This window comes from Ptychodera flava, chromosome 8 (genome assembly GCF_041260155.1).
Source record: "Ptychodera flava strain L36383 chromosome 8, AS_Pfla_20210202, whole genome shotgun sequence".
NCBI classification, from domain to species: Eukaryota; Metazoa; Hemichordata; class Enteropneusta; family Ptychoderidae; genus Ptychodera; species Ptychodera flava.
Window position 1 is genome coordinate 20,314,672 of NC_091935.1, and position 71,500 is coordinate 20,386,171.

General features: G+C 37.9%; 7 protein-coding genes across 7 annotated transcripts in view; 5 read left to right on the plus strand and 2 right to left on the minus strand.

The window, feature by feature from the left end:
• LOC139138752 (elongation factor Ts, mitochondrial-like) overlaps window positions 1–1,138 on the plus strand; it is a 12,403-nt gene extending 11,265 nt beyond the window's left edge. Inside the window, exon 7 of the mRNA XM_070707263.1 lies at window positions 260–1,138. Coding sequence (XP_070563364.1) covers window positions 260–447 — 188 coding nt within the window. The 3' untranslated portion in view covers window positions 448–1,138. The remainder of the gene's footprint in view (window positions 1–259) is intronic.
• A 3,478-nt stretch (window positions 1,139–4,616) lies between these two features.
• Window positions 4,617–14,233, plus strand: LOC139138753 (tartrate-resistant acid phosphatase type 5-like). Its single transcript, XM_070707264.1, has 6 exons — window positions 4,617–4,924; window positions 7,545–7,753; window positions 8,656–8,780; window positions 10,660–10,863; window positions 13,234–13,378; window positions 13,763–14,233. Exons 1-6 carry the CDS (start codon window positions 4,828–4,830, stop codon window positions 14,012–14,014), a joined length of 1,032 nt encoding a protein of 343 aa, XP_070563365.1. The 5' UTR covers window positions 4,617–4,827; the 3' UTR covers window positions 14,015–14,233.
• Window positions 14,234–16,891: 2,658 nt separating this feature from the next.
• Window positions 16,892–25,362, plus strand: LOC139138754 (tartrate-resistant acid phosphatase type 5-like). The gene is made up of 6 exons (XM_070707266.1): window positions 16,892–17,047; window positions 20,961–21,163; window positions 21,468–21,592; window positions 22,415–22,615; window positions 23,059–23,203; window positions 24,695–25,362. The coding sequence occupies exons 1-6, from the start codon at window positions 17,002–17,004 to the stop codon at window positions 24,947–24,949; spliced, it is 975 nt and encodes a 324-aa protein (XP_070563367.1). The 5' UTR covers window positions 16,892–17,001; the 3' UTR covers window positions 24,950–25,362.
• Window positions 25,363–28,875: 3,513 nt separating this feature from the next.
• On the minus strand, window positions 28,876–40,931 carry LOC139138755 (NAD kinase 2, mitochondrial-like). The gene is made up of 7 exons (XM_070707267.1): window positions 40,461–40,931; window positions 39,494–39,582; window positions 38,266–38,517; window positions 36,689–36,907; window positions 36,160–36,255; window positions 35,255–35,488; window positions 28,876–34,425 (listed from the first exon to the last, which is right to left on the minus strand). The coding sequence occupies exons 1-7, from the start codon at window positions 40,683–40,685 to the stop codon at window positions 34,281–34,283; spliced, it is 1,260 nt and encodes a 419-aa protein (XP_070563368.1). The 5' UTR covers window positions 40,686–40,931; the 3' UTR covers window positions 28,876–34,280.
• Window positions 40,932–41,093: 162 nt separating this feature from the next.
• LOC139138756 (zinc transporter 7-like) lies at window positions 41,094–56,542 on the plus strand. The gene is made up of 11 exons (XM_070707268.1): window positions 41,094–41,278; window positions 41,405–41,506; window positions 45,780–45,893; window positions 46,690–46,777; window positions 47,187–47,304; window positions 47,970–48,140; window positions 48,938–48,982; window positions 50,044–50,179; window positions 50,598–50,688; window positions 51,567–51,716; window positions 52,855–56,542. Exons 1-11 carry the CDS (start codon window positions 41,202–41,204, stop codon window positions 52,900–52,902), a joined length of 1,140 nt encoding a protein of 379 aa, XP_070563369.1. The 5' UTR covers window positions 41,094–41,201; the 3' UTR covers window positions 52,903–56,542.
• A 1,947-nt stretch (window positions 56,543–58,489) lies between these two features.
• LOC139138757 (diphthine methyl ester synthase-like) lies at window positions 58,490–62,069 on the minus strand. Its single transcript, XM_070707269.1, has 6 exons — window positions 61,852–62,069; window positions 61,301–61,425; window positions 60,943–61,051; window positions 60,057–60,217; window positions 59,764–59,870; window positions 58,490–58,761 (listed from the first exon to the last, which is right to left on the minus strand). The coding sequence occupies exons 1-6, from the start codon at window positions 61,984–61,986 to the stop codon at window positions 58,538–58,540; spliced, it is 861 nt and encodes a 286-aa protein (XP_070563370.1). The 5' UTR covers window positions 61,987–62,069; the 3' UTR covers window positions 58,490–58,537.
• A 118-nt stretch (window positions 62,070–62,187) lies between these two features.
• Window positions 62,188–71,500, plus strand: part of LOC139138758 (9,11-endoperoxide prostaglandin H2 reductase-like) — a 10,718-nt gene continuing 1,405 nt past the window's right edge. Inside the window, exons 1-8 of the mRNA XM_070707270.1 lie at window positions 62,188–62,337; window positions 64,887–65,135; window positions 65,625–65,726; window positions 66,811–66,902; window positions 67,339–67,410; window positions 68,572–68,682; window positions 69,702–69,761; window positions 70,171–71,500. The exon at window positions 70,171–71,500 is cut by the window's right edge and continues 731 nt beyond it. Coding sequence (XP_070563371.1) covers window positions 62,271–62,337; window positions 64,887–65,135; window positions 65,625–65,726; window positions 66,811–66,902; window positions 67,339–67,410; window positions 68,572–68,682; window positions 69,702–69,761; window positions 70,171–70,305 — 888 coding nt within the window. The 5' untranslated portion in view covers window positions 62,188–62,270 and the 3' untranslated portion in view covers window positions 70,306–71,500. The remainder of the gene's footprint in view (window positions 62,338–64,886; window positions 65,136–65,624; window positions 65,727–66,810; window positions 66,903–67,338; window positions 67,411–68,571; window positions 68,683–69,701; window positions 69,762–70,170) is intronic.

Below are 71,500 nucleotides of genomic sequence, written 5' to 3' on the forward strand. Positions count from 1 at the left end.
GTCTTTCACTTTCTAGGCACGAACTACACCTTGTGCCATGTATGACATATATACCTGTCTGTTCCAGAACTAGCATCTTAGTCATCTCAGTGATATTTCTATAATTTTCACATGACTGTAACATGAAATATGAATGACCCGGTATATATGCTGCCTCCATAAACTGGCCTACAGAGTAGAGTGTTGGAGTACAAATGAAAAAAAAAACATCACTTACTAAAAATAGCCTCGATCAACATTGTCTTTTTCTTTCCTTTAGGTGAAGACCAGACAGACGGTGACACGGAAGAAGCCAGACCAACGGAAAGTTGGACGATTGATGAGACGGAGATGGTGAAACAGGAATTTCTACTGGACCCATCGGTGAAAGTGGGTGAACTTTTAAAAGAGGAGGGTGTTGAAATTGTCGACTTTGTTCGATATCAATGTGGTGAAGAACTTGAATAGTGTTTTATTCTTTGATTTAATTTAATATATAACTGTGGAGTCAAACTTGTAATGTTACAAAACTTTGCTTAGCAAAAGTAGTTTTCAAAAAAAATGGCTAACATTATGGACCACTTCACAGACACAAACAAGCTAAAGGAGCTAGGGCATTATATTATGGCCAAAATGTACATAAGTACTTGGATATCTGCCAATAAAATCTAATGCATACTTCCTCATTTCGTTTTGGTGTGTTTGCTGGTGATTGTAGGTAGAGTCAGTGTAGCACAGGGTTTACATGTATGGTGTACATGAATTTTGTCATTCTGAGAGACTGCCCTTGTCTGAAATTGATTTGCTATGTACATAAAAGATATGTTTTGTGTGAATTAAAGTGCCTGTGTGGTCTGAACTGGCACTCATATTGATGATCAGTAGAGAAATACATTTCAAGGATACTATGAATGCAGCCAAACTGGTCCTAATATTTCCCTGAGAACAGCAGTTTTCCTCAGCTGTGTCTACAATATGAATGTACATCTGCCAAAACATTTGTGTAAAAAAATATACCGGTAGTTCTATAGTCCTTCAGGACACACCCATGTCATACAAGTTGATTCATTCTTCTCTGCAGTTTGTAATTACAAATTTTATCATGTAAATGACAGAAAAGAGTCAATGTTACAATAAATGGAGAATGCCGTTTATTACATTTACTGAGAATTGTGATCTATGAAGAAATGGAAGGATGTGTTGGGAGATATCTCTATCAGATGAATGACTCTGTTCTGTTGAATGTGTCAACAGTCACCTGGTTGGCTTCTTTTCTTGGACTCGGTGCATGAACAACAGCAGGAATCCTTTCCATGAGTTTGTTTCAGGACAGCCATTCCAGTTTCTCAATTTATGGTAGATGCAAATTCCATTTCAGCATACGCTTTATCTACATGATAAACTGCAATTCTTAATATTTACATACCTATAAGATTTTCCCAATCTGAATCTGCTGTCGAAAGGATAGCTGTGATTGATGAAATTTATGATTGAAGATTATGGATATTTTCCATAGGATTTGTACTTGGCACAATATGATTGAATAAAATATTGGGGGTACCTGTATTTTGATGTTTTGCACAAGAATTTCCATCAACAATGATACACAACTGTGCGTCATGTGGTGATTGCAATTAAAAAAAGATGAAACTACTTTATTCACCACACTGCATAATGGTGGTATCTGATATCAAATGCCTATGGGTCAATAGAAAGAAAGATTTTTGCAATAATTCTTAGGAAGGGCAACTTGTAGAGTCTCTGCATTGTATTTCTCTCCATGATTTTGTCGATTAGCATTGGACCCGCCTGGCGGCCATTTTGCTTTCTTTGTTTCCTGACTGGAGTCATTACTCGGGCATACCATGACAGCTTCATTTAAATTAGGAACGAAGGCAGGGCGCTATGATGTATAGCTATGACATACTTACCTGTCACTCATTCTAATTTGTGTATTATTTGGACTTCAATTCAGTTACGTCTATGGAAGTCAAATCATGCAAATTACAGGTGGGGACTGTCATTTACCGTGTCATTTACAATAGAACCGCAACCTGGCCTATGAATCGTATGACATTCATAATGTTCTTCCATATGGACTCACACCTCTTTGCCAGAGAATGGAATTAATTTTGAAAATTGACCACAATGAAGGAAAACGCCACTGCATACACCAATACCATAGTATAATTCTCCTTACAAATAAAAGATATATTTTCCATGTTCAATGTGCAAGATTATAAACTTGACGGTTTACAAATGTTGTGAAAAGGGAGTATTGTCATCCCTCTGTGCTCTCTTCTGTGTCACAAGTACTACATTTCGTAGATTTAATATAGTTTGTATAAAAGTGATCATTACCTTCAGATCCAAGACATACTATAATGAAGAAGTATTCATTCATTATCTGCCATTTTTGTCAAATATGTTTTAAGGTCATTTAAAAACTTAATGTACAGTGCCCTAATTTTATCCTGGGGTCCTACTCTACAACAAGGCATGTATTTGGGAAACCTTTAATCAAATTTACAATTCAAAGGAACAGGTGCAGCCAAGTGATAAATTCAGTCAATTTTAAAAAATCATCCTGGCAAAACATGTTTCAAAGGCTGATGTACTGATTTTATATATTTTGACCTTGACTTTAAAATTGTGGGGACATAGTGGAGCTGGCCCTCCTACTGGCATATGCAGACACTATGCCCTCCCTCTGAATGAAGATGCCTGTTGCCCTCAAGTATCTATGGTCTGCCCATTCCCACAACAGTTCAAGGTGCCCACTGCCTTTTCCTCATCACTGAAAGTTCCCTAGACTTGGTTCAAGTCGGTGAATTTTAAAAAAATAAAATCATTTATAATAGTTTCTCTTGTGTCTCTCCTATTTCGTACAAACCTATCCGGAATTTGGCAGCTCACGCCAGGTTTTCCCAGCGATTGAATGCGTCACGTTTGAGTCTGCGCAGTAGTGAGTTAGTTTCTGCCGGATTCACCGACTTGGACTTCTTGCAAAGTACAGCGGTGAGACGGACTGTGTACACAGTGACGTAGAGCAAATACAAAATGATTGACAGCCCCCGCCGTTATTCTGGCCAATAAGAAGAACGCTTGCTAATAAACCTCTGCATGCATTAAAAAGTTTGTTGTCATCTCCGTGCAAAGCCAGACATCGAGTACGTTTTATATCTGGGCGAATAATGGCATCAAGTTCGTACATCAACCGCGTTTTACAACTGATCGGTCGACCACCGCTAATCATGCGAGATTACCAAAGAAAGCTTGTTGAGAGTTACATTGAAGGAAAAGATGTGTTCGTCTGCGCACCAACCGGCAGCGGAAAATCACTGACATACGAAGTCGCTCCACATTGTTTTGATTTCCATCGCTTTGGGCACGTAAGAGAACAGGCTACAACTGTAAGGACGGTGTCTTTTTCCATCCTTGAATAACCGGCCACGATTTTCGCATTTTGTAACATGGGCCCAACAAACAACACAGATATTTTCACGCGTTTTCGGTGATAGAACAGAGGTCGTACCCGCACTCGACATTTTGTCAACAACGCCGTGTGAGTTTTATGCACGTCTCGTTTGGATCAATTGGTAACTCCTCCCAATGTGTAAAATTTAGTGATGTCATCTTATGAATAAAATATGAGTAAAGAAAACGTCATCTCATGAATAATTTATAGCAACGCAAACCCTGCAAGAAAGCCAAGTCTGTGATTCCGGGTGAAACTCCGCTGTATAGCGTTCACTCCACTCATCGCCTTCGCCCTACTCATCGCGTCCACTCACGCGCGCGTTTCACATGAGAGCAAAATACAAATCATTGCGTTCACTCCACTCAAACATTCACAAATCACAGACTTGAACCAAGTCTAAAAGTTCCCCATTACCCACTAGATGTAAGCTTACTATGCAAACAAAATACTTACCATTTCAACCTTTGGACACCCCCCCCCCCTCTATTAGGGGCTTAATCTCCTCTGAAGTTCTACCAAGTACCGCATTCCCCTCCCACTTCTTATTTTCCGGTCACCACTGCTAGAAATTCTCACCCTGCTCACCGTCAAAACTGAAATTTCTTCCTCGCCCACTGTAAAACTGACTTTTCTCCCCGCCCGCTGATTAGTTTTAACCCTTGCACTCCCAGTTCCCTGTGTACAGGTCCAACTTTACCATAGAAAACAATGGATTTGGGACAAACCATAGTGGTGAAAGGATTAAAGTTGCCAGCCTACAAAAACTGTGCACAAACACCTTTTTGAAGTATCCAAAGTATACAATGGAGCATCCAAAAAGACAATGATTTCATAACTAACAAATCTCATACCGTTGGTTCTTTGGTCAACTTGACTGGTATGGCTATGTTTCTCGACTATGCGAAGCTAAAAATGAAAATTTATCCTCCATGGTGATTTGACGATGCCCAATTACAAGCACACACGCACTGCAAGACAATCGATATTAACATTTGAAAGGGTTGGCTACTTTAAGTCTTCATGTAAACGGGGATCAACAGTCTCAACAGGCATTTGATTGTTGACATAGTTACTTTAATATACTAATAACATGTGACAATGGGCGTGAAGCCATGCGACCAGCATGTGATAGCGGGGATATGTTATGTATGGCATTATGGTATTGTTTGTGAACTCGTCAAAGTACCGGTCAGCGGGCAGCTATGTTCCTTCTTTTATAACAGATTACAGCGAACGAGGTTGCAAAAACCACGGCGTGCTGTCAATATTGCGAAAGGAACCTCATTCTGCAATGTACGGACTCTGTATGTGAGCACTGGTACACGTCAGAGGTGCAGTCTAAAGAACCTACTTCTTTCAAGTTATTTATGACCGTTTCTTTCAGTAACTATATACGTAAAGTGGACATGGTGTGTGAGACCCTTTTCCTTGCGGCAGTAGTCGCGTCACTGGGGATCACGGAAGGTGAGTGCTCATCGCTGTAGTAGAGTCGACAGTCGTTTGCGCAAGTCTAGTCACTTCAGTAACACGGCACACTTGAGTCAAGGGCTGATATGTCTGCTGCCCTGTTTAATACTGTTCCTCATTTTGCTCATTGCTTGGTCGACCAAGCTATCTATCTATCTATCTATCTATCTAACCAAGCTATCCATCTATCTCTCTCTCTCTCTCTCTCTCTCTCTCTCTCTCTCTATATATATATATCAATGTTCCACTCTGAGCTTGTAAATCCCGATATTTCGAAGGGACTAAGCCCTTCTTCTTCATTGGGTCCACTACAGTCACTAATCTAGAACTGCCACTGTCAAGTTCAAAACTCCTTGCATGACAAAAGAAGAAATATGTAACAATTATGTAACAGACTGAACTTAATAAGGAACTTACATAATTGTTACATATTTCTTCTTTTGTCATGCAAGGAGTTTTGAACTTGACAGTGGCAGTTCTAGATTAGTGACTGTAGTGGACCCAATGAAGAAGAAGGGCTTAGTCCCTTCGAAATATCGGGATTTACAAGCTCAGAGTGGAACATTGATACACTCTAATACATTATTAACGATTGAGACTATATATATATATATATATATATATATATATATATATATATATATATATATATATATATATATATATATATATATATGGATGGTGTTAAAATTTCATAAATAATATTTGTTTTGGTGGCGACATTCTGAAACATACTCAGAGCATTTACAAATAGAATGGTGCGTCCCAAACGTATGTATAGCTAAGAATCTTTTCACTTCTGTCTGAAGATTGCAGGATGCAATATATATAGTCACAAACACATACATACATACATTACATACATGTTTATTGTGTATATCAAAAAAAACAAAACAATATCTCGTGTTATACAGACACCCACATTGGCATTTCCGTGTCATTTGTGTTGTTGATTTAATCGAAGTCCTGCCCGAACCTAAGTTCCTTATTAAGTTCAGTCTGACATCAGAAGATTTAATGGATTGTAATATCGGGCAGATCGATGTCGAAATTTACTCGATTAAAACCTTCCAAACCGAATGTAAACGAACAAGTTGACGGGACATATTCTCATTTATTTAGCAATCACCCGTAACGTGGTCGACTCATCGCTTTGTAGCTACGTGCATTGCTGCGAGCTTATAGGTTTTAACCTTTGATCAATGATCAGCATGTGACCTGGTTAGGACAAAGGCTAATAGACTTGCATGTAACGACTCTCTACTCAAAGTTATGCACTAAGTCTGGCCACAGTCCCTCCCTATGCTCTGGCTTATCGCTATAATGCCAGGTCTTTGGACTTTGAAAGCAAATAACCCACAAACCGTCAACACGTTGACGGGACATATTCTAATGTAGCAACCACCCGTATCCAGGTCGCCTCATTGCTATGTAATACACACTCTGTTGCGAGATTTTCTGGCCTACGTGACATAATTTAACCAAGTTTTAATCTTTGATCAGCATGTGACCTGGTGAGGACAAAGGCTAATACATGTAAGGTATGGGGTGAGATCATGCTGTGCCAAAACACTTGTGTCAACATTATTTCTTTATGTTTACATTATTTCGTTTTCTCATCTTTTTTGCATTTTTATTATATTATGTTTACATTTTTATTTCGTCCTTCCATTTTTTTTATTGTTATTACATTTTTAGTTTATTTCATTTTGTTTGCATTTTGTATCATCATGTTTATGTTAACATAATAAATAAAAATGCAAACATAATGAGAAAACGAAATAAAAATGTAAACATAATGAAATAAAAAAATGCTAACAAAATGAAAGAATGAAATAAAAATGTGAACATAATGAAAAAAACTGCAAACAAGATGGAAGGATGAAATAAAAATGTAAACAAACTTGAATAAAAATGCAAACAAAATACATTTGATTAAAAATGTAAACACAACGAAAAGATTACATTAAAATGAAATAATGTTAACACGGGTGTTTCGGCCCTGATCTCACCCCATAACGATTATCTGGTAAACGTTTTGCACTAACTCTGGCCTATGCCAGATTTTTTGACTTTGAAAACAATAACCAACAAAACAGAGTGACACATCGGTATGTCGACGAAGTGGCTGAGAAATATAGGGTATGTTTGATTAAAGTGACCAAGAGAGATGTTGTTTATAGCTACGTCACCTATAGATTTACCTTGTTAGATGCGATCACCAGACTGTTATGGTCACCAGAGTAAAGAAAAAGTGAAGTAAATAAAGTTAAATATTGTATAACAGAAATCGGACGCTAGTGCAGGACGCAAGCCGCGAGATTTCAAACAGATGATTATTCGCTGGTAATTATCACCGTTTTGATTTCGTTTATCGTTTTCTATTAATATTTTATTGCAGTCAAAACAAAGTTTACAAAACTAATAAAAGCTAGCACAATGCAGGAAATTGCTATGACACATCAAAGTTTAAATGTCTCCTGTATAAACCTTTGGTGACAATGTGAACTCCCACTTTATGTTTACATGTGGGTTTGTTTTTATGGATGGCAATAAAATGTTCCTCATTCTCTCTAGATCTTCTACAAATAAATTTTATTTATCTTTGTAACCGTAGGATTTATTCCTAACCAGGGTGCATTGCGTTTTACGGCACTTGGCGACTGGGGTGGTCAGGGCGAATCGCCATTCACAACTCCTGTCGAAGTTGCTGTTGCCAAGGCGATGGGTGACGTAGCGGACATGTATCAATCCCAGTTCACATTGGCTCTTGGGGATAACTTCTATACTGAAGGCGTTAAAAGTGTAGACGATCCAAGATTTAATGTAAGTGTAAATATCCAACGTTTGTCTGCCCAATATATAAGGGACAAATATAGAATGGTTGATATTGTATGCTTCTGCAGACCGAGCATGTGCACGGGACGATATGACTTTAGAAGGACCGGTAAACATGACATTTCACTTGATATCGTTGTATGTTGAATTTTAGGTGTCACTTAACAACAAAATCACTCAGGCAAGTCAGTCAAGTAAAAATATGTACAATGTCTAAAACCTATAGCTACCCTCCTGACGGAAAGACAAAACATGACAACGGTGTAATATTACAAGGTATTATAAGGTATATATTTCCACCGAAAAATTGTGGCGATTGTCAGTTATAGCTTAGATAAGCGTCTAACAGGTAAATTTCCATGGAGAAAAATGTGTTAGAAAGCTGTAACTGTGATTAAAGTAAACTACGGACTTTTAGAATTTTACGATTTTTTTTGGATCTAATACCGCTTGTGTGGATTCACCGTGTCTTTTTTTGTTAAAAGTCACAAATGTAATTTTTCCTCATGAAGTCAGCGTCTCACAGTAAGGACAGCTATTTTGAATGTCAATTATCAGTAAATTTCAAGTAGGTTGTTTCCAAAGTACCAAAATTTGCACGTTTACCCCCCCCCCCCCCCCCGCTCTTTATTCTTGATTTTTGGGATCGAGTAGTTGAAAGTTTCCTGAAGGAAAGTTTAGGCAAAAGTTCGGATCTACGAAATCGCTCTGTTTTGACCTTTTTGTGATATCACGAAAACATGGAATACTTGCATCAAAAACTGAATTTTATCTTAATCACAGAATCTCAAACGCCGAAGAGATTCTGAACGAAAGATTTATATGTCAATAAAACTCTTCCATGACCTGCAAATGAACTCTTTCATGACCTGAGATACATAATTTTACAGGAAACGTTCGAGAACGTGTTCACAGCCAAAGCGCTTTATAATCCATGGTATGTTATTGCTGGTAACCATGACTACTATGGTAATCCACACGCCGAAGTGGAATACACAAATAGATCTGCAAGATGGTGAGTATTTCTGTTAAATATTCGCAAATTTAAAAAAGTCGTTTCTCTAATTTTATTACCGAATTTTACACGACAGCCATATCCTCCAAGTTTGCCTTCCCACAGGTCGTGTATCACAGCGAATCTACCACTCTGTTTATCCGAGCTTGTTGCTCCCTAGGCCCTCAGCTTGGTGTTACATAATTTTTGATTTGTGTACACTTTCAACTCTTTTTCTATTAAATTGTGAATTTTCACAAAGATTTCTTGGAGGCGAAAATATCAGAATATATATCGTTGGTCAAGCAGATACCACGTAGGTGCTTTTAATGTCATGGATTGAATAGTTGGGAAGAAATCCTTTCGTTAAGTCGTCATTTGTAAGTGAAGAAAGAGACGGATCAGAAGGGTTGATCGTCTGTTCGTGATTTTATTATCCAATTGGCAAAACATGATATTTACAATTAAACTTTAGCACCTGTTTTGCGATGCAATTCACTATAGGAACATATTGCGTTGCCATTGAAAGCACTACATCATGCGAAGCAATTCTGCGAGTTGGTGTTCCACAGGGTTCTGTATTAGGACCAATACTATTTACATTACATACAGCACCGCTCGACGATATCATTTCATCCCATGATTTAGATTACACCTTGTATGCAGATGATTCCTGAATATACGCAGTCTGTAACACGCCTGATGATGCTATAGTAGATATAGAACAATGTGTTGAGGATTTACGTGGATGGATGAAATCAAATACGCTGGTATTGAATGATGATAAAACAGAGGTAATTCATTTTTCATCACGTTTCAAGAAAGATACAGATTGTCTAGATGGCTTCAAAATTGGAGAGTGAGAAATACTTCCTGTCGCGTTTGATTCTGACGGTTTTATGACGAGTCAAATAAACAACATAGAACACCTGTCTTATATAAACTCCATTGGCTACCAATAGAGAAAAGAATTAAAGTTAAGCTCATTCATATGACATTCAAAATTATCTCCGGAAAATGCCCAGACTATCTCCGTCCACTGATAGACGCCCGTGTCTCCAATCGTACCCTTCGTTCATCGGACAAAGTCGTTTTACTGAGGCGCGACACAAACAAGACAGCTAAAAACTACGGCTACCGTGCCTTTTCAGTCGCAGCACCTATTTTATGGATTGGTCTCCCTTTTAATGCTGACATGACTGTACTATTGATTCTTTTAGTGTTAAGACATATCTTTTTAAGGAGTATTAAAAAGTGTAACTTTGTTTTTATTTACCAGACAGACATGTTATTTTTTATGTTTATCTTTTCAGAAATACATTTTAGTCTTGTAAAGAGCCCTGAGACGCAGTGTAGTGCGCTTTTAAGAAATAAAATAATAATAATAATAATATTGCAAGAATTTTGGGAGAAATAAACACTTTCGCGCCATGTGCGAGAATTGTGCAAGAATTAATGATGTCATCAATCTGCGAGAATTGTAATTTCTCGTCACGAACCTAGTCGCGAGAACCCCTTCCCGCAGATTCATTACGAAGAATTAAGACTTTTCGCAGAATTGATTGAGAGAAATTACAACTTTCGCTGAAAAGACTAATTCTCGTAGGATTCTCGCACATACAGAGAATTCTAGAAAGAGTTCATTTCTATAGCTAAATCCTCGCAACATCTTCCAATACTGATATATCGAACCAGGCAACGACCACGACTTTCGTGAGGTTTGTCTTGTACCTGAACAAGGGCAACATCCGACACAGTCCATTCACGTCCATTCGAAACATAATGTTATTAGATTGGATGCAATCCAAGTTATTGTTTTTTGTCAAAACCTAACGGTGAAACGGATAATTACAACACATTGAAGGTTACTGATGTCAGCACCGCCATTTCCTTTCTATAGGCACTTTCCTTCGTTCTACTACAGTATGAGGTATAATATCCCAGCATCCAACGCCACTATCCTCTTCGTGATGATCGATACCGTGATGCTTTGCGGCAACACACTGGATGAAACCCCTGGATCCGACCTCGGAGGTCCAGAAGATGTTACCGGAGCTCTTAAACAGTGGCGCTGGATTGAGGAAACGTTGAAAAACTCAAAAGAGTGAGTTACAAAATGCACAGTGTGTGTGAAATATCATTAGCCATGTGCTTTAGAACGTCATGAAAAAAGTACTTTTTAAAAGAATATGCCTATTAACCATTAATAACCATAATATTGTGACAATGTTCTATATCGTCATGAATTACATTCATCTTTGGTTGATTCTTGTCAAAATTTTAAAGCACACCCGGAATGCTAGAGTATCTTGCCTTGGTCTTGTTTGCTAAAATATTGAGAAAGGCAGCATCATAGCACAGGTGATATACATGCTATCATTCTGCGCGATCCCCATATATGGAAGTACTCATGAATATTTGATGAGGACAGCGTATATGTCTTGATAACCTATTTTGCCAATAACCGATTAAAACATTACCATAATTATATATTCATTTAATATAAAACACCTATAGGGCCGTTCACAGTTTACGTCACTGTTCTCTCATTAATATGCAAAAATAAATATTTGTCCGCATTTTTAGATTACGCTTTTGAAAATTACGCATGCAAGAACGACGAAATACATCTCAGTGGGCGACTGCTAGTGTAACAGTGAATACTAAAAAACATATTCACGACTCAGAGTACAAGCTGCAAAAACAGCCACGCATGCAACATTTATAAAATTTGTCCGCATTTCAAGCTGCGTGTCCGATGTCGCGCGCGTACAGCTATATTTAGTAACAAACCTGTAACCGTGAACAAGGCTATTGCCTGGTCATGAGGGCTATAGCGCCCGTCTATTACCCAGAGGGGCCGTGTGTTACCAGAAACATATCGCTATTCCCCGAGGCCGTAGGCCGAGGGTATAGCGATGTGTTTCTGGTAACACACGCCACGAGGGGTAATAGACGAGCGCTATAGCCCGAATAAAGACCAGGCTATAGGTGTTTTATAACACACCACATGCTCATGTGTAAACAGTGGCGCTGGATTGAGGAAACGTTGAAAAACTCAAAAGAGTGAGTTACAAAATGCACAGTGTGTGTGAAATATCATTAGCCATGTGCTTTAGAACGTCATGAAAAAAGTACTTTTTAAAAGAATATGCCTATTAACCATTAATAACCATAATATTGTGACAATGTTCTATATCGTCATGAATTACATTCATCTTTGGTTGATTCTTGTCAAAATTTTAAAGCACACCCGGAATGCTAGAGTATCTTGCCTTGGTCTTGTTTGCTAAAATATTGAGAAAGGCAGCATCATAGCACAGGTGATATACATGCTATCATTCTGCGCGATCCCCATATATGGAAGTACTCATGAATATTTGATGAGGACAGCGTATATGTCTTGATAACCTATTTTGCCAATAACCGATTAAAACATTACCATAATTATATATTCATTTAATATAAAACACCTATAGGGCCGTTCACAGTTTACGTCACTGTTCTCTCATTAATATGCAAAAATAAATATTTGTCCGCATTTTTAGATTACGCTTTTGAAAATTACGCATGCAAGAACGACGAAAATACATCTCAGTGGGCGACTGCTAGTGTAACAGTGAATACTAAAAAACATATTCACGACTCAGAGTACAAGCTGCAAAAACAGCCACGCATGCAACATTTATAAAATTTGTCCGCATTTCAAGCTGCGTGTCCGATGTCGCGCGCGTACAGCTATATTTAGTAACAAACCTGTAACCGTGAACAAGGCTATTGCCTGGTCATGAGGGCTATAGCGCCCGTCTATTACCCAGAGGGGCCGTGTGTTACCAGAAACATATCGCTATTCCCCGAGGCCGTAGGCCGAGGGGTATAGCGATGTGTTTCTGGTAACACACGGCCACGAGGGGTAATAGACGAGCGCTATAGCCCGAATAAAGACCAGGCTATAGGTGTTTTATAACACACCACATGCTCATGTTGTATTGTTATATAGTGTTTTGATATTTTGCACCGCAACAATCCATTGTGACAAGTTAACTGAGCGATGTACAGCGGTTTAGCATACCTAGCGACATCCTTCGTTGCACTTCAATCTTTTCCGTCGATGAGCTGTTCAAGTTCCTACGCTGTTGGAATGTTGGAAAATGTTAAAAAATCTGTTTTAGAGAATGTGTCGTCACCTATCCCGGACGCACATCACGTTCCAGTCACCCGCCATTGTTGCAAAGCTGCAGACGACACTCCACCCGTGACGGTCACGTGACCGGACACTTTTCCAAATTTGGTCAGAACTATTTCCCTAGGGAAATAGCTTTTCAAAAAAATACCCTTTGACGTCACTTTTTTCGATCCGGTGGGGACTAGACGTATCTATTTTCTCGTCACGTGACGTATTCTGGCGAATCGCGACACGGAATGAGCATGTGGCGTGTTATAAATTAAGTACGATGGTCTATCTCTCACACAGTAATTACGTCATCGTGGCCGGTCACTACCCAGTGTGGTCAATAGCCGAGCATGGACCCACAGAGCTACTCGTCGCCATGTTGAAACCGAAGTTGGAGAAATATGGAGCGACGGCGTACTTCTGTGGCCACGACCATAATCTACAGGTAGAGTAGAATCCAATAGTAATGAAAGTATCAAGCTTCTGACTGTGACAAAGCGAAAGAAAGTTGCAATTGTTAAGGTAGAGGAACTTTGATATACGTGTACAGAAGAAGTAGGAATATGTGATTCAATTACTGTAACAATTACAATAACAATAGTGCATGGTTGTGATGGATATAGATAGAGGGGAAAAGAGTCACAGGGGCTGTCCGACGTATACCTAATCACAAGCGACTGTGGACATAGACAGCTCGTTGCATGCCGTATACCTAGTTACATTTTGAATGTGTATTCCACGGCTGAATCAAATGGCCCTTACGAATGGCGAAAATAAGTGTTTTCTACGACTAAAATAAAAATGAAACGCCGTTCTTGTCTCTTTTCAGCATTTGAAAGAAGACAAATCAGATGTCGAATATTTTGTCATCGGCTCGGCTCACGTGGTGGACCCGTCTACGGCCCACAGTGACAATGTCCCCGAAGGATCGCTGAAATTTCACGACGGAGACACATCCAGTCTCGGTGGTTTCGCGTATGTGGAAGTCACCGCTAGCAATGCTACATTTACATTTGTTGACGCCCTCTCGAGGAAGGACCTCTATCAGAGGACACTCTATCCGCGAAAAGTCAGCGACTAAGTTTTTGCTGTTTCTTCACGTCCTGAAAACTTCTGTAAAGTTCTACATTTATAAATCTTTGAACTGCTCGGTTAAATATTTTGCATACCTGAAGTGTTTTATAATGAAATTCACACCGTTCATGAAATACGAACATTTTGTAATTGTGAACACACTCCGAATATGCAGTATGTGGACGTGTGATCCACCTTCAACTCATTAAACGCATGCTTCTTAATGAAAAACCAAAAGTGTACCGATTTTAAAATACTTATAGGGAAGTTCAGGGGTAAAAACCGTTACTCCGCCAATGATGAGTGCTTTTAAGGCACGTCAAGAGTAGAAGATGATCCCTGGCAGATTTAGTGGTGTTCATTGACAATGTACACGCCTACATTTCTTTCAATTTGGCACATTCTCCAAATCCACCCCAACCCCCCCCCCCCCCCTCTCTCTCTCTCTCTCTCTCTCTCTCTCTCTCTCTCTCTCTCTCTCTCTCTCTCTCTCTCTCTCTCTCTCTCTCTCTCTCTCAGATTTCGTGAGACACAGTTTTCGAGACGAAGCACATCGAATTTCAAATTTTGAAACTCAAAGTGACAGGCACATGTCACGGTCAATCAATTTCGATATGGTATCGATGCGAGTTTCAATAAAATATTTAAGCGAAATGCGATGCTGAACGGCATTTCTTTAGCCGGTCAGTCAGTGCAAGGGGTGATGCGAATTTGTCAAAATAGCCAAGACTAGCGAGTTGATAAAAAGTTATTTTGACACAATAAAATCTTGTCGTAAAATCGTTTTGAAATATATTCAGGATCAATAACTGTTCCAGCATAGACTCAACAAAATTTGTAAGGCATTATTGATTACCACATTTTGCAGTCAGATAATCTCTGACTCGCAACCAGTTTCAAAAACTGATTTCATCGTCCTTTGCGAGCTTGCGGAAGTAACATCAGGTGCTGAGATTAACACCTTTTTAATAAAACCCCTTTGGCGGACCATACAAAAAAAAAGGAGGCATCCATTTATTTAGTTCCTCTGAATTTATCTACAATGAAGGATAACCCATTTACAGTCACAAAACAAGTTTATAACTACCAGTGACGCTGTAATCATTCGTATGGAATCCTATGAAATGAAGAAATCCAACACAAAGGATGAGAAGGAGATCGTAAAATTTTAAAACTGAATAGTAAGTATCAAATAGAGAAGCGCTAAATTAAATATGAGATCCTCCAGGAAACAAAAAGTACACCAGCAAATATTGAAACAGCCTGTCGATGTTATCTTGATAAAATGATTTAGCCGTCGAATTGAATTGGTCTACTTCTAAAGTGTCACGTAAATAAGTGCATTGCACTTCCTTGGAGCTCGCACATCAAATGCTGTCTGATGTGACTCAGTGCGGTTTTACGGAAGTCACAGGAAGCAAACTTGTCTAGAAATGATGAAAGTGTTGAAATGACGTAGGAAAAGTAAATCTTTGAACAGAATTCTTGAATGTTTTGCAGGGCAAAAATACAACAGATTAAAGTAATGTGGTATCCAATGGTTGAAACATAGGTTATTTTAAAAGGTGTGACACCGGACTGTTCCATATCAATATTGCAGCTTGAGAAATCCGAGTATTCTCTTCCTCATTTTGCATGATTCACTGATATTTCATTTTTTCAGAGACTAGCAACATATATATTTGCGGCAGACTAAGATAATCTGCTATTTAATACGAACTCCCCGGAACACAGATACACGTACACAACTTGTCCATGAAAATGTGCTCCCCCAAAGATGGTGTTTACAGTTTCACAACTTAAATAAAACATTAGTGTCATCATTAATTACAATAACAGAGCTTTTCACCGAGGATATCAGCAGGTTTCCAACGTCTGTGTTAAACATTTTTTTTCATCAATAACCACGCCATTACTTTTACCAAAGCTCTGAATGACCGCATGATATCAGTGATTAACGTCAGAAACCGAAATTCTCGACGCCCGGTCATGTGCATACATGTTTTGTTCAGAGTTTAAGGGATGTGGAATTTCAATAGTGAGCGTGGAAAAGTGCAAAGGATTGAGCATTTGTACTAGACGTACACCAAGTATTACTTTTTAATATTTGAGGTAGTATAGTTGAAGTAGTAGATGATCTTTGAACCATGAAATTATATTTAACTGGCGATGTTGACGAGAATAAAAAAAATAGAAAGTAATGGTTCAATCTTTTCCTCTGAAGTCCATCTTTTCACCGTGACTGCTCTCCGTCGATGTTTTCCAACTTGTGCAACACGCAAGATGACACTCATAGTCTTTGTTCTTTGTTTTGATATCCTTGGCTCACCTACAAACCTGAAAATGTGGGCTCTATTTGTATCAACCAACATTTTAAGATCGCGGACCTCTAACACAGTAATACCACTAAGTATATTCGGGTAAATTTTGGGGGTTTTTGTCAAGACCACCTATTCTATGCTTAACATTCAATTTTGCCAGGCAGTTGTCTGAGTTGTGTAAGTATGACCTTCGAGACATTTTTGTTCTTTGTTGGCGGAAGTTTCAGTTGCTTTGGTTCGGTGGCTGTGACTCAGTTTACGACGAACTGTGAATAAGCGAGGCAGCAGGGAAACCCCCGTTTGGATGACGCTTCCATACTGAACCACGGCTACAGTCACAAAGCAGAGCTGAGCACCGGTGATCATACTCCACTGACCAGACCGAAGTTGATAAATAATAGAAATGATAACACAAATCATGTTGTAACAAACGAAATATCGATTTGTTTATCAGAAAAAAGTTCGAGCTAAAGTCGGATTATAATGGTTATAGTTATAGAGGGCGTGTTCATAGAATGCTTACAGTTTGGTTTCCGCTGAGTGGTCGCATCACGTGAGTGTCAGAGGCCCCATTTGAACATTAGATAACAAAACTCGGGACATTGACGGTCTACACCAGTTTGACATCCATACCCAACCCGACAACAACTACATTGAGGTCGACCGGTACACCATGTTGCAATACACACTTCTTTCATTCCTTATCGGCATTTCGGCAGGTGAGTGTTCTTGGTGTCAGTCTTTATTTTCGGCCCCAAGGAAGTTCCCGGTGTTATATCGTCTGCTGTTGAAGTTAACACTAGTTTCGAGACCATACTTGATCTGTATTCCCCGCTCTTTGGTTTGATGATGACTTTAGGGATTAGACTGTGATAATTTATTTGTATTTTATCGAAGACAATCCGCATTATGGCTCGACTCTTTGCTCCTGTACTGTGAAATTCTAATATAATCTTTTGCTTTTACTATTCTGGCCATCATTATTTTGATGCTGGTGACGATGAACGTATCTTATTAATTTAGTAGCAGTCGGCGACGATAACGCCCCGCTGTACTTTGCTCACTTTGTTACGAATCAGCGAGTGCACTGAACCACTGCGTGCTGACAAGGTATCAAAGTTTGGACTCCTGTTTAAACAACACAAGCACACTGTTGGAAAATTTGCTATAATTAAATTGGTCTATGCTGGTAAACTTTGAACTGGTCTTTGTGTCTATAGCTGTAACGTCCTGTCAGGACTCTGAAGTTAAATATCGTCGTGGAAACTAACATACTTAGAGGGTCGTTGAAGAGGAATTGTGTGTCAAAAAGTTAATTCCAGAGCATCGAGTGTTTGGTATGCTATATGATATTATAACGTTTCCTGTTATACTATGTAGCATTGTAGGACTGTACAAATAGAGCAAGCAACATTTCACGCGCGTGCATGGAGAGAGAGAGAGAGAGAGAGAGAGAGAGAGAGAGAGAGAGAGAGAGAGAGAGAGAGAGAGAGAGAGAGAGAGAGAGAGAGAGAGAGAGAGAGAGAGAGAGAGACAGACAGACAGACAGACAGACAGACAGACAGACAGACAGACAGAACACAATTGGAACTAATTTTGGGTAATTGGATTTTCATATTTTTTAAATTTCTCAAAAGTGTTAGGTGCCATATAGTTGAATGTTGTAATAATACAAATTACTCATACAAACAAGTGTGTAATGTAAAAAGAAAAGCAGATAAGATTACATTTGTAGATTAAATCGGTATTCACCATCCAATTATCCCAAATTAGTTCCAATCGTGCTACAGACAGACAGACAGACAGACAGACAGACAGACAGACAGACAGAGTGTGTGTATATGTGCGCAAGGACATGGAAAACTGCACAGGCTCCAAGAGTATTGGCCCTACTAACAGCAATAGCCTCAACAAATCAGTGTCATAATATACACAACAAATGACATGACGATTGTCATAAAAGTTACAAAAATTGAACCATGTGTAAGTTTTACCCACCAAATTTGTGATATCTTCGGGGTTTTTTTTGTATCCAGCCCCTCTGCTGATACGTTCCGTATTCAGACAACTTTATTTACAAATCATTCCTCACAGACGATTCCATGTCCTGAATAATGGTTTAGTTTGGCGACGTTTTATCCCAATTTTACATTCAGAAAACAGAGAAATTTTAAAAGGAACTTCAGTGATTGTACAAAGATCAGTGATCTGTTAAGCTAATGTACGTACGTACGTACCTACGTACGTACGTATGTACGTATGTATGTATGTATGTATGTATGTATGTATGTATGTATGTATGTATGTATGTATGTATGTTACAAATTACTCGTAAAAACAAGTATTTAACTTAAAAAGAAATTTAAAGCAGATAAGCTTACATTTGTAGATTAAACTGACATTACTTCACCATCCAATTATCCAAAATTGGTTCTAATCGTGTTGTATGTGTGTGTGTTACAGAATAAATAACATGCAGTTGCCTGTACGCATGTGTGTTTTTACTCTTCCATATTTTTAAAACTGCCACTTCACAACATCGTATGGTATTTTCCACCGCATTTTGCTCCATACAGTTGCTTGATGAGGAAGTGTCCTAAGATTGTTTGTTCGATCAGAAATTTGATAAAAATGTTTGAAAGGATTTTCCGTCAGTCTCAGAATAAAAATAACCTGTCGGAATAAAGGAGAAGTCTCTGATAATATAACTGTCCGAGGGGCCACGAGTACAAGAAAACGAGTTACATAACTAGTATTTCTTGAATTTGTCATTTCCATCACAGCTTTATTTTGAACCATATTGTGGACACATGAAAAGCGCTAACGATGATAAATCTGCCTTTTACGGCAAGTTTCCCTGCGGCAAAGTTCAGGAGTTCTGAAGCTTGTCGAAGGAACTGTATTTTATCTAGCCATTGAAATGGAACGAAAATAATGCCGCTGAATCTTTTAGAGTGTTACCTAAGCTCAATTCAAATATTTATCTTTTACTTTGAGGGGGATATAAAAAACCCTGTTTAACAACTTCCGTGTTTTACATGTGTATTTTGATGCGTTAATATTATCATCTGAACATCCCTGGCATGAGGAAGCCTGACACTCATGAACGGGTAGCGCTAGTAGAAAACTCGTAATCCCTGCGACAAAGAAAACCCTCGAATTACTTCCCTGGTAGACTTGGTTCAAGTCGGTGAATTTTTTTAAAAATAAAGTCATTTTTAATAGTTTCTCTTGTGTCTCTCCTATTTCATACAAACCTATTTGGACTTTGGCAGCCCAGGCAAGGTTTTCCTTGCGATTAATTGAACGCGTTGCCCTTGAGTCTGCGCAGTAGTGAGTTTCTGCCGGATTCACGGCATTCCGGGAGAAACTACCCAGTATCGCGTTCACCCCACTCACAAATCACAGACTTGCCCCGAGTCTACTTCCCATGTTGATTAAGGGCGTAACAGTTTTGAAAGGACGATATCGCATATGTATATTTGTGTGGGATGCGTCAATTGTTATGCTTTCCTTGACTTGTACGTGTTTCTTTATGATCAGTATAAACTTGAACAGTATACGTGTACGAGAACTCAACATGTTTTTTTACTGAAATCTGTTGAGTTCTCGTACAAGTATACTGTTTAAGTTTATGTTGAGAATGTATAAAGAAACGAGTACAAGTCAAAGAAAGCATGACAACTATACAGAGAAAAGTTAAAGTGTTTCGGCGCAGGCCTATTGGATTTATGCAAATGAGAATATGTCTACGACGACAATGGATTTTCATTGACATTGCCTAGACCAAATAGGGCAAATAAGCACAAAACCGGACTGCATTAAATATCTTCTTGTTTAGCCAAATGTATCAACTAGAAATCTCCTATCAGCGATAACTTTGTACCCACAAACCCCATTTTACATTTTTGCAAATTAGACACTGTTGCGAAAATAAGATTTTATTAGATTTTTAGCATGTTATTTCCAGGACCTACCAAAATTCATGGTAAAAAACTACTTTCTGTTGAAATAGTCCTAGGTTTACCCTTTTGGCTTAGATTTACAAGTGGATTTGTTTTCTTTGACACCATCTTCGGGGCTTGTAACATCTTTGCCGGCTGTCATTGGATCGATTACTGAGCTTTCAACGTTAAGCATCATTTCATTTTTTTGTTTGTGGAGTTCTGTTCGTCAACACTGAATCCAGACATAAAAGGACAGAGTTTGACTTTATGGGAAAATAGTTTACAGGTTGGATAATATTTTGATCATCTTGTTCGACAAAATGGTTCATATTCTTCTTTTCTCCGTAGACTACGTTGGAGTAAAAGAGAGTATTAACCATTTGAACATACGATCTGCAATTTCACTGTAGACAAATTAGTTCGAGTCCGGACAAACCACAGCGGTCAACAATCATCAGATATTACACACATGCATACTGTGTGTACAGAAGTCGATCATCGGGAATATTTCGACATGATATCTTGGGCAGCTCATGAAACTCATTTACAAATAGAACAAAAACAATGGCAGATACATCATTTGATGTAAGCCATCTTCAGAAAACAGGGAGTAGTGGCTTGAAGTTATTGTTAAATTTTGTAAATGTTGCCCCGTCAAAGTGATCGTTTATTAATTCCTTCACAGTATCCAGTGAGAATGCCTTGAGATTCACGGCACTTGGTGACTGGGGAGGTATTCCGATCTTTCCATACACGTCACCGTTCCAAATTGCTGTAGCAGATACCATGGGCAAGGTGGCCAATGCACTGGGGTCAGAGTTCACGATAGCCCTTGGTGATAATTTCTACGAGACCGGTGTCAAGGACGTTAATGACAGGCGTTTCAAGGTAAATGGGTACAGTGATGTTTTGCACCAAATCACATAACTAATGTACAGATTCGTAAAACATTGTCCACTAAAATATCCTTGTGCCCATTGAATACTAAAATCGTTATATCAGTACAGACTGTGTGTGTTCTTTTAAAACACAGCGCACGAACAGATTTTCTAACACCTTGAAAGTTCATACAGTCGGCTCGAAATAGTTCATGGATAATGCATTTTTGAAACATTGTGCGAGATTTAAAATAGCAAGCCCAATATCCAGCTCTGTATTTTGCTAATTTTTTTTTGTATTTTTTATGGGTTAGGACACTTTCGAGAACGTCTTCACAGCGCCCTCACTTCAGAAACCTTGGTATGTGTGCGCCGGTAACCATGACCACAAGGGGAATATTACAGCACAACTGGCCTACACTAAGGTCTCACAAAGATGGTAGGTCTTATCAATGCCTACAGGCTCCTGATATTATGCTACTTTCAAAACTACACGGATCGATGATAGACACGGCAACGGAACGCATGCATTCTGTAGAGCTCGATCAGACTAAAACCATATCGTTGATTTAACAGATCAATAGTTAAATGCATAAACTTTGCTAAGCTTCGTTTCAAACAAATACTAACTATTCATGAGTTAGTTATTTTTGAAGTTTGGGTTGAGTTCAAGCCCAAGATTAAAAGGCTCTTGTCGACATGTCATGAGCATCTTCAACTGACATGTGATACTTGGTAAGTGCCATAAAAGTTGCGCATCTGCCTGATCAAAAATTCACATAAGCCGACTACACTAGTCCATGGGAGTTGTTGTAGATAAACATATTAGCGCACCCCTCCCCGCAGGAGAATTATTTCTTGTTATGGCTACTTTCCCAAAATAGAGCGACTGCGCACATTGTTTAAATTTTCTGTCAGTCAGTCAACTTTCTATACATATAGTTCACAATTAATTTTCACGTATAATTCTGGCTGTATGAATGGTTGGGCAAGAGTTAGTTTGTATGAAGCGCGCCATCGTAAGACGTGAATATCTTGTTTTTCATCATTGATCTGTGCTCCACAAAAGCAAAAAAGATATCTTTCATGCGATGACCCGAAAATAAACTTGTTTGGCTTTCTGATATCAGATAATATAATTTGTATCGGCATAAAAATAAGAATTGCGTCGCATTCTTAAGGCTTTTTGTAGTCCATATCACCAAACGTTATGTGGCTTTTAATATCTTGCTCTTGTGCATGTGTTCTCGTATTTCAATAGGAATTTTCCAGAACTTTACTACAGTAAACGATTCCAGATTCCCAACTCTGGTAGCTCCTTGCTTTTGGTTCTGATAGACACTGTCATACTGTCAGGCAATACAGATGACAGCACACCAGGCAACGAATTGACTGACGTAGATCAAGAACACGCTGATTCCCAACTGAAGTGGATCGAAGATACGTTGAAAACATCAAATGAGTAAGGAGGTCTTTTTCATATTTGTCTTTTCGAGAGTTTGTTCAGGTCGATAAAATTAAGAAAATGTCATTTTACAGCTTCTCACGTATCTTATGTTTCAAAATATTTTGATACGATGAGGCTAACACTGGGTACGATGGAGTCTGCGTAGTAGCAACGCTGCAATGGTTTTGCTTATGATGTGGATTACTTCAAGCATGGCTCCAAGTCACCACGTTTGCAATAGCACACAATTTCAAATAAAATGAACAAAACATAAGACCAGTTTAAGACATTATTTAATAATATTTCGCGCTGTGGACTTCGAGAAAGCTAACTTGATGACGGAAATTACACTTCCCTGTGTCAGTGCACGGTATATCACCTCTACACTTAAGTTCTACATTCATGTATTCCCGTTCACTGCGCAAATTTTGGATTTATTGGATTTGTCATTCTTTCAGTGATTACATCATTGTTGGAGGTCACTATCCCGTATGGTCAATTTCTGAACATGGGCCTAACTCTCGGATGGTTTCACAAATCAGACCTCTATTAGAAAAATATGACGTCACTGCCTACTTCTGCGGCCATGATCACAATTTACAGGTATTTCTGCATTTCTATCTACCCGTCTGTATGAGTACTACGAAGGTAGGGAATGGTGTTTGTGTGATTGGACTAGTCTATGTATTTCGTAATATAAATTCCCAGTATCGTCAGTGTAAGACCCAATCGTCGAACATACAATATATATATATATATATATATATATATATATATATATATATATATATATATATATATATATATATATATATATATATATAAATAATGTGAACTCGTGAATAGAAATTTCTTAATACTCCAAAACAAAGGAAAACAAAAAAAATATACTCGAAGAAAGTCACTTTACCACCGAAATAGATGATGTAATCGTCAAACAGTGATGCAACCAAAGATCGGACCAAAATTAGAAAAAAAAAATCTCCACAACAACATCGTTCCGAATTTACTGCGCTCTCTTTTACTTGGGTTGCAAATTGCGCATAACTGCTCGTTGAGAAATAAACTCTCTGCAAAAAAAAACTTACTAAATCCTCGGGCGAAAGTACATTTCCAGCAACTCTTATTTCGCTTACATAACAGGTCAAGGTTAGCCTTGTAGACACTTGTGAGGACTTGCCATTGACTAAATAAAGCAGAGACAAATAGAAGTAACAGACTAGCAACGCGGCATGGCTTTTGTTCCATGGTCGTCTCGGTAGAATATTGCCTTTTCATATTAAAATGAGCTTCACAGGTGTTAGATTTTTTTAGACCTTTGTTCGTGGTTGATAATTGCACGAGATTATGCAAAAAGTACGACGAGATGGCATCGTGCTGCCAGTCGCGTAGCAACCATAGTTACTTTGTGAGCTCTCAGGGCAGAAACACTGCTTCAAGCCAATCAAAACGTAACACGCCCGCAGTTTCATAAACATGTCCTTCAAAGACCAACTTTTAATAGACGATATGACTGACCGTAAACCATTGAGTAAAACCAGACAGTATCGATAGAAGATTTTCAAATTTGGTTGAAACACACTCATTATATATTCATAAAAATGTGAGAGGAATTTTTAAAATGGTAAAACTCACTTTCCAGAAGCTAAAAACTTTCGCCAGCATGCCAATTCCACTCAGCACCACATGACAACAATAACACAAACTTTGCCGAACATACTTTCGCTTAAAAATTGGCAAAAATCCGGAAACTACCGAAGGGTGCATGGTCGGCAGTCTTCGGAAAAGCGAGGCGAGAGCTGCCTGAGGCGAGGCGAACATGGATGACTTAAGTAAACGCTTCACGCCTTGAACAATACCCGTTGCCAGTCTGTTTCTATTTGTCTGTGAATAAAGGCATCCCATCAACTTAACCTGTCTGGCGCTTTTTGACGGCGCCATCTACGAGTGGAAATTGAAAACTTATGTTTTCACACGTTGTGCAGCCGTTCGACTATCATCAAGCCACCTTGCACACTTTAACGGTCGAAGTATGGTGTAAGTTCGATCTAACTTGTCCATATAGCAAATCAGCTTTAATATTTCTTTCCGCAGCATCTGAAAGAAAACAACTCCAGTGTCAACTACTTTGTCATCGGAGCTGGTGACGTCGTGGACCCCTCAACCAAACACAAAGATGACGTACCCCCTGGCTCCCTGAAGTATCATTGGGCAAATATTCTGGGCCTTGGTGGCTTCGGTTACGTGGAAGCAACGCCACAAAACATGACCCTCACGTTATACCAAGCCATCAACGGCAAAGACATATACAAGACCGTTTTGAAGCCACGGAAGAAGGGACTAGTGTAACATGAACTTGGGTTTTTGCTGCTCAAGGGTTCGATGATAGCTAGATAGGTGAATTATGTTGTGTTTGACGGAGGGGGAGAGGGGATTTTCAGGACTATCCATTTGCTCAACTTTTACAATTTTTACAATTTACAAACGTCCGACCAATGCAAATGTGAGAATTATCAAGCAGGCTTTTCCAAATACTTTTCTTAAAGAAATAGCAAAGAGCAAAATAGGATAACAATAACTAGAAGTAGGTGTTGCACGGTCCTACAGTAGCCATTGAAATTTCAAACAACAGTTAAAGCATTATATTATCGATGAAAACTTGAATTTAAACATTATATACTGTGCGTGTTTTAAAGCAAAACAAGAAATCTCTTTTCAGTCTTTTGATTTGTCTTTGTTTGGAATTAAACTTTTTGATCACATCTGCTTTTATTGTGCACATTTTCATACTTGTGGAGCCGCGTGACATTAAGACATCCAAAAAATCGAATCCTTGACCCACAATTATATATGCACACACCAAACAGAATTCTGAAAATCCTGAAAAAAGTTGACTTTCAACTGGCTGTTTGACACAGGTGATACGTGGAGCAAGTGCTAAGACAAGACACAAAAAATTTCCAAAGTTTGCTAACAGACGGATAATATAGTCATGACTTGAAGATCGATTCAAAGTGCAGGCGTATTAGATGAGCCACAAGCACGCAAAGAGCTATAAAAGTATATGTTTGCATGGGCCGTTTACAGTGTTTTCTCTCGACTGGGCGATGGCGCATTTCGAACCACTGTCTGCTCTGAAAAAGTTACTGACAGCCACGGTCCCTCCAAAAAAGGACCAAGCAAACTGAACTTCGTCGGCTATTGTCATATTTTGCCCCAGTCATGATCGTTTCTTTGTCGAGCTTGATAAAGTTGATTGAGAAAAATGAGTACATAATCTTCGATCTCAAACCTGCTGTGGTGATTGGTGACCTTGAGAAGTTGCGTAGCAATGACCTGGCGGCAATTTTGAATTTTGTCGAAACTTCGTCTGACTGGGATGAAGTTTACTAACAGCGTCTGCGGTTGGTAAGCATAGATCAGCCTGAGTAGGCCCGACATTGATTCCAAGAAACGTCCGAGGTGACCTTTCACCAATTTTTGAATATCTCAGCATTTTATAAAAGTTTCAGACATTTGTCTCGCATAAAAAAGACACGTTGCTGTAAACTCTAAGCATGTTTACAGCAATGAGGGAACAACTGCGCGTTTTTGGCCAAATTGAAAAATGTAATGGCGGCTAAAGGTAACAAGCAAAATATCAACCTCATAGCAACAATGACGACGACCATAGCAACAAGAATATTAATGAATTTTGCAAAAATAACTTATGTAAGGTAATGTATATGGGAGTGAAACAATGAAAAATTGCCAAACTGACCCTCAAAGACATGAGTTTTCCCATTGCAATGAAATTAAAACACTGATGTATTGTTGACACTTCAATAAAATCAACAAATGATGAAGTTTTCAGGGAAACTCATGCTCATGTTAATTAAAATTGACAAAGTAGCCCTTGCAAGTCGCATGCAAACGGGCAATCTATCGTCTCTGAAGAAACGCTACCTACTATGCAGTGTGTAAATTTTAATGACAATATGGAAAAGTGATCAAACTTACCGTAGCAACCATGGCCACGTCCATGGCAACATGAAAAGGTAATGTATGTTTAGCAAAATGGACATGGAAATTATTGCTCAAGATAGATAAAATACATCCATGCCTTTTTGCATTTCCGTTGTTGAACTATGCCATTGGCTACTGACGAGGACATGGCAGATCATTGATTAGAGAGGGCATTTGTACACTCTGTAATTTAGGTCCATTTCCTATCAGGTTATTAAAGACCTTAGACAAGGACACAGCCTAATATACTTTCAAACAGAAGTGAATATATTGCAATTAAATATAACTAACAAACACACTCCCAGTGTCAGCGCTTTCAAGGCTTCGTTCCTTGGTTCCTCACGCAAACTTGTCCTAACGTGGCCCTGACATGTACGTTCTTGATAGTGAGAGCGCCACCAATGTTCGTAGTATGACTTTTAAACGGAATTTTTTTTGGTAGATAGCAAAGCAAACGATTACATAGCAAGTTCGCTGACGATATAGGGCCTTTCGTTTGGTTATGAGCCTCTGTTTGGTAATGAATATGTTTTGTCAGGAATCATGGATCCCTTGAATGAAAAACCTCGTCTTGTTGGCTGTGACAGCCGTTTCTTGGAATGTTTTCCCTTAACATTTATTGTGCGTATTGTACATCAACTATTATCGCATACATAGACTCAGTTATCTCGATAGTATGACGTCACACTAGAGGTATATGACTACGACGAATCCATATTCCCCATGTAGTGGATAAGGGACAAAGAGTCCTTTTAAACGTCAACAAAAAACCCAGCTCAGTGTTCAGAATTATTTTCAAATTCCTGAAACGCAAAAGTGGGAGGGTCATGAAACATAGGGAAAGATGGAGAGTATTAAAATGTATGTGTAAAATACAAAGTACCGTCAACATTAGAATTTTTATGACTTTGTGGTTTTTTTCGTCGTTGATTTGAAATGAATCGTTTGATTTCTTCACTATTGACACTATGTTGCCGATTTGTGTTGTCTACCTATACCTCGTCAACAGAGCCTCTGTCGATGTCCATCAAACAACACGATACGCACAGATAACCCAAGACAAGTACTGATCATCTCTGCAGCAGTCAGAATGTTTTCTGAAGCAACATTGGAAAATAATTTAATAAATTTTATTACAAAGATCAAAACAAACATATATTTTCTCATGATTTGAAATTTAAATATATTTCCATTTGATAGCAGACAAACCTAACTTGAGATAACATGTCCTAAGGGGTAATTAAAAATATTCGTGTCGTTTCATGGAAACACAAAACAGACATCAGCTACTGATGCAAAGATTCTTGATTATTTCTTAAACTGATAAGAAATAGGATCCATACGTGCCCTCTTACTTCAATTTCTGAACTCTTTGAGTCAATTTAGGAAGTTTGGATATTTTTTTATCCGCCAGCCTCAAGCTAGTACATATATGTGATGTATAAAATTTTCTTGCATCAAAGATGAGCCTTTCAGAGTCTGTGGAGCTTCAATTCAGCTGAGAGGGCAATGAAGCATAAATGGACACACTCTCATGAAAAAAAGATGCAAATATAATTACGAAATGCTATATTTTGCATTATGAGCTAAAATAACATCAGTCTTCAAACAAATGTGTTTCTTGGAAAGCTTTTAGGTTTGACGACAAAATCTGCAATCAAAAGCTGTTGTGATGTGAATAGCTCTATTTCTGCTACCATGGAAGTGGGTAGCTGAGGCTGTACTTCCAACATACACCTAGAATGTAATGTATCAAATATACATTGTAAGGCCAAGAAAAATAAAAAGATTGTTTATCATCCTAGACATATTGCAAAAATGACGAGGTGACGCAGGGTTTTTTTTCTTCTTCTCAATTTTTTTTTATTCTTCAACCAACAAGAATGCGCAAAAAACATGAAAACAACATCGGAATGCACGCAGAGACAAATGCACAGCAGTGTTGCTTTAGTATTTTTGTATTGCAACAGTTCTGTCGTTTGACTTTAAGTGCAGCAATGCACAATTTTGACAGTTTAATATAACAGTGACATATGTGTACAGTTCTGAATGGAATGTTAGTGTCTGTTATTTTGTTTACAGTGCTGTTTTTTACAGCACTGTGTTATGCACTATCGTCGCGAATTTTTGCGGGTTTTTTTTTCATTTTATTTCTTCATGAGCCAAAAAAAAGCGGGTCTGAATTGACGTGCGCAAGGATGAGAAACAAACTTTTTATTTTCTTGGCCTAAAATCTAAAACCACACAACAAAAGGATTCCTACACTGTGATAAAGCCATACACATTTATTGCTCTCTATCAAATTTCACAAAATATACAACCACTCTTGTTAAGTATTATTCTGTAAAAGAGGCAGCAAGGAAAAACTCCATGATATTACACTTGTGAACATCTAAAGTCAGATACAGAGAGAGAGAGAGAAAGATATCACTACACTGCATAAACATCTATATACATGAACATGATGGTTATGGATATAGTAAAGCTAGGATCAATCGAGGAACTGGGCGGTCCAGTACCAGTATTAGAACCTGAGTAATGGGTCTCATTGGAGCTTATAAAGACTAGCAGTGTTCTCCATAGATTGGAAAAGGTGAGGGGTGGTCGGTTTACATATCAATGCATAATTTACATATTCTTTTGTTGTGAAATGTATTCTTTTGTACAGTGATTAGCATATGAATTGATTGCTCTAAAAACAGAGGAGTGGCCCGCGTAGCGAAATCGCCTTGTGGAGAACCCTGACTAGGGTAGAACGTCAAGTATTCTGGTTTAGCGAGGCAGCAAAAGGGTTAAATCAAACACAAAGATCATAACAGCAGAAGGTTTCCTCAGTATCATCATATTTACAAATCATACATCACGAATGATGTAATTTAAGTAACTAGTGACACGTACTGCATAAAATGTAGTGTGTTTTTTTACTGTAGCGGAGCAAGAAAGGATTTTACTGTTTTTCTTCCAGTAAGTTCTCTCATAGAACAATACGCAGTAAACACACTATGAATGATTTCCACATGGTGGAATAATACATCAAAAACAGATGGTTAGAAATGGTATAAAGCTAGGATTAATAAAGGAGCTAATGAGAACATATACATACCAGAGTGTCTGACATATAATGATGAAATCAATATTTCAATATGACTACCTGTAGATGGCTTCAAGGTCACCATCAACAAAAACTCTTACACTGTACATGTCTTGACAAAATAACGATTTTTGCTATTCATTCAGAAAAACTGCATAGACATTGTCATGTACTGAAAAATACAAATGACAGGTTTCTCAATTACTTGTAAATAAAAAAAATCTCTTTGAAATTAAAAAAAAATGTTGAAAACATACCGGTAAATCAAATGTACTTTTAGATTCTGTGTTATAAATCTGATGTACACTATAGCGGCAACTGAAACGTGGCTTACTACAACTATTGTGAAGGTAAAACTGAATATCCGGAAGATTTAAATTGGCTGCTCTGTTGGTCACAAATTACAGAAACCACTGTGAATTTAAAAGTCTTGCATTGTCAGGTCCATGTTCTTGTTCAAATTTTTATTATCTTACTTTACATGGCAATATTTTGTCCTTCATATGTCTTTATTTGCTACACTTACTTAGTAGAAGACAGCGTACCTCTTTTGTTTTTCTGTTTGTGCGTTAGATCTCCTGTTATCTACATTATGGTAGTCTATCACTGAATCTTCCAAAACAAATGACTGAGCGATTTGAGCAAAATGAAAAATGCGGGAATATGATTGCACACAAGTTTTTACAGTACCTAACTAACACAATATATACAAAATTTTCTTGAGATCACCATGACGGTAGTTTACTTGAAAAAACAAAATATCCCTACTCAACCATAATCTTTGGTTCAGCCCAATTCTTTTTCAGTAACAGAGTTGGAACGTAAACAGTGAAGTTGGGCATTGGGTAGTAGATATTCATTTGGAGTCTTACAACTAGAATGCTCCATACAGCAATAAAACACATGTTTGCAGTATGCGGGATCTACTGGTATCTTTAAAATAGTAACACACAAAAGCAGAGATGATATTAGGAAAGAAATATTTAAACAGTAATGTACCCATTCCTGGACCATAATGGACGAAAGCATTAACATAATGTACAAGGCAAAGCCGAGTATTGTGGAGTGCAAAGTTTGCTTGAGTCCATTATGGGTAGGGAGGGGGTTCATTATTGCTATAATTTTATAGTTTTGGTGATGGTAGTGAATTTGAAGATGTAGAAAAGATCTTGTAGATGCAGATGTAGAAAACATCTTGGGCCACAATTCTGGATAATCAGATACATTATCAGTAATAATCTGAGGGGATGATGTCACAAAGTTCACTGGTATTGACAAAGGTATAATATAATTCATTGATAAAGGACTAAAAGAAAATGAATCAAAAGAAAGCCCTTGGAAGCAGCATACTTAATATCACTGAAGTATCTGAAAAAAGTATCATGCTGTAGACAAGCGAAAATGTTAGGAAGCATGTAATGCTGTCTACAACTTTTACAAGTCTATCAGCTTGTGAAACAATGTTACATCGAAACTAACTTTTAATAAAATCAGAAAGTAGAATGATGCAAGTTTTAACATGTACAGAAACTAAACTGTTTGGGTACACACATCAAAAGGTGAACACAAGTTATGGTGGTTGTCCCTCCGTATCACTTCAATACACAAGACTGCATTCTTTAAAATGACACTCTACACACCAACCTGTAGGTAGACTCTTCGAAAAAAGGTATGTATACCTAACATGGTTGGAACTAATTTGGGATAATTTGATGAAGTTATGTTGGTTTAATCTGGAAAGATAAGCTCTTTTGCTTTTCTTTTTAAGTTATACACTTGTTTTTTATGAGTAATTTGTAATATTGCAACATTCAGCAACACAGCACCCATTACACTTTTGAGAAATTTGAAAAATATGAAGATCCAATTATCCCAAATTAGTTCCAATCGTGTTACCTGTAGGAGTTGAAAGCAAGGCCAGTTTCTTGCTAGACTTGTTGGGCTATCTGTTTGTGACAACAAGTCCTTCAACAATTTGACATAGTTTGAAATTTAGCAATCTCAGCGTCAATGTATAATCCAATACACAGTGAAAGCATGCAGCCAACTCATTAAGAACTGTGACATACTGCCACTGAAAGATATCTAGATAGGATGATGTTGTTGCGTTTTTTCCCTGACACGTATCTTTTCTGCAGAAGTTAAACAGAAAACACAGTGAGCTCATATGCAAACAAAAAACAAAAAAGTCAGATTTTCCCACACATCCACAAAAAACCCCAAGAATACGTTTCATAGACCCTTCTCTAGTGTTTCTAGAAAAATCGCACAAAAACAATCAACATTTCTATCCATTCTCTGCCTCGAATATATTTCAGGATGATGATCATGTATGCATGGTCTTCATAGCAAAACACAGCGTCTGGGAGAATCAGAAATTAGGACAGCGATAAACAAGAAACCTATCCAAATGACATGACACACGCACATGCATACTCCCCAATCTACAGATTTAGTCTTCTCACTTTGTCTGTGCCATTCTACATTCTATGAAACGTCAAAATAAACTCTCTGAAATGAAAGATTTGTTTCCTCATGAAACAAGTGTTCTTAAATGTCACATCTTCGAGTTTGATTTCTTACAAAACAGACAAGACTGTGAAAATGGCTTGTATTGATCACAGAAATAAAATACCGCATGCCCCGCTGGGAAAAAATGTATCAGGAGAAACAGGGCTCGACGCAAGGTCAAATCATCCACTAGCCCGAAGGACTAGTAGCAGTTCATTTTTAGTAGTCCTAAATGAAGTCTACTAGTCCTGCTCAAGCAAAGCCAAATGTTGCTCTCTAGTGTTGTAAAGAGGTGTATATGACCATTCTCATATTTTTTGTCGCAAAGGTTTTTAAACCCAATAACTAACTTTCATGCAAGACTAGCACATTTGCTTACTGCAAAATGTTTAACTTTGAATCATATATAAACCACAAAAATAACCTGAATGAAATGTCCTGTGTAGGAGGAGAGGTCATGAAAATAGCCTATTGCCATCAAGAATAAAATCAGACGTGGGAATGAATTTGTTGGAAAATTCTTCATAGCTCAGGTAGTGCGCCATTAATTTGCAAAGAACGTGTTTGTTCATAATGGGGACAGATTTGTTTCTCCAGAACTGAAATTCATACAGCCATTCACAAATGTTCCTGAGGAGTACCTTCATGTTTTTGACATATATCACATTTTAAAATTGACCAGCTTGTGGGGAGGACCTCTCATTTGTAATAATGGTTTGTGAAAAATTTTGTTTTTAATTGTAAAAATGTTGCATTTTACCATTTCATGTGCTTGTGTCTTTTATGAGTTTTTGCCAGTTACTGGTAACAAAATGTGATTAGCACAAAAATAACCAATGACTCCCAGAAGTGATTGGATACATCAGTCTGATACACCCATTTCATACGTTGTTTTTTCACTACTTTTTTAAGGTTCACTTCACTATTATTGCCCCAATAATTTACACTTTTCCACTAAAATGGCAAAACAATAAGTTGCTAGCACCAAGTTATTATCGGTGAGGAATTCCCTCACCAGTACAAGCAGTAGCAACTTGCCATAGCAATGTTTTGGCAAGCTAGATGGCTCTTTTTAAGGTCAGCTTCAATCAAGCTAGGGGGTCTTGACTATATATGGAGGTCAGCATGTGGAGGCATTCTGAAGCAGGGTCAAGCTGGCTACGAACTATCGGAGGTGGTGTTTGGGAATGCCCCTGAAGAAATCTTGAGAAAAATCTTCTTTGAAAGGCAAGGATACAGTGTTTGAACGAAATTGTGGGGTTGCTCAGGTTTTTAGGCGAAGTGATGAGCTTCAAGCAAACCAAAATACACGACGTGCAGACAATTCCGTTTGATGCTCAGCGTTGAGCCATGTTTCCCGGGGCCATGTTACTATGGCGTGTACAGTACAATTTGATTCTCCGTAGCAGGTAAACTGTTTCATTTTAAGTTGGTGATCAATAAAGTTTGCTTCACTGTTTCACTGTCCAATTTGTTTGGGTAAAAGTTAGTTTATTTTTATATAAAATGATCGAGGCTTGGTTCATTCTTATCGAATGAGTGGTCCGGCGTCCCATTAGTTTTGTAGCGATAAACTTTCCTAGACAACTACGGAACTTGAAAATTGCACTAGTCCGCAGGACTACCTCCGAAGACATTTTTACTAGTCCTCTTGAAAATTTACTAGCCTCGGGCTAGTGGGCTAGCGCTTATGTCGAGCCCTGAGAAATGATATAAATTAAATTACTTAAAAGTGAAATTTGTCATGATAATCGCAATTAAAGCAAAAGGGATAGAAAACACTATCTCTGCACATTAGTGTTTAATGCACTGTGGTATTTCACAAGCTATAATCTTTAAGAGTCTCAAGACTTGTCATCCCTATTTGTGTAAATATCATTATGTTATTCTGGTAAGTTAAAATAATTACTTGGTTCCTTCGCTGTGATTTAAATTAAAAGATTTCTTTGAAGTTGTGAGAGCATCTGTACTTGGAAGAGGTTGGCATCACATGAGATCGATGTGTTCCACTGTTGATTATGACGCACTTGAACTGTTTCTTCTGATCATAATGGGTGATTGGTTGCTGACATGTCAAGACATATCTAGCGCTGAAATTGTGCGTAGAGCGTTCTTGCTGTTTATCTCCATGGTGGCTATGGCGCCATCGTTGAACACAAAGGACGCTCCATTGTCAATCACCATACACGCATCCCACATCCTTGAACGAATGAATATTCTGCAGGTAGAAAGTTACAACAAGTAACCGATGAAATCAATGTGTCTATCTTGTATATCAGGGAAGGTAAGTAAGTGTAGGTTTAATTTCACACATGCTATAATAAAACATTACGACCATCTTTGAGATTTTTAACTTCAAAATTGTTGAATTTAATGTGTGCGGTAGACAATACTTCAAATGGGTTGATCTTCATCATCTTGCTCATTCAAAAGATGACAGTCTCAGAGACCTAAACATGTGGCTAGCTTTTCGTAACTCCTTTGAAATGTTTTGTATGGTTTTCAAAGCTATCAGCCTGAAATTTTTGACTGAAAGATCCTCGCTTGAGGGCGCTGTCTATGCTCATCCCTCTTATGATTGATGGATATGTCAGTTGACTGAAATCCTATTAAAATCAAGTTCTTTCTCAAAGTCTCCCCTAAGTGTTTAAGCATATGCAGGATGAATTAACCCTTTCACCACAATGGTTTATTCCAAAAAAATTGTTATCGATGGTGATTGCGGACCTGTTCACAGGAAATGAGGGATGACCAGGTTACATAAAACTGTTCCTCTTGAAAACTTTTAACTCTTATATAGGTAGAAACCTGCATTGCTCATACCTGACACTATTAATTAAGAATGTGCTGGGGAATGTGAAGATGAACACCAAAGGCTGTCACAGTACAACTGTTGAACTTGTAGTCTACATTTGAAAATGGCTTCCGTGTGCCCTATCATAACTGTATGGCATGGTTTTACAGATGGAGTTTTCAAACATACCAAATGGCAGCTGTGAAAGTCAACTGTCTACACCATTCAATGTTGCAACTGTAAGTCTACTTACTTTCTAGCAAACCCTCTAGATGACTTGACGCTGTACACTCCGTTGACCACAGGGTCCCGAATCGTATAGGCCATCCTTGTATCAGACGGGGAATAGACGAGTGAACAATTGAACTTCTCTGCAATCCTTTTAGCCAACATATCGTCTTCTGGTATGTCTGCGTTTGTTTCCTTTTTCACAATATTTAAAATATCCTGAACACTCTTGCTTGGTAATTTGTTTATGTTAAAAAACCTGCAACACAATGTAAGAGAGCATAAAATCATATTGAGTCATCACTTTGCTATGTCCGGGGCTTTCTCATCAATATTTGGTTACATTCACTCATGACGCAGGTAAAATGTGATTTCACTTTGCTTTTCCTTCCAGTGACAAACTAGAATTACACCTCCTCAGGTAGGATGAAGAATCTATGTCAAGTGTCAGTGCTAAACACTGATGCTGAACAATGTTTCGAAATCTCTACATTGACTTGATGAGTCACCGAATATGTGGTAAATTTGACAAGAATCGGCCGATAGTACACTGACAGTGATGAAAAAATTCCTGTCATCAGACAGAATTTTACACATCACTTTCTGCAGACAGTGGACTATGCTGCCTCGAGGGCATGCCAGTTTAAGTAGGTCACTTACACACAGAAAAACTACATATACATTTGTAACATCGTTGAATTGTGTATTATTATAAATCTTGTGAATTTCAAATAATCATGTGAGACAAGCATCACTGACATTTTTGTCAAACATTACTCTCTATGTATTTTTAATTAAAAACTGAGAAAAAGTTCACAGTGATATTTGGATAGACTAACAGTCATATCTTTATCAGCAGGACTAAGTGATGGTGACATTGTAACATTGGCCCTTTTTCAAATCAAGGTTACACTTGACAAAAAGGCTTACCAGGATGTTGATCCTGAACCTGTGGACACAGTCAGTCCAGAACTTTTCTGTTTCTCCTTTGGTCCATCGTCAATGCTGAGTTCATAGTATGATACCCTGTGTGTTGTCGAGAAAAGACAAAATACTGACTGTGGTGATCTGTGCCATGTGATGCTACACCATGCATAAAATGTCACATAATTGATCTACAGTATGTGGGCTTTGAGTCTCAAAGTTTTTCTGTTGTTTCTGAAACACAGCATCAGATGGGGAATAGTTGATGTAGCAGAATCATGCACGACTGAACTTCTCACATGAAAAAGCAATAGCATGTCCAATAAAACATGAAAAATATTCATCACACACATGCATTCAACTTCAACTATTTACAAGAACTTGATTGTTTGGTATGCATGCACTACAAATAGATACAAATATGCTTTGCATGCAGCAAAAATTTACCACTGTAGGGCAGATTAATGAGTAACTTTTACCTCGATCATGTACCAAAAAATTCCCATGCTATCACAAAGTTATCAAGCATTTTTACCTTGATGCCAACGATTCTCCAATGAAGACTTCATTCAATGCATAGACTGGTAGAATTCTGGGCGAGTGCTCCGTACACGTTTGACAGTCAATGTCGCTGTCTCTGTAGTGCTTCTCGTAATACTCTGGATATCTCAGCTGTTCTTCATGCAAATCGATGGGGTCGTAGTTTACATTGCCCCCCTGTACAGTCACATGGATCCTCTGTCTCCACGTCCATCTAGATAAAACAGGTTTTGCACAATGAGATTTCACATGATAGCAGTGATGGTGGTGCATGGTTAAGGTAGAATGCATCTTAGGGACAGATATCTGGACTCTAAAACTTATCTAATTCTTTTCTGATCTACCACTTGTTAGGGTTCATTTGGAAACCCTTGTAGAAAGAAAAACTTTCAACCTCTTAGTTTATTGACAATGCAAAATTTTACTTTTCTCTATGCATAGAGTTGTGTGATGGCGGCCATTTTGAATTTCAAATACCAGTAAATCTTGAGTAAATCGTTTCTCCAATACCAAAATTTGCACAATGACCCCTGATTTTTATTCTTGATTTTGAAAGAGAATGGTTGAAAGATTCGTCCAGGAAAGTGTCAGCAAAACTTTAAGAATTTCACTTTCGAGGTGTACACTACCTTTGTAGCTATTCAAATGGACGATAGCTGTTACCTCTGATAGTATTCTCATTGTTTTTTGTTCTGCAAAACAACATAATTCCTCTCCAAAAAGTATGTTGGAACACAAAAGTATTCGCCCTGCTGACAAAATGCACTGGATGCAACATGCAAAGTTGGTGTTGACCAAAATTCTGGTGTCAACAAGAATTCAGCAGACGACAATAATACAGGACATTACACACATACAGACTACATAAACATGTTGATTTTGGAAAGTGTAACATGAAATTACAATAAGTTATAGACAGAAAAAAAATTCGAAAAAACATCAAAAGTTACTGCAAACAGAGCTTCGAATGCGATTGCTTCCTGTATGGGTAATTCCTTACTTTCAATGCTGAACAGGCTTCTGGGGATTATACAGGTCCATACACTCTGAGTGACTTAAAATTCAAGGACTTTCTCAGCACTTTACAAGGACTTTTTAGTCTGTAAAATCATGTTTACAGTATCTCTGTCTTCAGTGACTTTAAAATCTTCAAGTCTTTCTTAAAACACACCACATGGGACATGTTTTGCTCTACTAGTAACCAACTTGGCCTGACGGTGAAATATGAACTTAGTCAGGAAAAGGTCCAGAAACCACTTTCCAGGTATTCTATGTTTTACAATACTTTATTTAGATAGATCATTCTGATATATCATTTTTACAAACCATTTTGTGACTGACCCATCATTTCATAATTTTTTGAAAATGATGAGTGCCTTATCAATTTTCCAGGACTTTCCAGGACCAAATTACATAATCAAGGACTTTACCGGATCAAGGGGAGTATGGACCCTGATTACATTATCCTGAAAAATGTGAGCTAGCCAATGCTGGTAAAATCGGTTTGGTGACATGTACTGTTGATCTAACCTGTGCCTATGAAGGACACAAAGAATAAACACTTCCACCTACTTGAATTTACCGGCAAGCAGTTTCTCCATCGTTTTGTCAAAGTCTAGTGTGCACTTGTTAGGCAAAGCTAGGAATCCTTCTGATCTGGTCGGATCGGTGTTAATTCCTATCACTGGGGTGTCGTCGAAAACCCGGCTTGCTGTGAGAAGGAATGTACCATCTCCACCGGCTGAGATGATGGCGTCTGCCCACCGTACTTTGTCGTAGGTGTAGTCGCCTCGGGTAACGACTCTGTGCTCTATTTTCCTTTTCCTGGTAAGAGATGAAAAACAATGACTTACTCCGTCCAACTTTTTGTCTCAACCTATGGTAGAATGCACCTTGGGGACAGATATTCTGGCTTTCAAATTTTTACAGTACTTTTCTAGTCTATGCCTGTAAGGGCTCATTTTGAGGCTCTTGGAGAAGTAAAAAAAATGTTGGTTTTAGTTTTTTAAAAGTCCAAAATTATATTTTTCCTTAACATAGGGATTGTGGACATTTGGAATTTCAAATATCAGTAAATATTAAGTAATTTGTTTCTCTAGTATCAAACTCTGCACGGTAACCTCTGATTGTTATGCTTGATTTGGTAGGAGTATTGTTGAAAGTTTCATTCAGGAAAGTTTATGCAAAAGTTTGTCTTTCACTTTCTCCGCACATACTACCTTAAGGAAAGATTGAAAATACATGTACTGTAAAACACTTTGAAATATTAGCTGCATGCTTGTTTTAGATTTTGCTGATTTTTATGGTAATCAGCACTGAGGCTTATAATGTAGCTAAAATGACATCATAGCCATGGTAAATATAGTGACATCTTAAAATTAGCAAATTGACAGATTTAGCTAAATTCGCTAGAAAGACATGTTTTACAATACTCCTGATCATTGTGCTGGTAATAAAACATGATTGACAGAATCTAATCAATGAAATATGTCTCTTGGTTGAGTGACTGTTTATTTTCCAAATTCAGTTTGCTAGGATAGCCACGTTCACTGAGCAATTCCAGTATGCTTGGTGCACTGCAGTGTCGCAGAAATAGATGTTTAGATGGCTTCAAGATGAATGGAAAAAAATCTTTCACCTACGCGCTTCCTAAATTTTTTACCACTTCTACTGTGCTACAATCCATTATGGCATTACATTAAAGTATGAAGTCATTGTCTTGCCTTGACTGGAAATGATCACCACGACCCTGAATGGGCAACGTTTAAACAAATGAACATTACAATATGACTATACTCACTCTAAAGTACGTACAATCCGCTCAAGGTTGTCAGTGTGAACGTTGTGTATGGCTCGTAGACTACTGTAATCAGACCCTCTTCGAGCAAGCTGAAATAGCAGTGCAGAATTTTCGTGATTTTATCTTTACCACCTCTGATGGGAATCAGTCATCTAATTGTTGCGCAGCACAGTTCAACTGATCTGCACGGATGTTTTTTGCAGGAAAGCCCATTTTCCCTTGAATGCTAACTGGCACTGCACATGACTGCAAGCTTCTTTGCAGCAAAGCCACATATTCCCCTTGAATAATGAGTGATAAGTAGGACTGCACTTGACTGCAAGCTTTTTTTGCAGGAGAGTGACGTTTTTACTTGAAAATTAATCATCTTTCTCCCAAGTGGTATTTATTTCTATGGTTTGCCTATGGAGCCTTGTAGAAAGAGGATTAACTAGTGCCTGCATCATGCATGTGCATCTATGGATGTAGAAATGAACACAAGTGGATGCCTGCATTGTGTAAGCATGGTGATGAAGGCCAGTTTTCGACATAGTGAAGGATCTCAATGGGAGGTTGGCAGTAATTGACCGCACGAGGCAATGATTTGTTGACGACAAAGCTGAATGTTGTACGATAAAATTGTGAAACGTGCAATCAGCTATTTGCTTCATGGCTTCCCCTTCTACTACGCTCAAGCAAAGGTCGAACATTTTGCAAATATTCCGACGATAGATTGCGCTAGATTTCCAAGTTGACGATGGAGAAAGTGTTAACTTACAACACATCTTGACGTCTACAATAAATTATGACGTACCATAAATAAAAGGGTGTTGCTATTAACTGCGTATTGAATTTGTTTGTGTACAGTCTTTGTTTACCTACTTGTATCGTACCTTTCACACTGAGGTCCCTCCCCTATTTTTAAACAAAAAGATCTCCCGGACACGGAAAATATGGCGAAGTTTCACGATAAATTAGAATCACTTACTGCTCTTCTTAACTGGTCTTCATTTAGGTCAGCGAACCGCTTCTTTTCGAACTCGTACCTGGTTGTTTTTGACAACACCAACACACGTGATGGATTGAAGCCAGCTGACGACGCGCCATCTTGCTGGGCAACGGAGCAAAATGTTGCAATATTATGCCCACTTGCAGGTATGTTCTTTGGCCAAGGCCGAAATAGAGAAAATGTAAATGGTATCCGACAATGCATATTACATTTCTAGACCATTCTCAAAGTCATGATCGGTTCTTCTTTCCTCCACCACCGAGTTGATGCCATATCTGATGATGCGTTTCCTGTCGCATTTGTCGCGTGTATGAACTAGTATGTATGTACAGAGCCTCCCAGTCACGTTGAAATTTCAGATTACACTAAGTTCGCCGTTGGTGTCGCACGACAAGTCACAAAAGGGGGAGTCACGCACATTTGCTTTAAGTCCTGTTATCACCTACATCTGGTTTTCTACAACCTCAAATAAAATAAAAATATCATAGACTTAATATCAAAATGTTAGCATCAATACTCGATCTGGTAAGCTACAGCAATACATGGCATTTGAACGTCGATTGCGGTTGAGGGAGCGCCGACCCCGACATCCGGACTTGGAGAGCGGACTCCCCAAGCTCAAGCAAAAGGAATTAATCATGGCACGAAGTGCCGGTGTCCAGTGATTTCATACAAATTCTCAGTCATTTAATCTGTCCCGTATTCTTGATTTTGGCAGAAATGTTACCCCTTCATAATAAGGATGAAGGTTATAAGCCTGGATTTCGAATCAAAGCCAAAATATCCGGCTGGTTCAGGTGAGAATGTGTTAATATCTGTACCAATTCCAATGGTGTGTATTCTGAAATGTCCTCTCGCTCTTGTCAAAAATCTGAACATATGCTTGGCTCTAATCACCAAAATCATAACGTTTCCTTTCCCAGGGCGGTGTTTTCCGACAAGACATCAAGAAATCTATTTCTCTTCTTGTGTTTGAATCTGTCGTTTGCGTTTGTGGAGCTGTTGTATGGCGTCTGGACGAACAGGTAAGGCGGAAGAGTCTTCGGTCTGATCTTTCGAATGTACAGTATTGTACACACACGTCTCAGCATATACAATAATGCCACGTATACCCTCAACACATTACACGAAATGATCGCATCGTGCGCGACCTCAGAGTTACGGGTAGAACCAGTCGATGACGGGTTGTCAAGTTCTAATTGAGTTTAGGCCTTAGGTTCTGTAAGTGGTGTAACATGGCGGAATAAAGAACCGCGATTCCATGTATCTATCAAATTTAAGTCAATGGCATATGGCGTGCTAGGGTGTCATCGTTTTAATGTACACAGATAGGGACGACCACGAATTGAGGAAACAGATTTCTTGGAAGAACGGTGAGCGGAAACCAACGGAAAAGGTGAATTATTGATATCGGCTGATAAGAGATGTCTCAATTATCGTTGATTCATTGAAAACAAGCAATAAGGATTAAAAATATGGAAGCAAAAGTATTATTATCAAGTAGTCCCCATGATACAGCAATGCAGTTGAATAACACAGCTCTACAGGTATTTTTTCCTGTATACCGGTAGAGCTACTGGCATTTGTGTATACATGTATTGTTTATCATGTCATCCTAGGTAAGATAAGTGAAGGAAAAGGTGTCTGTGCATAACAGAGTTATTAATGAGTGCCAAGGCCACTTTTTGTTGCCTATATCAAGTATACCCCAGCTGATCTTTTCAGATTTTTTGCAAACAATTTTGATAAAAATCTGAAGCAAATATAATGTGATGTCCATTTGTTCCAAAATTATAAAAAATTTAGGGAAAAATTCATGAAAATTGGTAAAATGTTGCTCTAAAATTTTGGTGGGGAAGATTACAGCCTCAAAGGGTTAAAGAATACTCTTGAACTTCTTTGTAAAGAGAATGTGAGGTACTAATATTGTGGTGCGGGACAATCCAAGTTGTGAATATCTTCACAATTTTAGCATTCGATTGTCAGTGTATTCCTTACATCATTGCTACAATTGAAGAATAGTTTATGAGAACTTGGCAAATAAAAGTGCACATTTCCCAAATCAGTGAAAGTTAGTTTGACTTCTTCAGCTATCATCGGGGTCTCAGTAAACAGCAGGTACATGCTTAGGGTCAATTTCATTGTATTATGCTTTATGTATGGACTACATACTATACAGTACATGTATATTTAACCATGTGAATAGTTACTAGGGTTTTGAAGGTTGGCTAGTGAGCAACTATCTCGTATAGCGATTGCAATTTCATAATGTTATCCCTAAAAGTACATTATAAACATGAGTAAACACCCAGTGTTTGGCTTGTCAACAAAGTTCAGTACATGTGACGATACATGAGAGACGCATTGTTATTGTTTAGAGTTCACATCCAAATGCCAACAACAACAACATTGCAACTGTCAACCTATATTGACAAGCCAGATACTGGTCATTTCAACATTCTGCAGGAAGGAAAAATATTGAAAAAAAAACAAACAAAAAAACGGTTAAGAGATAAAGTAGAGTTAAGCCTTTTCAAGCTGCAGAATAGATGAAAGGAAAAATAAACATCAAAATAATCCATGCTCACCAAGATTATTCAGGTTAATCCATTGCAGCAATGGTGACACCACTGTACCTCCATCAGGAATGAACCGAGCTGATACCAATATTTTCATCTGAATTGTATGGCCAAACTCAGTGCATTCATTCAGTGAATTTTCAAGACACGCTTACTTGATTGTATTCAACCTGGTTTAGAAATCATGAGCAGAATGAATGTTTAATTCTCTTTCAGTGTTTGATACATTTAAGTACCTATGATATAATTGAGTAGAAAGAGTGACTGTATGACTGATGGATACACATGTTGAGCAACATTTTTCAAATTTACAGGTTTTAAAAATTTACATGCAAACTTACCATATAGTTGGTGTCATACAGTAGTGGTCACTCTAGGAACGTTTCATCAGTTTGGATTTTGTACATAGACTGCCAAATTCATAGAGTCAGGAATGCTGAAGATTGTACCATAAAGGAAACCTCACGCGTCCTTAGTTGTATAGCGTGTTCACACACGGTCAATGGAAACACTTCTGAAACATCTCGGGTCAAATACTGGCATAAAAATTTACGTGTGGATGCTCCTGCGTGTTGCTGGCCAGACCTGAGCCCGTGTATGGATTAACTGTTATCTGCAACTTGCTGTGTGAACGCACCAAGCTGCCCTGACACGATATTTGTAACTAGCAAATAAGAACAACATTCAGTTCTCTTTGTCATAGCTGCCACACAGAGTGGTGCATCTCGTGGCAACAAATGGTCCGATGACCAGATATACTCACAAACCCTCCACACATGTGTGTGAAGGGACTGTGATATATTAGACAAAAATAATCTCTGAACGGATACACTATCAAACCATATCACAAAACACATAACTCCTAACATAATTTAGCAGCTGATGTGTGGAGCCATGTTCCCTCATTTTACTAGACCTCTTGGACTTGAGAGGGTGCATTAAGCCAGCTAAAACACCGCGTGTACTGTGGACACAAGCCGACTCAAACTATTAATCTTTGGTGTTTGTAAATCGCAAATAGTGTCGCTGAAACACTTCCAATTTTACCTAGTGTGAACACAGTACCAGTAGTAGTTGTTGTATTATGCAAATCTGTTCTTTGTCCCTGTTAAATTTATGCATAGACATTAGAGGGGGGAAGACCCTCTATTGTCTATGATTTATGCAAGCCTTGATAATTGTTTATTTACTTGTCTGGACATCAAATTTGAAAGATAAATACAATGAATCATGCAGCTCCTAAGAAGGAAAAATTTAAAATTGCATAGGACCGCATATTTTTTTCTTTTCCACTTTCTGCTTTCTTTTTTTTAGGTTTTTGTGTAAAAGGATGTCACATTTTAATGCCTCTAATACAGTTCTTGTACCATAAATAAAGTTGCCTCCCGCAGTCGAGAGGAAAAATTAGTCAAGAAGTAGACAAACCTGTATGAAGTTTCAAACATCAATGTATTTGTAAGCTGTTCAGAAGCTGTGGCTGGCGATGAATTAATTTATGAATTCCGTCACTTTTGCGGTGTGGTGATAACAAAGGAGATGACAGCTGTTACTACATGTAATTCGGCCATATGGTCCGCGTGATATTTTTGTCTGGAAGCATGATATATTAAGGGTATAAAACAGAGATGATTCTGTTTCTTTCCTTTGAAAAGTAAACTGATGTTTGTTTTTGTGGTTGACAAAAGAGTTGTTTTACAGGTGCCAGGGCAAATCTCTGATGATTCTTGTTGGTACCAGTACCGGTATATAACTTAATATATGTATGTTGTGAACACTGGCAGTGTGGATACCTCTTCTATTGAGATGGCTGCCCAGGGGACCAGTTGATTCTGTGGCACATCTGAAGAACGATGGGCCCAAACCAATATGGAAACAATTTTTAGATTTTCTTAGGGGGCCCTCCCAGAGCTTCATGAAGCAATGGGACCCCCAGCTTCCAAGGATTATGCTGATATGCAACATCGTCCAGTCATGGAGTTAAAAAAGTAACAGTGACACTGGACAAGGCTGAGTCAAGGGCCGATATCTGGCAGCACTCCAGGTCATGCCTTTTGCATTCCTGACACACGCCGTTGGCGCTAAGCTTGCTAACCCCATCCCTGTATGTGCGAGAGACTACATACCAATAATAGAAAAGAAAAGGTATAAAGGCCCGGACTGCCGACAGTGTGCCTGATCCATAATGTGGGACTGATTGTGGAACAGTGATCTACCGGTACAGTGTAGTTCAGTGCAGTTGCTCATAAAGAAACCATGGTACCATAAACATTATTTTAAAAATTTGCAAGGAAAGTTAGAGGAGGACAAAGATGGCCTACACTGTACAGTGTCACATTTTGAGCAGGCCGATGTAGGTATCTGGTCTCCTGATGTTGAAAATGTTCCCACCCCTGCTAGTGTACTTCAGTGTGTACATTGGAACTTCTTGTTTTTACCGCATGGCAGAAATGACTTGTACTTTCATATTTTCACTTACAAATGCAAGATCTAGTGTGTTATGAAGTGATAGTAAATTTTCTATCGAAAACTCAAAAACTTATCTCTGCCATTCCAAAGTACATGTACACAGGCACATGTATTGAAATTGATACGGATATTTCTAGGGAAAGATGGTCTATTCCTGTAGGGAAGCTAAATACATGTACATTTATAAACAGTAATACGCTCTCTTAGGAACAATTTCTGACAAAGTGCATTATCTCTCTATTGTCTCTTGCAGTCTTGGTCTTATATCTGATTCCTTTCACATGTTCTTTGACTGTACGGCTTTACTGGCAGGCCTTGCAGCAGCAGTGATTTCGAGGTGGAGAGCCAATGAAAAATTCTCGTATGGGTAAGTCATTTAAAGGTGCAAAAGCTGTTATTAATTTCCCTTAAGTAATCTTGTTAGCATTGAGCCAAATGTCTTCAATTTAGGACATGCAGTGGCACAAATTGTGTAAACAGGTGTAAGATCAACATTATCTTGACTGCTGGGTAAATTTCTGTCGATGAAAATAGCGCCCTCAATGGCATATTTACAGAAAGTCATGATTACAGTAGGCCTTGTAACAAAACTCCTGATTATCTCAGAATGCTACAGCACAAGCCAACTTTCATAACTGTCTGCAAATTAATTCAAGCAGATGATGATCTCTGTAGGAATGTTTCCAATCCCAACCCAAGCCCCAAACAAATACCACTTGTACTGTATCAAAAGTCAAAGATCCACATTGTGTTTCTGTTTAGCTGGATAAGTGTGTAGCCAACCAAGAAAGGAGTGAATCACTGTACTTTACCACATATGATAAATGTTACGTTTGTGAAAGGACTTTAATGTTATATAGGTCCTTTTGCACATTGATAGACCTAGTGGTATTAGAATGAAGGGGTGATTTTGAATTTACATGTAGGGTACAATTTGAAGGCCAACAAAATACAATAATATCACGCATATGGTTAGTGTGAGTTTAAAGAAAGCTGGACTTACGATGTATATTCACATGCAAACAATATAACATTGCGTGTTATAACTTAGATACACTAAGATGGCTGATGAACTGAACAAGAAAATGCAGATACATATACATACAGATCTAACGCCGTGAAAAGGCTTCCTCACATGTAATGTTCTTCGTTTCTTATTTCAGATATGTTCGTGCTGAAGTGCTTGCCGGATTCATCAATGGATTATTTTTAGTTTTCATTGCATTTTTTATCTTTTCAGAGGCTATCGAAGTAAGTGTTCACTTCTCAAGAACAAATGAATGTGATATTTTAAAAAATGGTTTCTGAAGTGATAAGTTTCATGTACGATTGAAAATGATTTGATGCACCTTGAAAGCTGTGTACAAAACGTACAGTGAAACCTGTCCTTACGGACACCTCTTTAATGAGGACACCTCTTTATTAAGGACAGATTTATCAAACCAAAAGTTACACTTTGAATAGAATTTCACCTGTCTATTAAGGACACCTCTATATTGAGGACACTTTAGGTGTCCTTAATAGATAGGTTTCACTGTACATGTGCTTCTGAAGCAATTGCAAGAGCCATTGACTCATCATTTGTATGTTTTTGATCTGTCCAATGTTTTGAATACCATTAATTCGATTTATTGATTACATGCACATCACTTTCACACAGCGTCTTGTCGAGCCACCGGAGGTCAAACACGAACGTTTGTTCGTAGTGTCTGTGTTGGGATTCTTCGTGAACCTCGTCGGCATCTTTGCATTTCATCATGGCCATGCTCATGATGGAGGTAAGTAAACCATACTAGTAGGCTGAGCAATATTTAGATATACCCAATGTATATTCGTGCTGTATTGAAGACTTTCATAGTGCCTTGTGAGCTACATGTAAGTAGCTTCCAATCTCTACCTGCAGTAGTGTACTTAGGTTATGCCAAGAGGCAACGCTGCCAATGCCAGCTGGCTAAACATGACTGTGCCAAGCATTAATTGTTCAGTGTAGAGGAATATGGCCACATTGCAAAGCCAATGAAAAGCTGTGAAAGATCTAGATCTACTGTGATTAAACAACTTGTACAACATAATGTTGTGATTGCTCAAGTGGATAGTAGAAACAGAATCCTAATTTTTAAGAAAGACATCCCATAACTTCATGTTGGAAGAGACATCGTTTTATCGCACCATACATCACCATACTACTTTTTTGACAGTGTGAATTCAACTTGCAATTTAGCATGATATTTTGTTGTATGTATATTGGTAAATCATGATGGTACACTCATGTTTCTTTCAATTATCATTAGGGTGGTATTTATACTCTACTGGTATGCTTACATGTATGTTGCAAAAACATGGCTCTCTACATGTGCTGGGGAAGCCGTCAGTTTGTGGGGAACGTCAATAATATACATTCTGCCAAATGACAATATTGTGTTTGTTTTATGTCAATGCCCAGGAGGACATGGACACAGCCATGTAAATGGTGGAATTGGACATGGCCACAGCCATGGTGGCCATGGACACTCACATGGTCACTCCCATGATCATGGACATGGTCATGACGATGGACATGGTCATGGTCACGGTCACAGTCATGGACACGGACACGGTCACTCACACGGGGGTAGTAAGTAGACTGAAAGACTTGTCTTGCTGTGGCTAATAATTGATACAAATCATTGCTGCTGAAAATAATTGATACAAATCATTGCTGTGGCTAATAATTGATACAAATCATTGCTGTGGCTAATAATTGATACAAATCATTGCTGTGGCTAATAATTGATACAAATCATTGCTGTGGCTAATAATTGATACAAATCATTGTTGTGGCTAATAATTGATAAAAATTATTGCTGTGGCTAATAATTGATAAAAATCATTGCTGTTGCTAATAATTGATACAAATCATTGCTGTGGCAAATAATTGATAAAAATCATTGCTGTTGCTAATAATTGATACTAATCATTGCTGTTGCTAATAATGATACAAATCATTGCTGTGGCTAATAATTGATACAAATCCTTGCTGTGGCAAATAATTGATACAAATCATTGCTGTTGCTAATAATTGATACAAATCATTGCTGTGGCTAATAATTGATACAAATCATTGCTGTGGCTCATAATTGATACAAATTATTGGGTTTGCAAATAATTCATACAAATCATCGCTCTTGCAAGCAGTTGACACAAATCAGTACCTTGTGCAGCCCTTGAATTCAGGTTACTATGATTGAAATCAAATTGTCAAAATTTTGTATTTATCATTGCCTTTGAAGACAAAGTAAAATATTCCTCAGTATACACATTACTGAACTGTGTAGTGTATGTGTATGGCTTGGTCTCCTGGGAATTTAGGGTTTTCTAATAAACATTTAAATTGAATGTTTTCTCTTTCTCATTATTCATTTGCTTGAAAAGGTGAGGAAAAACCAGCAGGTGGAGCTAAAAGTCAAATTTTACAAGGTAAGTGAAGAAGCCATTTGAACCCCACTTTAAGCCCCCATTTGATGAAGTTCCAAGGGATAGAAATTAATCAACAGCCCACCTTTTATTGTTTCTAAATAATCTGTGCTGATTCTAGCATAATGTTCCCCTAGTAGTAATGTTCATATATCTGTCTCTGATTGGTCAAATTTTCTGTGACACCAGTCCACAAGTATATGAATGCAGATATATGAATGATGTACGATATGACATGTAAGAAATTCCAATACAGTCAATAGCGTTCTTCCTTGTTGTTGCTTCCTTGTTGTTGCCCTGTAGAAGTCAAGGGTGTCAAATATATTCATCAAAGTTTTCGTCACACTGCCTTGACTGGCAATCCAAACAGAAATCTTGTAATCAAACAGAACTCTGTAAAGCAGTGCTGTCACTCTGCGCACCACCAATGTGTCATTTTCTTCAGATTGGTGTCATTTTGTAAATATGTTTAAAACGTTGGCTGGAAAATTGGCAATGGTCTTATGATAACCATGTGGTGCACTTGGAAAAAAGACTAGGTCTGGTTGTTGTTATGGTGATAGTCTGTGTGTGTCAGATACAAATAGATGGATGCTGTTAACATCAACAAGGTCAACCGCTTGGTCAACAAACTTTGAAGCGTGTATGATTTTGAAGGCATAGATTTTTATGTGAGACTCCCTGGTTGTCAGAGGAGTGAGGGTGTGCAGATATACATGTATGCAACAGACAACAGCTATTTATATAACCATGTCTTGCACCTTGGCCTCACATACTTCAATATAAGTATGTTAGGGGGGAACAAGTGAGTAATTCAGAATTTTGTCAAGTTCATGGCCTCAATAGAATCAGCCACACAATGAAAGTGACAACTGATATGGTGGTTTGCTTAACTGACATGAATAGAGTAAACTTGGCCCTGATTTTGTGTCATTTTGTTGTTGAAAACCACGCCTAGCAGCGAGAGTCTAAAATCTTTCATATGTTTTTGCTGATTCAAATCATATTCTGTCCATACAGAGCTACATAATAACATTTCACATTTTTCCATTTCATTTTTCCAGGTGTATTCCTACATATAATGGCAGATACACTGGGAAGTGTAGGAGTAATTGTCTCAGCTGTTTTAATGCATTATTTTGGATGGATGGTTGCAGATCCTATATGTTCTATGTTCATATCTATTCTAATTTTTATAAGGTAAGGCCTTGCACTGACCAGTGTTAAGTTGTGTGTTCCTGTGGATTTTTCAAAGTCCAGCATTAGTAACCTGTTCACCCAATTCTCTATAAACAGTTCCAAAATCCCCATTCGATAACATGGCTTTAGGCCAAACCATGGTGGTGAAAGGGTTAAAGAGAGGCTTTCTCTTGTTCGTTTCATGCTGTGTTTTGATACATGGCGCAAAACATTAAAGCAGTTCTTATGACAAATATTTTAGAAAACAGTATTTTTTTATGGTATTGCAATACAATAATCGGATTTTCTCAAGCAGAAATTATCATTATTCCCAACATACCATTTTCCATTCCATTTACAATGATAGTCACAGATGCCAGGCCTTCTTGAATTGTTGAGCAATCTGATGTACATGTATGATTGTTTTCTATGGTTTCAGTGTTGTACCATTGTTAAGAGATTCAGTGTCGATTTTAATGATGAGAACACCATATGCCTTGGATACAGCTCTTCCAGGATGCTATCAAAGGGTGAGTAAGACTTTGAACTCTCCAGTGCCTATTGCTCTCAACAGACTTGAAACTGTCTAGGAAGTTATGTGTTGAAGCGGCTTTCATGACACAGTACAGATACACTGTTTAATGATTGATTAGTGAGAGAAACAAGACATTCGGGTCAAGTGGACTGTCAATAGCAACTGTAAAACAAATTCAAGAATATGCCGGTACAAACAAAGTAAAAAAGAGAGATGGACTGTGAGGGAGAACCAGATATTGAGAAACAGGGAAGTAGAGATCGAAACAGTGCAGGTGAACGGTAAAGAAACGATAATTGAAGGAGAAGCAGGGGTAGAGAGATGGATTGTGAGAGCTGGACGCAGAGACAGACAGTATGGGTCAGACAGATAGATGGTATGGGTCAGACAGATAGATGGTATGGGTCAGACAGATAGACGGCGTGGGTTAGACGGATTGATAGTATGGGTCAGACAGACAAACAGTCTGGGTCAGACAGACAGCAAGGGTCAAACAGCGACAAAGGTATAACTTGCATGAAGAAAACGATAGCAAGAAAGGTGGACAAACATATCACACGACTAACAAGCATTGAAAAGGGTTATTTCAAATTGTTCTGTGAATTTGAAAGTGATCGAAATAAAATACGTGACATCAGAAGTGGATCAGACGTGGAGCTCTGTCAACATTTGGAAATCTTATAACCAGATTGATAGCACTATTATTGCAACATCGAAAGAAAAATACCCATGATATCATGAGTGGTACAGTTGAAAGATGTCTTTTGTCACTGTGAGCTTTTCTGTTATAAAACCTTACAGGATATTGTCAAACATGGACGTGATCTACTATCTGACATGCACACATATTTTACTTTTCCTCTTCACGCCCAGGTTTCTAATTTGGAAGGTGTTTACAGTGTCCAAGAACCCCATTTTTGGACCCTCTGCAGTGAGGTTTACATTGGAATGATAAAATTAGAGGTAGCACAAGGTGCAGACACAAAATATATTTTAAGCCAGACGCACAATATATTTACACAGGTAAGAGGTTTACATTTGTCACACATCTATGTTTTTGCCATTACATGATACATGTATGAAGAAAGAAAGTATTTTCAGTCCCTTTTTCACCATCGCCTTCATTTCATGAATGGTGCCAGGTATTTTAACATGTGACTGTGTACAGCGGTTTTGTCAGTGTCCGACTAACTCGACAGGCTGCAACTCCGTTAAAATAGTGTTATTGGTAGATGATATACATGGTCCGAGTCTAATCACTCCGTACAACCACAGTACTATACATATCATTAGTTAACAAGTTGCAGAATTTAATTAAATCGAAAAAAAATGGTTTTTGATATTCATTGGCTTCCTGTTTAAGTTACTTTGTTTCCTTTGTCTATATCTATACATTTTACTCCAACTGAACCAGTGTGTCCCGTCACATCCATCCTCTTGATGATGTGTGTATTTGTACTCTCTATGAGAAGGAAACATCTCTGAACTTTGTCACATCATCATGTGATAATTAGGCACAAGATCACAAATTAATTTTTCCATAGGCCACCACAGTAGCATTGAGCAAAATTTTCCCATTTTAGAACACTCTGCGGCACAAATCCTTCTTGAAGTTTTTAGGTCAATTTCACCTTGACAACTGATGAATTATCAGTGTGGACAAATCCATGGAAATTTTTAGTAAGGGATGAAAATAGCGCCCTCAGTGGTGTTTTGCAGAAATTCATATTGCTATGATTTCCATGGGCCTGATTACTCCTTATATTACCACTGAATGCTACAGCTATTTTTCACAACAATCTGCATTTTGATCCAAGCAAACAATTATCTTTACAAAAATACTTCAAATTAAAGTTCAAACCAAGCAAGCACCAATTTAGGTATCAAAACTGAAAGGTCTGCACTATTCTTCACCTGAATTATCTTCTCAGGTAACAAACCCAGAAGACAATTACTGGTCTTGTACAAATATTGATCAAAACCCACTGTTAGAATAATTGACCACGAGTCATTTGAAGTGAATGTTCAACACTTATGGCTTCTTTTCTCCACAGAGTATCTCAGTAATTGCCAGTGGCTATTACTGAATTACTTACGTGCTGTCAACAAATTTCCATTGTTGTACCATATTTTCATTTGACCTCCATATTGTTCTTTGCAGGCTGGAATCAGACAACTGTACGTGCAGATAGACTATGCCGCCATGTAGTGTAGTGTCCAACGCCACTCTGTTCGTAGACCACTTCAGATGCCAACCTGTTTCCCCCAAATGAACTGAAATGACCACAAACCTGTACATAAATCTGGACCATACCATTTACAACTCTAGGTGGCAGAGCGCTTGAGTTGAACTTTCCAAGGTGCAATTTCATTCTGGTCGTATTTCGTCCGTACAAGAGGAAGATGGTCGCTGATAATTTTTTCATCCACATTTTTACATCTTTGCCCATTCTGCAGGGTAACATGTTAAACATGGTTACTTCGTTCCCATGAATGCTGTGTCTTTTCCCAATACATTCAGACAATTTTAATGGGCACCCAGGGTGTAACGAAGTAAAGTCGGTATAAATCTCCTGTGTGAAAAGCCAGATCAGTGAGTGGATTAGGAGAAAAAAAATTGATTGTCTTGAGTGATGTTTGACTTATTTAGTGAAAGCTTTCCGAGTTATGTTTAAAGAGAAATGAAAATGATTGCTGACCGGTAAGTATAATATGAGGGATGGAAGTTCTTGCAGTTTTCTGATCATGATTCTTGCATTCAATCACAATCTCACTATGAACTGCATTTTATAAGGCATTTCTGATGAGTCCCCTTGCCCAATGGCAGGCTATTGTGAAAATCTTATGGAGAAACATGTAATTTGAATTCCCAGGACAATCAGGCTTGTCTATTCTTGCATCAATGGGGACAATTACTCTGTTGATATTGATGCTCAAAGGGACACATATATTGTTTAGGCTGTTTTAGGATGTTTTATAGGTTTGCATATCTTGTTTATCAAGACAAGGTGAAATCAGACATTTATCAGCATCCATTACTGCTGCATTGATTCAAATTCTCGGATCAAAAAGCTTGGTTCCCCAGAAAACCTTTGTTGAATTTGATTAAATGGAAAAAGTGAGGTGTGTGATATGCAGTGTACAGTGTATACACATACGGCTGCCAGCAGTTTTTAATTGTATATTAAACTGTCATGAGAAAGTATGAGGTTTGTCAAGAGTGGTTCTGCTAGAAAATGTTTCTGGTCTGATATTTCTTTTTGAATGAAACGCTGGCTTCCGTGAGGCACAATGTGTGCCATGAGCTAATCGTTGTGTCTGTTACCCGATACAAAAGTCTCATTTGCATTACATGAGACTGTTCATGGAAGATCAACAGACTTCTTAAGTTTTTCCAAGAAAATGTGGACAGTTTTGAATGTGATCCAGTACCACACGGCTATGACCTTTCACCTCTGTAGCTGTTCCTGTCACATGCGTAGAGGCAGGGAGTAATTTCAGCTTGTCAGTCTACATTACAGTTTAAAAAAAATAACATCGCTTTTATCAGAAGTTTGCAAAAGCTTCACATGGTACATGTTGATGCAAGGCCCACCTCATCAAGACCTATACCTCTACACTTAGCTATGAAATGAAAATATCGATTGCAGTAACATTAGCAGATTCCGCAAATGTTGGACTGTGCCAATGCCAAAATAGGTTTTTGTTCTTACATGATGCTTTGTATCCAATCCTTGAATATTCAATTTTAATCAACAGAATTTATTGCTGTATATTAAAAGGACAACTCTAACATTTTAAGGTATGCTTTAACATCACAACCACAAGAGCAAATGCAAGCTGATAAGATCACATTGAACTTATAACCCTATTAGGACATGCTGCCAAGATCATGAAAAATAGATATAGCTCAGTCAATAGGCACCACCGATGAAGAATTGGTGCTTGTATATTTTTTCAACAAAATGCTATCATGTGTTCAAATTCATGATCTCTGTGAAAAAATAGCGTAGTTACCTCCTATTATTCTATCTTCTATCTGGTATTTTTTTGTCATTTTCTGTGTTGTACTTTGTCCTCAGTAGAGTCCTCACAGCATGATGCATTTTGTTCACATTTACATACGCTGTAAGAATTGTGCACTTGTACATAGTGTCATGTGAAAATTTTCCGTCAGGTAACACTCACCAGAGAAATATTTTCAACTTTTTCTCATTCTTTATTATAGTACACATAATTATGCTGTTTTGTTTCACAATATGAAGGAAAAGACCAGGGATCTCCTTGCAAATTTGGGATTAGAGAAGCTAATGACCTAAATATGCCAACAAAGGAAATTCACGCCTGTCACACTCTCTACTAACGCCTTGAGAAAAAAGAAACCCACTGTCTTTTCAATTTTCACAAAATCAAGATGTTGAAAACTTATTTTCTGTACAGATGGCAAAAAATCATTCTACAAAACATTTTTGAGATTTATAAAATTTATACCAAAGGTGCATTCTAGCGAAACATCTTTTGATGGGGCAAAAACTTGAACAAATGTGACCTTGGCAGTATACTTCAGCAAGTAGGCCTGCAAAATTGACTTGTTCTGTGTCACGAAGGAGAGCTATTTTTCTTCATAATTACTGTCAATTCAGCTGAACCCATAATACATTGTGTGTCAAAGTTGTTGTATCAGTACTTGGCTTTCCTCCATCAAAAGGATAATGAAATTGTTGCGGTCCTTGTGTGCTCTGGACAAAATCATGGCTTTGACATTGAGACATGGCCATCAAACATAAAATGTTGAGACACAGGCGAAAAAAAAAAAAATTGTGACAAAATCAACTGAACTATGTACCTGTTCTAAAGATATGTGTGAACGTGGCAATATGGTGTGCCAACAATACTGGAAGCCAAATTGAAAAGCATTAAACTTGCCCTTGTTTATCAATATTTATCTGCTTCAATGAGATTAAGTTACTCTCATTAGTACAATTTGTGTTGAGGAGAGCAGCTTTCAAAATGAATCCACGATGTCGTATGTTAAAATGCTTGTAAGTACTAGTTGTTTTGTTGGTCTCACTAATCGTGCTGTACAACCTTGAGTAGTGTAGTATACTTCAGGTTGTGTTTCTGAAGAAAACCTTCGTGATCAGTGTAGAAATTAGACTGAAAGATCCGTCGCTCGAGGGCGCTTTCTGCGCTCATCGCTCTTAAGAGGAGGGGAGCGTAGAGAGGGTCCTTGAGCGACGGGTCATTTCAGTCCATGTAGAAATGACTGCAGCTTGATCTTACCAGAATGATTAGTCACTGATGTGAAATGAAAGAGAAATCAACAAATGCAGGAAATCACAAATCATGTCTGGTGTCTCTGTGACGTGCCATGTTTCACGGAGTCTGTTCCGATCAGACAGTCTCATTTATTGAATGTTATAAATGTAGACTCCCATGGACTTTGTACAAGAATTTCATCTGCTTTGCAAAATAATGGCTTTCATGCAGCCAAGTGTCATCTCACATCTGAGACTTGTGAACTTGGGGGGATCGTATTGATTTGAAAAAATATTATTGCCTGTATTTTTTGTCAATGACAGGCATGCTGATAAGTGTCAGCACTATTAGGGATATTTCTCTATTAGGGAGAAATTCATATCAGATGTAGAGAAAAGAGGCAACTGAAGTACACCACCATACAAATATTTTTTTAAAAGCAAGATTATTTTAGCAACCCTTGTCCCCAGTCTTTAATCTTCATATTTGTACTTATAAATGTAATGTCAGTATATGAACAACAAACTTCTTGTCAAATGATTATTTTTCTCGTCAGTAACAAATAAAATCAGCATTTGTGTGCAAAGTAATCACTTGTCAATTGAATGGTCTTGAATGTTTGTTTTTGAATGCATGAGTTGGGCTGTAATGATTGTCGACTACATGTTCTGTATTTAAAGCTCCTTAAGCTGTATCTTCTGCATTGAATCCCTAAACTGTAATTTAATGCCAAGTATTTAGCATATCAACACAACCTATATGAGTATTATCTCTATCGTTATTGTTGAAAATTGTATTCAAGTCCGGACTAGAATTTATTTGTAGACAATAAACAATGATCACTACACACATACAAGCTGTGTTGACAAAAAGAATACTCGAAATTTCAGCATGACAAACGGATTAGGGTCAGACACGGTAGTTGATATACAGAAGTAGAATACTGAAAAACTTGCCACAAGTTACAGCTTATGACCCTTTAACTGTTTGCTCTTCAAATATTTACACTGCCCATCATGAGCCAGAAAAGTCATCGTGCATATATTTATTTCACTGTGGCACGTGCCCTGATGAAAAGTTTTGCAGTATTAGAGTTTGTAACATCCCTAATATGGTGAGATTTGGATTAGTCATTCATTGGTCTTCATATCGACATGTCCATGGACTTCCATTAGTCAATGTAAGTCCATAAGCCTGAACTACTTTTGTTTGAAAATGGTTGAAAGTTGATCTATTGTGATGAAATATACATGTACAGCAATGTTGCAGCTAGGACGTGCCTTTGTGACAATGTCCCCAAAACGGAACCCATTGTCTTGCATTCTCAAGCACCGCAGGTCACCTCCGGCGTAACTATGAGTCGATTGTGTTCAATGGGTGTAGGCTGCAAGTAATATCTGTTGTTGACGATGACCTTTGTTTTGAATGATTGTTTTGAGGCTTCTATTCATGTACTTTTGGAAAAGTGATTATAAGTAATGAAAATGCTGCACTAGATTATATTAACTTGTTTGTAGTCTGACTGAGCTCTGATTGGAGGCAGATATGGTACACTGCTACAATTGCCTTGATATTCAGGCATAGCTAATAGAATCTCACACCCCCAAGGACCTGGGATCAGATTTCTCACACGTTGGGGATATTTTGTCTCACACGAGCCGCAGGCGAGTGTGAGACAAAATATCCCCAACGAGTGTGAGAAATCTGATCCCAGGTCCTTGGTGTGTGAGATTATTTTTCTCACAGGACCACAAAATGCGTTAAATTCACATGGGGCACGTACAACATTATCAAAAATCGTGACAACTCTGTTGTCTGCCGCTGTACTTTGACCTGCTTACTTTGTAGTTCTAGTCCGTGTGTTACTCGTCGTGCCATTGGATAACATTTTGCGCATGGAACAAAACAGACTGCTTATCATCCAATCAGAGGTCGTGTAATATTTACTGCAGAGTGTGGGACGGTTTCTGAGAGTGTGGGATCGATTTTTCCCACACTCTTGATCCCGCACTCCCAGCGGCCAGGAATGTGAGAAATCGTTGTCCCAGTAGCTTATATTTTTTGTGAAGCTAAATTGTCATAATACAAACTTTGGTTGACAACTGATGCATGTTGTGCCCAAAATGTGCAAAATGTCCCCAAAATTAAACGAGAGTGGGGCACAGCATCACCTGGTTTAAGATTCCTGGCTGCTACACTGATGTATAGGCAATATCTGACATGGTAGTCTTGCAGTCTGCTATGTAGTGAAATTGCTTTACCAAATGCACTGTGAACTAATGTAGTATCATGCTGGAACTTTCAGGCACTCAAGGTATATAGTAACTACTCATGGTGAAGGAAATTTCAGGCATTCACGGCAATCAAGGGCTTATTGTCCTATATCATTGCCTAATATTCCAAAGCTAATTCTGTGAAAATCATTTACCAGGGTCTCATATGGATCATACTACATATAATTAAGGCTTATCAGATGATGGCTACATCTGTACTATCAAAAGAATGTTGACACCCACAGAGTAACACAACTACAAAGATGAATTTAAAGATTGTTTATTCAATATAATCATAAAAGATTGCAAATTTCACACAACATGGGTTTTTGCCTTCTCCTCAAATGTTTCAATGTCTATCGCAAATAGTTTGAGCATGTCCATTTCCATTGGATGCATGTGACCTGCAATAACCAATGAGTGGAGAGGGGCACCCATGTCCACAGAAGCTAACTCTTTCAAGGTTCCCACCGCCAGTTTCTGGTCATCAGCTCCGACTCTAGCCACGCCGACGCATATCGTATCTTCTGTGAATGCTGAGGAAAGATCATGAATGTGGGAGTAAATCAACTCCGAAAATGATTACAGCCAAGAAAGACGCAGAAGTTAAATTTGAGCTGGGAAGTGAAAGGTGAAGTGCTGGGCAAAGAGCTGTTAACGATCTCTGTGTCCTTCTATGCTTGTCTGGATCAGGGTTGTAGCCTAGCTCCACAAATGCTGTACACCTAGTTCATATATTATAGATAAATGCTTTTTGCATAAATTTCGACGAGCTAATGTGGGCGCAAACACAGCTACGGCCAGGAAGAATGAGCCTTGCTAGAATAGCAAGTAAAAGCCAAAACGGCGCAAACTGATGTCAATTGGTGTAGGTGTGGAACTTTAGTTACTTTTCTCCCATACATAGACCTAGGTGACCAACCTTAGTTCAGTTCAGATTATTCGAAGACTGTTTATTGCAGTATTAGTGATCCAAAGTCTTAGAGGCTAGGAGGGTAGCAGTTGATGTACAACTTTACAGTGAAACTGTCATCAGTGCACATCTCACAACAGAAATTACTGCAGCTCGCCATTTAGACTCGAGGGATGCTTTAAAGTTTCTGTGATAGTGACTGGCATACACCATACGGAGACTCCTTCACAGTTGGGTGCACATTTGTTGTACACTTAAACTCATGGCAGTAAATTGCATCAAAGCACATTCATATTCAAAGTTTGGACAAAAAGTAATTGCTCAGGATTCAACATGTAAAATTTGCCTGTGTTGTGCTCTCGTGCTGTGAGTGTAAAATAAACAGATGCCCTGCTATGAAGGAGTGTGTTTATGAGGTTTGCTATAATCTTACCTCATCTTGAAGTCACGGACAATTGTGGCAATTTCACATCAATTTTAAAATGTCCAAGCTATCTAAGTGACAAGCTGAGGTAATTTCTGCTATAGCATAATATGTAATGTTTTCATTGATTCATTTTTTGTCACAATTTGCCTCAATTTTGCCACGCTTACATCCTATTACTACCATTTATGAAAAACTAACCTAAATTTTGATCCCCTTCTTGTCTCTTTCTGTCAATGATTTCTAACAACTGGGACGCAGCCTCTTTCACAGCCATGTACCTCGGCGGTTCATATATTTTCCTTCCTCTGAAAAAAGCACAGAGAAATTAAATAAATGCACATGTCATGTCATATAACACAGGTTTGAATGGAATTTCTGTGTACTTTCTAACCAAGAGACTGTCTTGGAAAACAATTCAAAATCTTGGGAAAGTAGAGGCGACAACTCTACCGAACATATTCTTATTCTTCTCTTGCTTGATTTTCACTTACCTCATCATATTTTCTATTGATTGCTCTTTGACTTTGATGTCTAATAGACAGAGTGTATGAAAGCCAGCTTTCCTGTTGGTGGCTATCTTTTCATAATAACTGTCTGGCTTCCACGTGTCTGTCCAAAATACAATGGACACCGTCTCACCAAACCTGTACAACTGCAAGAAGAAATTTGATAGAGATGCAAAGTTAACAACTGTAGGAAACTAAAATTAATGCTTTTTCCATTCAATGTATGTAAGGAACGGTCGTATGAAAGTTCCACTCTGCTGCCTTGAAAATACTTCCATTCAGCAATAGCTGTTTAAAATGTAATAGTATCAACAGACTTGGAGAGATCATTCTAAAGATATTACCGCTTTAACAGCCGTTAATTACATAATTCACACACAACAATGAAAGGTATATCATTTCTAAATGGAAGTGTCATACCAAATGATAAACTGTACTACCAGTATACTGCAACTACTGTTCTTGCCAGAGAGGGCGCCATACGTGGATAAAACCTGATTGATCAATATGATTGTTGTTTTCACCAACAGGTACTAGTAGCATTTTAAAAACAACATTGCTATTGTGCATGTAAACATTGTTTACTTGATGCAACTAGTAATACATGGCTGTTGGTTATTACATTGTAAAAAAGTCCAAAACAAAAATATTGTCAAACCATACCATTGGTACCTCTTACCTCTATGGTCACACCAAAAGAATGGAGGGTATGTCAATTGAAATGGTTAGGGAATTTAGATGACAAAATTGATACCCATTCAACTCATGCTTCATCTAATACACTTGCAAACACGGACACATGCCGGTATGTGTATTTATGCACATCATAAATCTATTTTATTTCCAAAAGTCATGTGACATTGGTTCTTACTTGTAAACCACAGCATCCTACTGCATTCATTATGGATGCGTTGTGTATCACTTTATACGGGATGTCTTCTTGGATTGCTCTGAGTACAAGATCTGTATGAGTTGTGGCCCTGAATAAAATGATTTACAAAATTAAAGAAAAACAATCATAAAAACTGAACAGTGAACAGGTACAAGAAAAATTCATAAGATTAAGAAGAAAACACTTTCTTGGGGGGGGGGGAGGCTTTGAATAGTTTTGCCTCTTTAAGAATGTGCCTCACATCTTTCATATCAGCTTAAATGGCATTTTATGTCTGTAAAGGCCTGCAAAATTTCTGAGTACATATCATAATATATAATGGCAAGTCAAGACTCACCCAAAAGGATCCCCTACCACTAGAAATGCCACATCTTCAGTCTTGGCATCTCTGAAAATCTCATCTGATTCTTGTTCTACCATTTCTCGGTCTGCTAAAATCAACGAACGCCCATAATATTCTTCCTGAATGAAACAGAAGGAGTTAAATCTGTGTATGAATGATTTCTCAGCTTGAAACACTGTACAGACTTAAATTATTGCCTAATTGACCAAACAGCCTTTGCAAAAAAGTTGTCAGATGACCAGATGATGGCATAATATTCATAGATCTAACTAGTAATTCGTATAGCTCCATGACTTGTGCATGTGTGTATGGAAAAGAATGTGTGGGCTATGCTGCAGCACTTTATTTTCACATATTGACACTAATGAGAACATTATTTACGTGTACGTCAACAGAGACCAAAATAAACAAATAAAAGTAAAGGAATAAATAAACTTAGACAATCAAAAGGCTTCTTCAAACAACAGGGCAAGCAGCAAGGTAGCACACACATTCTTTTTATAGTTACCGATGGATCACGCGTACCCGCGTGGGCGAAGTCTTACCAGCGCATCTTTTCCAACGGTTAATATCGACGTGTAGGCTTCCAGATACACTGTTTTTGCATTTCTGACGACTTCGAGGCCTTTCACCGTTATATCCCTGGCGTCTCCGAGGCCAAGACCTACAAAGTACAGCATAGTCGCCGCCGGATATTACAGAGACGGTAAAATAATGAAAGCAGACGATCCCCACTACTTCCGGGGTCAGTGGCAAGTACTGTAAAAGGGTATCTTTAAAAATACTGTATTGCGACAGTGAATTTAATCATCCTTTTGCAAAAAACTATTGCAAAATTTCACAAACGTCCTAATTATCGATACCAGGTTTCTAATGTTTAATCTTTGTGAACATTTCTTTCTTTTATTGGACTGCTCACCACTTGCTTTGCAACTTTTGTGAGTGTCGCAAAACTTAACGTAACATGGCCGATGTTCCGACAAAGAGTGTTACTCTGTCAAATGGGACAAAAATACCGATATTAGGCCTTGGTAAGTATCATATTCAAAATATTTATATACTCAAAGCATTATCTTTATCGAAGGAACATGTAAATAACCTACATTGGATGTTTCATCTTCGCGACGAACTAAAACTGCGATGTTTATATGGCGGTATCCTGGGTCGTGATGATTGCATCCAATGATCCATTGTGATTGACCAGGACTAGCCGTGTAAAGGTGTTGAATGAGGGACAGCTGCATGCTGAAGCACATGCATATGTGGTAAGCTTTGCCTGCCATGCTCTTTACATTCAACAAACCATGAGCATGAGAGTCGAAGAGCATCAAATTGGCCTTTGTGCAAAACAGAGAGGATCCCAGGATCCAGAGGAGGGTGGTGGCCCTGCATACGATGCTGTGTGTTTCAGCATGGATGTTAAAAATAGATTTTTCTACATCCATGGTTCCGATGCACTCGCCTCACGAGTAATGCCGAGAACAGAAAGCATCGTACGCAGGGCAGGGGGGCTGTTTGCTGCGAATCTGTAGCCCTGCCACTCCCTGACTGTTCAGGGGAGTCCCCCATACAAACAGTCAGGGAATGGCAGGGCTACAGATACGCAGCAAGGGGACTGTCAGTGTTTGTACGGTCAATGAGGTTTAGTTTGAGCGTGAGATTCATCTTTATCCATGGGAAAGACTATAGTGTGAGCTTCAATATTTATGAAGTACATCACAGGCAATAGTGGAAATTAGTGAACACTGAGAGTATTTCGTGTTAATCAATAGTGACCCGGGAGTTGTTTATTCTAGAGTTGGGGATAGAGTAAACAAGAGACTCCAGGAAAGCTGTTTTAGTTAATTGTTATCCAAATGTTTTTCTCTTTTTTATCATCGCTAGGACCTTCTTCGTACATGTGGCAGTATACTCTTTGTGATTACATGGCCGTTCTGCATCCATGAGTAGATCAGCGTATATTATCGAGTTAGTTCATAGTTCAATCACCATCTTCACAGACTCCTTAATTAATCCATATTCCCGTGAAAAAATAGTTAATCTTGACTGGAACATTATTATAATCCTTGCAAAGCTGGCGAATATTTTTTTCTAACGTACTGTGGTTACATGGTTGGCGTGTTTCTGTCCAAAACATATGACCAATCCCCTCTGAACTTCAGTGTCACTGGCAATAAAGAGGGAAATCCGGCTACGACCATAAATTTGTTGATCCACATGTTACACGGATGGTCTACATGATGAAACCCTATTTCACCATAAAAGTATGACACCTTGAGTAATGATGGTAGAAAGTACAAAGATTACGATTAAGGTGGTATGTGGCTCGAAACTGAAAGACTTAAACTTTTGCTCAAACTTTCCTGAATGAAACTTTCAACCATTCTCTTACCAAACAAGATTAAAAATCAGGGTCACCATGCAAAATTTGGTAGCAGAAATACAAATACCTAAAATTTCCCGACATTTTAAATTCAAAATGGCCGCCATCCCCGTGTTAACTTGATGGGGAAAATAATTTTCAATTTTTGAAAAACTAAGACCGTGAAATCTTTTCTTACACCAAGAGCTTTAAATGAGCCCCCCACAAGTGGTAGATCAGAATAGAATTGATAAAATTGGAAAGCCTGAATATCTATCCCCGAGGCGCGTTCTACCTTAAGGAGTTACCTGTGAAGTACAGGTATAGTAAATTACGAGCTAGAGCATTATGCAGTTATGAATTGCTGCATCATATGGACAGTACTGTATGTATGTGAAGTAGTTGCTTACCCTTCAAAGCAATATACAGTTTTCAGAGACAGTATGCCAAGAATACACGTCAGTATATGATATTCCTGTGTCCATACATTTTATCCTGAGTAACAATACCACATAATATCAATACTTCTTATATTAGATATTTCCAATACTTGTAACACTTTCCAAGTACCTTACATGTATTGGTTGAAGTTTTTTGTTGTCTACATTCTGTTCTGAGTCAGCTTTTTCAATTCTTGCCCGGTAGCCTATTAAATGAGTTGCTATGGCTAAAGGGTTTAAAGCCCCAATAGCTGCAAATTTTGTGCATTATGTTCATGATTTTATTTTCAAATCAAAGTTTGTTCATATAAATAAATATGCTAACTGAAGAACATGTATAGAAGTATCACTGTTCGCTGATTGGGACCATGTCTATGCGTTTTAACAGGTTAAATAATCAATGGGTGCTGCACTCATAAAATGGCACCTCCATGGAAAAGTACCAAAAAATGCAGTATTTCCTGCACATACGCATCGTGATCATTAAAGAAACAAACATGATGCCATTACTTGAATGCACAACACGATGGCCAACATTTTCTTGTTGTAATTTTCATTTTCTGTATCACCTGGTTAGTTTTTGAAAAAATGTTTGAATTTACATGCCACTTTCTACACTTTATGACAGTGTTATACACTTTTTCAGTCTTCAATGGGTCTTATTCAAAGAAAACTCTTGGAAAACTGGGGATATTTTGAGATCCGTTTGTTACACATTTGCAGCTATTGGGGCTTTAAGAAAATTTTATGACATGGAAATCACTCTTCTCTGATTAAGGAACATCCCATGAAGGCGGGTACTGCCACTCAGCTGTGGTGTACGCTCTCAAAGACTGTGGATACAGACACATTGACACTGCCAAGAGATACCGATGTGAAGATGCTCTGAAAAAAGCCATCGAAGAGAGCGGCGTAAAGAGAGAAGACATCTTCATTACATCCAAACTATGGAATGCAGAGTTAGGACATGGGGCGACCAAAGCTGCTTGCCAGAGATCATTAGAAAGTCTAGGAGTGACTTATCTAGGTAATTTTGTGTTGATATATTCAAGTATCAGGATCACATGATCTGAGTGTGTCTTCTACTAGCGTGTCACTAACATCAACCATTAGGAAGGAACTGTAAAGAAATTTACTTTTTCTTTGAATTATTTTGCTAAAAACAAAATATAGAATATACACCAACTTTACCAACCGCACCCAAGGCAACCCTGACTGGTCGGACGTGAAAGCCAGTCAACTGGTTCAAGAAGTCAGGACACCTGGTGCTGACAGCTGGACCCAAAATCACACTTGTCTTTGTAACTTTAGCATACTTTAGATGCAAGATGCAACTTCTTGTGCTGTTTCATTTGATTGACATATATTTTGTAGGGTTTTCATTGATCAAACCAGTCTGAACGGTTAGCACGTACAAGTGCAGTTGTACTTGATGATTGTGCCCATTCATGTCGTTGAGGGCGCCCAGTCCCACAGAGTCCATTCAATGTACTTGTGTTTACTTTTCACACAACAGATCTGTATTTGATTCATTGGCCTACGTGTCCACCTGGAACACCGGATGAGAAATCACTGCGGATAGAGACATGGAAAGCCATGGAGGAACTCTATAAGGATGGTAAGAGTGAAAATTTTTCAGACTCCATTACAATGTTCATTTGTCTCCTATGAATCACCTTTACAGGTATGGCTTTGTCATGAGAAAACAGCTGCTTTTACCAAAACTAGGTGGTGAAATGTACAATGCATATGTATATATGTGCTCAACCGTCCGATTGGTGTCAAACTCATACTGTATGTACATGCATAGATGCAGTTTAAAGTGAAACTTAAACTTGTAAAACAAAGGTTGATTACAAGACACTTGTCAAGAGACAGCAAGAATGTATCATGTTTTTGCTCGCAATGAAATATTAATTGTTGTTAATTTATAAACCAGTAATGAGGCACCCTCTACTATTAACACAAGTACATGTACTGTTCCTGTTTATGTGTCAACCTGTATAATAGAATTTGTTTTTGTAAGAGATAGATTTTTGCAAATAAACTCATGATCAGCACACTTGTTCAATTTCTGAATATTTCACTTTGATTACCAGTTAGTTCACACTACGGTACATGACAGGGGTGAGCAAATACGTTCATTTTGTGTGGCATGAAAACCAGTGTTAGTGGTTTCCCAGCCAAAAGTTAAGTAGAATGTTTAACATACACCTTCATTACGGTTGTAGACTCATTGACTTACCAGTAATACTGAAACAGTTTGGTTGACACAGACAACAGACCACTGGATTGGCCAATGAATCTCTGCCATTATACAGACAACAGATCACTGGATTGGTCAATGGCTCTCTGCCACGACACAGATAACAGAGCACTGGATTGGCCAATGAATCTCTGCCATTGATAAGCGTGCCTTCAGAGGGCTTAGCTTAGTATACAGTACATGTATGCTTCAATATATCTGGTAAAAGTCTGGCTTGCATGTTACTGTACCATTTTATTTCTATACTCATACTACTATACAGTGTTTTCATGTTTGACTTTCCAGAGCTTTCATGCACAGAACGCTGTTACTTCTATTTCCCACTGGAGCTGTATGAATTCTTTTATAATATTATTCCTAACTTTGTATTATCAAGATTCGATGATATACAGAAATTCAAGCACACCATTAAAGTAAATGTCTTTACTGTATACAGGACTATGTAGGGCTATTGGCGTCAGCAACTTTGAAATTGAACATCTTGAAGAACTGAAGGAAGTCTGGACAGTAGCACCTCATGTCAACCAGGTATAGTCAGATATGGGATAGCTTGGCTTGCTTTCTGTGCTATATACTTTGTAAATAGCTGTTTCTCTCTCATACTGTGTCTGACTTGTCCCGACCTTAGGTACAGAAATATAAAGCTTGGACTTAAATACATGGCCATCAACCCTTCACTTGTTGTGGATGCATGTACTCTAACTGATATAATACAACAAAGAAGCTAATGAAGTGGTACATTATGAAGTTATAAATTCATAATTAAAAAATGAATGACTATTTTAATACAGAAAAATTAGTTAATATTTCATAAGCTTACAGCTGCAGTAATTTAAGTAAAAATGAGCAAGTCTGTGGTATTTACTTGTTGAAAGTGAAGTTTACAAGGTACCAGGACAGTGTTAAAGTTTTGTTTTAATATTGCCCTGGTGATGATCTTTGACCTTTGCTTTTTTCCCGCCAGATTGAGCATCACATTTACTACAGACCAGTTGAACTGATTCAGTATTGTCGCAACAACAACATCTGTGTTGAGGTGAGTGCATACAAACACTGTGTATGGTACATTCGATGGCCTTTGTCAACCATATATTATCAATGTTGATCTGTGCAAAGACTTTTTCCATATCTACAATGACTTACAAGGGGAATTAGTTATTCAACACTGAAGTGAAAAATGCTTTTGTTGTCTGTTTATTAGTAACAATCAGTGACCAGCTATTACAGACAGTGTGCCCTCTAACTCATCCAATATTTCTAGTTTCCTTGAGACAATTTTAAAAATATCTTGACGTTTCTGTACATCACCCCAACACTGGTATATAAATTATAGTATATGCTTTCCTACTATGATTTCAAAATGGAAGCTGTACTTTGAAGTTCATCAGAGTTTTACAGGATTTTGCTGTTGTAAAATATCTATTTACGTCATTCTCTTCATTGTAGAATTATTCACTAATTTTCAGGGAAATCATGTCCAGTCAGGTTAAAGTTATACAGTCACCTGTAATCTAAATATCCCCATATATGGTCAAAGGGGTGTTCCTTGGTATTCAAAATGCCCATGTGAAGGCACTGTTTTTTAAAAGCAGCCACCTGCTTAAAATCTGCGATTGGTTAGATTTTCTCTTTCCATGGTAATCGTGGCAAAATTGAACAGGTGACAGTATATCTCAGAGTTATGACGGTGAGCATGTTATTCTGTTCAGTTTTGCAGCATGTAATGATGTCATTGCATGCATGTACGTGTTGCTGGCTCAATACAGGCCCATCCAACCCACCACATAACATTGATTAAGGCAGTGTGTGCCTCAAAACTGAAAGACCTTTTTCTCAAACTTTTCTTGATGAAACTTTCAATCGTTCTTTTGCTGTATCAAGAATAAAAGTCTGGGGTCACCATGCAAAGTTTGGCACTAGAAAAACAAATTACCTAACATTTACCAATATTTGAAATTCAAAATGGCCACCATCCCTGTGTTAACTGTATAAGGCAAAATAAAGTTTTCAAGTTTCAAAAAACTAAGATAGTGAAAATTTTTCTTATTCCAAGAGCTTCAAAACAATTTCCCACAAGTGGTACACCAGAAACGTATTGTATAAATTTGAGTGTCTGAATATCTGTCTCCGAGATGCATTCTACCTTAAGCAGTGTAGTACTAAGTAAGCTAATGAGCAAATTATTTCCATTTTTCAGGGCTATTGTCCTTTGTCAAAGGGTCTTGCTCTAGATGATGCCATTGTGAAAGAATTATCGGTGAAGTATCAGAGGACTGCATCCCAAATTCTGATACGCTGGAATATACAGGTATGTCATTATGCAAGGTGTTGCTGAACATCCCTGTATTGCCCTGTGAAATGGAAGAATCCCTGCAGTTTGTGTTGACTTTGAGCCGCTTGATTCTATTTTATAGGTTTTTATAAAAGGGTTTAAGTGTGTCATGGTTAACATTAAGAGTCCTATGTTAGAAACGGGGAAACTTGCTCAGACAATCATTGATTTGTTCAAATTGTATATAGTGTATACATGTAATTGTAGCCATTCTCTTTAAAATGATGGATATACAGTGAAACCTGTCTAAACCAAAACCTGTCTGAACTGAACCCTTTTCCTAGTCCCATTCCAATAGAACTCTATGTTAAAAGGACCTCTATAAACCAAACACATCTCTAAACTGAACAATTTTCTCAGTCCCTAAATGGTTCACTTAAGACAGGTTTTACTGTACCTCTAAAAATTTTCTTTGTTTACATGTAGCTGCATGGCCTCTGTCAATACCGATTTACTGGTATTTAACAAAAGTCACCCACAATTTAGTTTCAAAAGATAATGTTTGATCTAATCCCATGTTCAAATCTAATATAGAGCTACATACATGTGTATACATGACTTATGATTGTAAATTATATCATTTTACATGTGGAACTTATGAGTTATACACGTGTGTGGGAGAAATTTTAGAATGATTTTACATGTGAAATTGAAAAAAAATATATAATTATGCACAACTAGGTAACCTCTTCTTCCATCATCTGCAATCATATTATTCGATACAATATTCTGTAAAAGGAATGCAAAAAAGTTACCTTTCGCGTTGAATCTCTAGACTATACACCACAGGAAAATAAAAAATTATATTTACACTGTACACAAACTTGAAGTCATCCCATTATGTATTGGCTGATTAATATATGAACCATTTATTTAGCTTAGAGATGGGAATGATGGTTTTTAAAAGGATATCTTACCAGATGTTTGTAAATGCCATACTGGTGGGAATGATGGTTCAATATAACAAGGGTATATTACCAAAAATTATCTTTCAGAATGAAATCATTACTATACCAAAATCTACAAAAGAGGAGAGGGTCCGTGAAAATTCTCAGGTTGGTTCTACCTCAATTCTTTCCTGTACTCTCCCTTGCAAGTGTATTTTGTTTGCTGTGCATACAGCTGTGTTTAGAAGTTCAAAGAAGAATATGTGATTTATAGAATGTCAAATATGAGAGTGCTTAGTGTACATGTATTTCAGTAATCAAGTTTTTGTTCTTTACATGTGACCTTTGACTCTTGACACACTTATCTCTTAATGTCAGGATTGAGTTGGCCAGATTGTGTGGCTGTGTTAAATTTTCGAAAATATAACTGAAATTGATTGAAAAATCCATCTGCCATATTTTGTATAGAATATTTTTGTCTGTTACAGAGATGGTCAATAAATACTAATGATCAAATGATTAAATTCTGATTTAAATGATTTAACTTCTGATTTAAGTGATTTAATTTCTCCAACAGGTGTTTGATTTTCATCTTTCCGAGGAAGACATGGAGACTCTGAACGACATACACAGAACACGGACTGTAAAGCTGTGCTCTTGTAGCCAGGAAAAACTGAAATATGAGAGAAGATGCCTAGAAATGACAGGATGATAGCGTGACAAATGGATGTCTTCTTAATATTTGGTGCTAGAGATGTGGGGCTGCGGGCAGCCTCTCTTGTAAGGTTATCTTTCTTTGGTCTGTTTCTTTTCATTTCAAACCGATATGTGAATTTGTTCACCAGGTGCATAAAATTCAACTACAGTGGTATTATCATAAAATTCCTAAATGAAGTTGCAGCTTCTATAAGGAAATCTTTTTAAACCTTTCCTTGTGAACAAGTCAAAATATTACATGTGACTGCCTTTATTTACATATCTTCAAACATGCTGCAGGTCAGCTTCTGATGTTCACCAGATTTCCAGCCCTCATTAGAGAATATCTCCATATTCCTGTAAACTCATCACTAGAAACTATTAATAACATGGCTAAACTTTTGGTCCATTCTATTTGTGCTATATCAGGAAAAATGTTTCTTCAGAGAGTTGCAGTATACTGTCTGCTGTTGAAGTCTGATCAAATTTTAATGATTTTACCAGTGTAGGTGCAACTTTAAATATTCCCACTTTAGATCTTTTCAGAATGAACTGAAGGCCACAATAATAACTACCAGCATTATTTCAGCATATGTATTTATTATCAAGTTTTATTCATCAATTTTTATCCAACAAACATATTTTGACCAGAATTTTTCTGCATTTAAATGGGTAAAGAGTACATTTGGAAAACAGACTTTCAAAAGGTTTGTAATTGTCTGTTCCAATTATCAGATTTCTTGCCAAGTGTGGATGTAGGCTGTCCAAAAATCGGTGCTGGTTGTTGGCATTTCGCAAGAATTTTAATGTGTCAATCATGTTCCAAATTGTGGAGTAAAAAGTACATGTTTTAGAAATACACAGGCTCTATTAAGGAGCTGGCACCACTTCATTTACTTGCCGAGTAGAATGGTAAACTGTCTACATGATATTGAAACCATAAAAGTCCCTAATAATAGCCTTATAAAAAAATGAAATGTGATAGGCCTATAAATAACATGCAGTGAAAACGTTTATAATAACTAATGACCTATTTACATGTACTTAGCTTTATAATGGTTGCTCTATTCATCATGGATTTAGCATTTGGAATTAATTGTAGTGCAGTAGAAAGTATCAGTTTGCTCTACATTTCTAATTTTCATTGAGAAATAATCTATGATGTTTTTCATGTGTTCTCTAGTGAGTTTGCACCATTGTGGATTTAAAAA

What these genes read in the sequence shown, in the direction of transcription:
- LOC139138754 (XM_070707266.1), top strand. Translation starts at nt 17,002, where the DNA reads ATGTTGCAATACACACTTCTTTCATTCCTTATCGGCATTTCGGCAG. An exon ending in CCTTATCGGCATTTCGGCAG is followed by an intron (nt 17,048 to 20,960) that starts GTGAGTGTTCTT and finishes ATTCCTTCACAG; the next exon opens with TATCCAGTGAGAATGCCTTG. An exon ending in TTAATGACAGGCGTTTCAAG is followed by an intron (nt 21,164 to 21,467) that starts GTAAATGGGTAC and finishes TTTATGGGTTAG; the next exon opens with GACACTTTCGAGAACGTCTT.
- LOC139138756 (XM_070707268.1), top strand. Translation starts at nt 41,202, where the DNA reads ATGTTACCCCTTCATAATAAGGATGAAGGTTATAAGCCTGGATTTCGA. An exon ending in TATGGCGTCTGGACGAACAG is followed by an intron (nt 41,507 to 45,779) that starts GTAAGGCGGAAG and finishes TGTCTCTTGCAG; the next exon opens with TCTTGGTCTTATATCTGATT. An exon ending in CGGTCACTCACACGGGGGTA is followed by an intron (nt 48,141 to 48,937) that starts GTAAGTAGACTG and finishes TTGCTTGAAAAG; the next exon opens with GTGAGGAAAAACCAGCAGGT.
- LOC139138757 (XM_070707269.1), bottom strand. Translation starts at nt 61,986, where the DNA reads ATGCTGTACTTTGTAGGTCTTGGCCTCGGAGACGCCAGGGATATAACG. An exon ending in CCGTTGGAAAAGATGCGCTG is followed by an intron (nt 61,426 to 61,851) that starts GTAAGACTTCGC and finishes TGTTTCATTCAG; the next exon opens with GAAGAATATTATGGGCGTTC. An exon ending in TAGGATGCTGTGGTTTACAA is followed by an intron (nt 60,218 to 60,942) that starts GTAAGAACCAAT and finishes TTCTTCTTGCAG; the next exon opens with TTGTACAGGTTTGGTGAGAC.
- LOC139138753 (XM_070707264.1), top strand. Translation starts at nt 4,828, where the DNA reads ATGACCGTTTCTTTCAGTAACTATATACGTAAAGTGGACATGGTGTGT. An exon ending in GTCACTGGGGATCACGGAAG is followed by an intron (nt 4,925 to 7,544) that starts GTGAGTGCTCAT and finishes TTGTAACCGTAG; the next exon opens with GATTTATTCCTAACCAGGGT. An exon ending in ACAAATAGATCTGCAAGATG is followed by an intron (nt 8,781 to 10,659) that starts GTGAGTATTTCT and finishes TCCTTTCTATAG; the next exon opens with GCACTTTCCTTCGTTCTACT.
- LOC139138755 (XM_070707267.1), bottom strand. Translation starts at nt 40,685, where the DNA reads ATGCATTGTCGGATACCATTTACATTTTCTCTATTTCGGCCTTGGCCA. An exon ending in CGGATTGTACGTACTTTAGA is followed by an intron (nt 38,518 to 39,493) that starts GTGAGTATAGTC and finishes ATCTCTTACCAG; the next exon opens with GAAAAGGAAAATAGAGCACA. An exon ending in GGAGAATCGTTGGCATCAAG is followed by an intron (nt 36,256 to 36,688) that starts GTAAAAATGCTT and finishes GACAACACACAG; the next exon opens with GGTATCATACTATGAACTCA.